Source organism: Saccostrea echinata, unplaced genomic scaffold, assembly GCF_033153115.1.
Source record: "Saccostrea echinata isolate AGI-Se365-2 ecotype Australia unplaced genomic scaffold, CSIRO_AGI_Sech_v1 ptg000058l, whole genome shotgun sequence".
Classification (NCBI taxonomy): Eukaryota; Metazoa; Mollusca; class Bivalvia; order Ostreida; family Ostreidae; genus Saccostrea; species Saccostrea echinata.
Genome location: NW_026889807.1, coordinates 282,638 through 354,726, shown reverse-complemented (window position 1 = coordinate 354,726; position 72,089 = coordinate 282,638). Strand labels below are relative to the sequence as shown.

General features: G+C 31.8%; 1 protein-coding gene and 2 long non-coding RNA genes across 3 annotated transcripts; all 3 read right to left on the bottom strand.

The window, feature by feature from the left end:
• Nucleotides 1-3,017: 3,017 nt before the first annotated feature.
• Nucleotides 3,018-18,473, bottom strand: LOC133174680 (uncharacterized). Its single transcript, XR_009719169.1, has 3 exons — nt 18,312-18,473; nt 9,041-9,454; nt 3,018-3,601 (listed from the first exon to the last, which is right to left on the bottom strand). It is a non-coding gene; the product is annotated as an uncharacterized LOC133174680 (long non-coding RNA).
• Nucleotides 18,474-36,257: 17,784 nt separating this feature from the next.
• On the bottom strand, nt 36,258-49,691 carry LOC133174644 (neurogenic locus notch homolog protein 1-like). The gene is made up of 19 exons (XM_061309741.1): nt 49,559-49,691; nt 48,724-48,796; nt 48,371-48,565; nt 47,209-47,341; nt 45,544-45,669; nt 45,075-45,169; nt 44,557-44,678; nt 43,198-43,340; nt 42,025-42,141; nt 41,390-41,484; nt 40,836-40,974; nt 40,455-40,642; nt 39,848-39,917; nt 39,533-39,652; nt 39,105-39,221; nt 38,263-38,348; nt 38,015-38,144; nt 36,928-37,103; nt 36,258-36,779 (listed from the first exon to the last, which is right to left on the bottom strand). Exons 3-19 carry the CDS (start codon nt 48,542-48,544, stop codon nt 36,690-36,692), a joined length of 2,121 nt encoding a protein of 706 aa, XP_061165725.1. The 5' UTR covers nt 48,545-48,565; nt 48,724-48,796; nt 49,559-49,691; the 3' UTR covers nt 36,258-36,689.
• A 324-nt stretch (nt 49,692-50,015) lies between these two features.
• Nucleotides 50,016-54,470, bottom strand: LOC133174645 (uncharacterized). Its single transcript, XR_009719153.1, has 3 exons — nt 54,400-54,470; nt 52,161-52,244; nt 50,016-50,096 (listed from the first exon to the last, which is right to left on the bottom strand). It is a non-coding gene; the product is annotated as an uncharacterized LOC133174645 (long non-coding RNA).
• Nucleotides 54,471-72,089: the final 17,619 nt, after the last annotated feature.

The window sequence follows — 72,089 nt, the reverse complement described above, 5'->3', positions numbered from 1 at the left end:
TCAAAATTTTCACTACTGCTACATACTCATTACCACTACAAAAAAGATTACATTACCGCTATATTACCTCTACATTGCTTCGTTCATTAGCCAGCGGCTTTTTTTATGTACATATTGATTACAAGTACAACAAACACGTGTATAAGACCTTTTTTCTGCTCACCACGAGGGAAGTGAATATAGGACTTTGAGCAGATTTTTTTTCACTTTTTATATAAAATCTATTTTATGTAATAAAACATTTTAGAAATATTAAAACAGAGAAATTGTTCACGGATAAAACACACAGTCTTCACAGAATTGGTAGATCTTTGAAGGCCATTTGCTTGAAGTAGGCCTACTGCTCTCTGGAAATCTCATCATTTTCTTTGAATATTTCATTTATTGAAAGGTATTAGATATTATATAAATACTGCATGTAGTTGAGTGTAACATTTAAAATTTTCACCCCAAGAAAACCAGTATTTATTATATTATACTGAATGTTTTATTCAAATACATATTACAGTGAACCTTGCGCGCATGAATTCTGCGCAGTCAATATTTTTTTTGGAATAACACCCGTCGTCAAGCAATGTTAACTGTTGCTACGCTGGAGGGCGTGGCTCCATTATTCAGCGGGTAATAGTGTTTTTTAACAAATGTTTCTCGACGAATCAGATTCAATTAATTTACATGAAAGTATAATATACATGTATGGGAAATTGTTAAAATTAAACAGCAATTCACATAACTTGTCGTGTTTACACACGCGCTTTTGAAGAACTTCTTGAGACTATTGTTAACAGATACAGTACACTCCGCATACAAAGTAAAACAGGTGCCAGGGACGAATAATTTTGATCCGTCATTATACCGCATAAACGAAAAAAGTGACCTCTTTGATTTTAGTATCCGTGGACATCATATTATATAAATACTGCATGTATATAGTTGAGGGTAACATTGTAAATTTTCAAATGTTACCCTCTACTACATGAAGTATTTATTATTTTATTCTATATTATATTATTCTGAATGTTTTATACAAATACAAATAAAGCTGAAGCGCTCGCGCATAGATTCCGGGCGGTCTTTTTTTTTGGAGGGGGGGGGGATGATACCATCTGTCGTCAAGCAATGATGACTGTTGTTAAATTCTATCTGGAAGGCGCGATTTCATCATTCAGAGGGTAACGGTGTTTTTTAACAAATGTTTCTCGACGAATCAAATTCCAGTAATTTACATGAAAGTATAATACACCAAAATCCTTCGTTGAACGTAGGGCGGTCGCAGGAAGAGTGTGGCAAATTTTGGTCAAAATTTGAGGCATGTTACCGGATATTGTTACCGGATATTGCATGTGCAAACAAAAAATTTTTTAAGCTTGGTTACAAGTTCTAAAAAACTTTTGACCGACACAATCAAACATACATAGATATTTGATAAAATGAATATGAATTTACTTTATTAATTCATTTATGTAATGAGAATATTTTAGCACATTAAAGAAGACGGGCTAGGCTAGTAGATCAAATAATAAAATAGACTGAGATTTGAAATATAAATAGTGAATAAAGCCTATCTCTTTACATATTTTCAAATTTGATTTTAAAAAAAATGATGAAAAAGTAATTGCAAAATAAAAAACCACCTGACCAGAAGGCCCACTTTAATCTTAACAAATAATTTCATTAATAAGTCGACTAATTCTGAACAATATTTGCATATAATATACTGTTACATAGATATGGATGTATGCCATGTACAACCAAGTACAAATTCAAATTACTTCTTAAATAGGTAAAACCCCTTATAAATACTTCAAAAGGAAAACTGGACCTTTATGACTATAGGCTTAATTCATCTTTTTCCATTAAAATCATTTATTATTTTAAAAAAATCAAACTCGCTGTGTTTCTTCAAAATAGAGTGTACTTTTAAGTTCCTAAAATTGTAAGAATGAAATCTGGAGATGCCAAAGCCAGAATGCTTGCCTGAGTCATTTTGTGTCTATTGCTCTTAAAAAGATTGTTTTTAAAGATTTTTCCCCTCCATATTCCCATGAAAAATGTTGACACCTGTATACTTGTAAAATTTAAACCCTAATTTTAGTCCTTTTCTAATCCCAATGTCCATAATTTAAACAAAATTAAATATTGACACATAGATACATGCAAAATGAAAACCCTACTTTTAGCCCTTACCTAACCCCAATGTTTATAATTTGAACAAAATTAAATCTCTATCATAATGATGTTGTAATGTTGGCATATGAATTTGCTTTATGTCACCCTGCTAGTTTTTCACTTATACATATTTTCATGCAAAACTTTTAACCCCTCTGCAGCTCTATCCTCACCTTACGGACAATGAAAAAACTTGAACCTATGTTCATTAAGAAAACTCTTGGATAACATTTGTCTTATATGACCAAGTTGTTCTTAAGGTATTCAATGTATAATGACCATATTCTGTACCTAATAAATGAATTGTCCAGTGTTTTTAATCAAGTTAGCATTTGAAGATGTTATTAAATAAAAGTACACCACCAAAGGAATTTACAAAATTTTGATTATTGTCCAATTACATGTAATTGCACCTTGAATTTTACACTGAAGTCTATGGGCAGCGCATGTTTTGTTTAGATATTCTAAAAGGTAATTTGAACTTCATACAAATCTCTTGTGAAAATATGCATAAACTCTCTCCTTAATAAAATATGAAATAAATAAGTCATCTGCTACAGATATATTGACAAAATTTAAATTTTCTTCTTTGCATCATGGGCAGATAACTCTTGAAAATGTTTACGGTACAAAATGGTCAGTTTCTAATATGTTATCAGTCATGTGAATTTGGTTCATTTTACGTTCATCATTATCTAGCAATACATATTTAACTAGTTTAAAATGATTCAAAACTGCTCAACATTCCTTCATTATACATTGAATACCTTAAAATGAAAGATTTTTAATGACATTATCTCATTTTTCATGTTTCTTCATTATCTCCCCTTGAAAAAGGATTCAGCACCTTTATTTGAATAAGCTTTATTCCTTTTAAGCAGAGATACATTGTACCAAATGTGGTTTACATTGACCAAATGTTAGAAAAAAAAAAAAGAAAATGTTAAAAGTTAATGAAGGACAAACGGTCAAACATATAAATGTTGCATTGTTGGATACCAGAGACTTCTTTTTATCAGAATTGTGCAATTGAGCCTTTGGATAAGGTGAGCTAAATTCCAAATCCATGTTTTTTAGCTATGGACCTCATTGTTTAAACAGGTGTATTATATCTCCTTGAAGTAATTAATGTACACCATATACAAATGTAATTTTAAGGCAAATCACTTCAATTTATTAATATTGGTACAATTCAGATCCGAATTCCACTGGCAACTGTCAAAGGCAATCTAGTCTCACTTATAGATGAATCAGAATGTTTTTAAATGTACTTTTAAAGCTTTAATTCACAGCAGATTTTGTTTAACTTCCAAGAAATAATTTTTCACACTGGCTGGCTCTCTCAGTTGGGCATTCAAAATGGCTGCATGATGAACACTAGGAACTTTCTTTTGTCATGGTATTCTTCTTCAGCTAACCATCATGCATGCATCTATATTGAAATTAAATTTAAATGATCATTTAATCATGCATGTTTAAAAAAAGCACTTCAAATCATCAAATGCTTCCTGCATATATATATATATATATATATATATATATATATATATATATATATATATATATATATATATATAGGATCTCCCATGATTTGTAGTTGGATATGATTTTTATCCAACGAGTTGTGTTTTTTATCCCTGAGCCTTGGCAAGGGGATAAAAACACACAACGAGTTGGATAAAAGTCATATCCAACAACAAATCATGGGAGATTCTTTTTATCCCATGTTTAATACTTCACAACCAATGTTTTACACTGTTTTATATAGGACTCCACTTTATTTTACTTCATAGCGCTAACGCAAAAACCATTGTGACGTCACAACTGTGGATTATGAAAAAATTATCCCATGAGTCATATCCACGGGATAAAGGGGTAAACATGGGATAAATATATATATATAACAGTATATTATTTGAATTTGGAGTTATTGGCAAGTGTAATCTGGTTCCCCTTAAAAATTTAAAAGGCTATAATTCTGTCAAAAATCAACAAAGTGGAATGAAATGCAAACTTGATCTGTAACTTAATTATCAAGGTACACTCACATATACTAAAAATCAGCTAAATGTAGTAATGGGTTATATGTTATATTTTAAACTGTAAATAAATTGAATATAAAATAGTTTAATAAATGAACACATTGCCATAAATAAATAAATATAAACTTAAACTCCATTTGATAATTACATTTACTAACCTTACTGCACATATTGTATGGTAATACTTATTTTAGATTTAGAGTTATCTTTTCATAGTTAGAACTCTCTAGTTTATTCATTAGTATATATGAGAACCAGTTTAGAGGTTAGGAATAGTCGATTGGCTATTCTTGTTTTGCAGAGATTTTATTGGTAGGTCATTGAGGTCACATTCCGTAGTGAGTTACTCTTTGTTCTTTTAAAATTCACTTTGAATCCAGCCACAAGCCAAAGTGCTGGGATCTTGTCTAATTAGATATTATATATTTCTGACTGGACTATAAGACCTGATCACAGTCCAGATATGGTTTAGATAAAGTAGCGGTAACACCTATGTATGCAGCCTAGGTCCACAATTTGGGCTGAATTATATATCTATAAAATAGTATCCACATCAGAATTAAAGAACCCTAAATTACAAACTGACCAGTGTTTTCATCATTCATGGGAAAACCCGGTTACATAAATACACGTATAGATCTGCGAGTGTTTATTTGGTGGCATATTTCTGCCCCCTACATGCAAGATAAATTATGTTAACATGAAGCATAATTATGTAGACATGCGATTTATCTATGTCAACATGCAAAATAATTATGTAAACATGTGAGATATATATGTAGACATGCGACTTATTTATCTCAACATGCAAGATAATAATGTTAACATGCAACTTATATTTGTCAACATGCGACTTATTTATGTCAACATGCGAGTTATATATTTTACACGCAAGATGATTATGTTAACATGCAACTTATTTATGTCAACATGTGACTTATTCATGTCAACATGCAACTTATTTATGTCAACATGCGAGTTATATTTAAACATGCAAAATAATTATATATGTCAACATATGCATGCAAGATAATAAGTTGCATGTCAACAAACATATCTCACATGTTGACATAATTAACTCGCATGTCAGCATAATATCTTGCATGTTGACATAAATAAGTTGCATGTTAACATAATTATCATGTATGTTGACATAAATAAGTCGCATGTCTACATAATTATCTTGCATGTAAACATAAATAAGTTGCTTGTCAACATAATTCTGTTACATCTTGCTTGCATGATGTCATATAATGGCGTGCGTAAGTAAGTTTACCAACATTAAAATTAGATTCTCTCGAGAAGTTGGTAACTTGCATGTCAACATAATTATTTTGCATGTTGGCATAAATAAAGTCGCATATCTACATAATTATGTTGCATGTTAACATAATTTATCTTGCATGTAGGGGACAGAAATATGCCACCAATGCCCATAGTTTAGAAAAAAAAAATCCAGAAAACCAAGTGACAAAGACAGACAGACTGAAAGACAGATAAAGGAGAAACCTGTAGTCCCCTCCAGTTTCACTGGTAGCTAGGGGACTAAAATAATTACATAATATGGTGTACAAATATTTTGGAGACTCTGGAACAGTAGTATATTCATTAATTTTAAAATGTACATCATGAAAATATTGATCTTAGTACATGTACATGATGTGTCATAAATATATAAAATATATACACTGTTTATATTATATATACACTGTGCTGTAGAAAGTCTGTCCATTGCTAGAATTCATTCACCATTTTTTTTAAATATGTTGTCAACTTGGTGTCTTAACCATATCCCTCTTATCAGTTAAACTTACACAATTAACATGATTAACTGACACGTAAACTTGCTTTCAACAGATTTTATCTAAAAATATCTCCTGATTTTATTGCAATTATAAATTCATAAAATTTATATGTCCTTTATTTGTCGCACATAGTCTCTTAATTAGGGGTGTATTAATTGTTACACCAGTATATGGAGATACCTTTCAACTGAAGTTGGTTACCAGTTAAAGGCAATCTTAATTATCTTTACTTTTCTTGTTTTCAATTTAAAAATCAGAAAAGAATTTGAGTCATCTTAAAGTACAACTACACTGTACTTTATAAATGTAATTTTTTTTTTTGAGATATAGAATTTTGGATTACTGATTCTATAAACATGATAAATTATATTTATAAACAAACCATATTTCATAATGATTGAAGAATACATTTATTCTTAACAATTTTACAGTGGAAACTTCTAGGAATTTTTTTTAATATGCTATAGAACAGGTAGAACAAAAGTAAAAAATTAAGTGATATGCATCAATATATATCATAAAACACAAGTCAAAATATTGTCGTCGCCCGCGTGGCACAGTGGTTAGAGCATCTGCTCTAGAGTCGCGGAGTAAGGAGTTGATCCTTACGTCGCGGGTTCAAATCCCACTGCGGGACGTGGAGACCGGTCCTTCGGATGAGACCATATAAACCGAGGTCCCGTGTCGCAGTAGGTGCTGGCACGGAAAAGAACCCTCACTGCTCAATGGCCCAGAGTGCCGAGTATAGGTCAAAATTTGTAGCCCTCCACCGGCAAGTGGTGGCGTCTCAATATGAGTGAAAAGTTCTCGAGAGGGACGTTAAACAACAAACAATCAATCAATCAATCAAAATATTGTCATGATTAATTTTTTTTGCATTTTGATACTCATCCCTATTTTTAATTAAATGAATATTTACTCTAGACTTTGTGTAAGTTTTGAATGAGAAAGCATTTATGAGATAAGACTCAAAACAAAGCTAGTTGCTGATAACAAAGCAGGAGGCCCATGGGCAACAACACTCACCTATTAGTCACTTTGGCCTTCTGTTCTGCCACAGATTTTTTCCCCCATATACATGTACTCCTATGTAAAATTTTGTTGTCTTTTGTGGCCCAACCCTATATATAGGGGCCATCATTTAATAAAAAATGAATCTACACTACCATGATGCTTCTTACATTATTATGTTTCATCGTGGCTTTGTTGTTCTTGAGAAGAATTAAGCATTTTAAAGATTTATCCAACGTAATCCCTATTGTGGCCCCACCCTACCCCCAGGGGCCATGATCTGAACAATTTAAAACCTACGCTACCTAAGAAAGCTTTCATCTAATTTTCATCTTTTCTAGTACAGTATTTCTTGAGAAGAAGATATTTAAAATTTTTCCTACATACCATATATACTCACCTATAAGTCGGTTTTTTGGGAGTTAAACTTTGGTCCAAAACTCATTATCCGACTTATACACAACTTATAAAAAAAACTGGTATTTTAGTGGGTCAATCCCTCTAATTTAAGCTGAAAAAAATACAACTTATTCCAGTTATTGATACTTTACTATTCATTATTTTAAACCTACTGGTATCTGAAAAGCTTTATTCATGCTGTACTTGGGTTATTAAGTAGATGGAAAAGGTTCATGACAGTAAAAGTAATCTATCTTTAAGATTTAACAAGTTGAAATTCAACAAATCATAACTTATTTCAGTTATTTAAACCTAAACCAACCTCACTTTAGAACTCTTGCACAAAAATCTACAGCTTTGCACAAAAAATGTAAGACATACTAAGAGATTGTACAGTAATATCCAAGGATTTTAGGAAAATTAGTCTCACTTTTGGCAAAATTGGCGGAAGTTATATATATTTTGATAAATATCATCATATCTGCTCAGGAGATATGAAGTCTGTTGAGTATATTAATAGAAGTACATATATTTACAACTTTCTCAGTCTTACATCATCTTAAATCTGCAGCAAACTCAAAATATTGATGTTTTTTGGCAAAATTGATAGGCATTCTATGTTTTAAGAATTAACTCAAATGAGTTATTTCTTTGTTTAGTAATAAATAAGTGAAGTAACCTAAAAAAGTTATTTTAAAAAATAACTTGATTCCATCATGCCCCTGAGTGTTCTACTTTATATATATTCCCTGCTTTTTTCAATACTTAGGGACAACCCTCTTAATAGTCCAGTAGTCTTGAGAAGAAGATTTTTAAAGATGTTTTTCCTATAATATTTTCAATGTAAAACATCCATTCCCTATTGTGGTCCCACCCTCCACCCGCGGGGCCATGATCTGAACAATTTATAATCTAATATTCTGTAGGAAGCATTTATATAAGTTTCAGCTTTTCTGCCACAGTGGTTCTTGAGAAGAAGATATCTGAGGATTTTTCCTATATATTTCATTGTAAAATTTTCATCCCCTAATTTGTGGCCCCATCATGCCCCGCAGGGGCAAGATTTGAATAATTTACAATCTACACTACCTCAGAAAGCCTACATATAAGTTTCAGCTTTTCTGGCTCGTTGCTTCTTGAAAGAAGATGTTTCAATGGCCCTAACCTATTTTTGCATTTCTTGATTATCTCCCCTTGGAAGGAAACTTGGCCCTTCATTTTAAAATTTAGAATCCCCTTTACCCAGGAATGCTTTGTATCAACTTTGCTTAACATTGGCCCAGTACTTGGTTCTTGAGAAGAAGTTGAAAATGTGAAAAGTTTACAGTTGGACGGACAGACGCTGGACAATGTGTGATCAGAAAAGCTAACTTGAGCTTTCAGCTCAGGTGAGCTAAAAACTGGAAAAGGGGGGGGGGGGGGTGTTAAGTCACACATGCACCTTGTCCATTAGCTTTCATGAAAATTAAAAATATATGTACATGTATTTAAAAAAAAAAAATCAATGTGAGAAGCTACATGTAAAAATTAGTTAAAATTAAATGGTAGTAATTAAAATTGCTAGGTCATTAACAATCAAGATAACTAATTAATATGAATGTTTAATTTACTTACCAATAATGAGATCCAAGTTCAAATAGCCATATTTCCAATGGTTGATTCTTTGTCATCAAAACTCCTAAAATCCGTCTTAGTCTCAACTCCCACATCTTCCTTGAATTTTTGAGAATCATGAGTTTTGTTAATTTTGTCACTCACTCACTCATGAGTTCAACAGTATTTTTCTGACTTTGTGGAAGTCTGAAGACAGTCCTTAGGATTACACTCTACTATTCTTTTTTCTCACACTCCCATGGACTTTATTCTGAATTGTGTCATATTTGGTTTCTCACAATCCTTAAATCTTTCTATTGTGGCTATCTATGCTTCCTTTAAACTTGGTTGATATCATGTGTTCTATGATCCACCACAAGCTGTAGAACAGAGGTCCTTCTTCTTACAGGGTTTGTTGATAAGAAATGTTCATAACTGAAAAGACAAATTGTTTCCCATCTATTAGAATTTTGCAGACCTTTACTGAAATATGAAGATTACAAACAGTATTTAAGCTCAAAGGTGCATTGAAACATTACTAATTGTGAGCATAGCAAACATAGATCTTTAAAACATCAGAGGTGGGATCAGTTGCCATGGAGGAATAAGCATCCCCTGTCAACTGGTTACACCTGCTGTGAGCTCCTTGTCATAATAGGGAGAATGGATAAATCTGTTGACAATTCAGTATAAAAATAATGGCCTAGCACTTTCTGTATGAAAAACATCAGTAAACATTTGACTTATGTGTAGACTATATTTGTTAACAAGGTCATTGTATCAAACCAGGGTTTGACATTTTCTTTTATGACTACTATACAAGTCGGGCTACTTCCCATAATTTTGACTAGCACTGACCGTAAAAACACTTAAGCCCCGACCAAACTTAATTTTTTTTTCTTTTTATAACCTGGTATTTTAGTGAAAAAAGTTCGAAACAATACTATCTCTCGCATGTATTAAGATAATACATTTTGTCAGACTTTTCCATAGGTCGCAGCCCATTGAGTCGGGTTAAACAGAACATGCAAATATTATAGGGCTGGCTTTAAAGAACATGCAAGGAACTTTAAAAAATTATTACCGTAAATATAAATAAATTAAAGAATATATTATTTGATATATATTATTCAATAATTTTCATACCAATTGATACTGAATGAAGCTAGTTTCGATCGCAAATTGTCTATTACAGCCAGGATAAAAATAAGGATTAATTGTGTCATGCTGTGAAGTTTTCTTTTTCAGAGCGATGGCTGTGTTTACAATCAGAAAATTAAACTAGAGCGAGCTCGTTGCAAAGCAACGAATAGGTCTTCCGTTGGAGCTGCAGAAGGAAGAAGTGACCTTGAGTCAAGGTCATGCCACATTCTAAAGTTATACATGTAAGCAATCTTGTAAGGGGAAGCAACTTACAATATTTCGCTAGGAAAAACTGTAAAGGAATGTATGTGACCTTGAACATTCCAAATGCCTTGCGTCAAACCATGACACACTCTCGTCATAAAACCCAATCTGTGTGTTACCGACTTGAAAAGTTCACAGTGACACGTCATGTTCTTTTAGTCCATACATACAGTCAAAACATCTTATCCTTAGTGACCTTGAACTTGAGTCAAGGCCATATCACACTCTGCATGATACCAGCAATGTTTCACTAGTACAAATACGGTAGCGAAATTACAGTTTCTCTGTCAGTGACCTTGACTTGACCAAATGACCTTGCATCAAGGCCATAACACACACTGGTTAAAAGCAATCCCAGTCTGTGAGTTTCTGAATGGATAAGTTCAGCCATGTTTTTTCAGATCATACAGCGAGTCGGAATAATTTGTTAGGTTCAACATAATGATTACAAAATTCATTGAGAATGTTTTATGCCCAGTTTGGATAAGTAGTAAAACGTGGAGATCGGTCCTTTGGATGAGACCGTATAAGGTCTCGTGTCGGGGTAAGTGCTAGCATGAATAGGATCTCTCATGCTATAAATTTTGAATTTACCGGGTGGCAGTAAATACTGACAACCGGTAAATTCAAAATTTACAACATGACAGATCCATGGCACTTGATTCTACCTCTGATTTCAAAAGATTTGCACTGTTCCTGATTTGTATTGTTTGAATGGTCTTTTAAGCTTGAATGCTGCACAGGTGCTTGTGGACAGGACCCCCCCCCCCCCAATATACACCCCGGGGTCCAAGAATATTTTTATTCATCTTTTCCCATAAATTAATCTTCTAGTACACGTTTACAATGTATTCCATATGAAAAATCCATAAAAATAACGTAGAATTAACGTTTTATTAAAAAATCATACCCGCGGTATTATGAAATAGAGAAGGTAAGTCACTTCCATTTGTTAACACTGGACCCCTCTTGCATATCGGGCCTAAAATATCATATATATGTACCTACCACATGTCACCAAAATATGTTATTATATCTTGTTTCGGTAGATATTTTTGTCTTTAATCGTGCTATTTAAACGGAAGACCTTAAATAGTGTCTGTGGCTGTCACTATTTCGGTGTTTTTCAGAAACTTGATCGTAGAATTAGTCAAAGTCCACAACTGGACAATAAACTGATAAATCGGCTACAGTATATTATCTGTTCACAGAAACTACATATTGAAACTGGAAAAAAAATAATCCAGAAGCAATTCATTTCATTGAAATTCTATCATGAATATTTTGTTTTAATCGATGGACTCGATGAATCAATAAACTGACCGAAGGAAAAACGTTGCACGTGCCGTAACATTCTGTACTTTTTTTTTTTTTTGATTTTACATTCTACTTGCATAATACATGTACATGTACATGTACATATATATTAAACAGAAACATAAATACCAAGCCCGTCGGCATTTAAAAAAAAGTAATAAAACATAATTTGATTTGATCTATTTTATTTCATTTAAACTCTATTAATTTGTTTTAAAAGTATGATTGATCTTTTTCCTTTTAACATACACTCAGGGTAAAAAAAGAGAGTATATATTGACTCGCGTGACTTTCATGGTTGTAGTTACATTTGAAAATGAAGAAATAATGAAATAATGAAACGTTGAAGGGACTGGTGTGTTGTATGGCTAGACAACGCCTTGCACATGCAGAGAAATTTACCACAGGTACTCTAGGACAGGTGTGTGAAACCCCTAGGGCATGCCGTTTCCTGATCTTGCTCTGCTAATCCCTATACACAGGAAATGATCGCGACTAATACTTAATACACAAAGAAACAGAATATATTCAAGTAAACTTGGCATTGATTTTTTTCTTGAGTATTATTGAGAATAATAAGTTTTAGTGATATACCCCCCCCCCCCCCCCCCGTTTTAATTGTTTTGTGAAGTTCATCACCATGCACATTCCATCTTCTGTAATTGGAGAAATGTTTAAATTAAAAACAAACCACTGTTTACAAAAGAAGTAAATATCGAGGGGAAAAAAATTGTTATATTTTATTGATATCTTTTATAACGTTCACGCGCCCACTCACTGCAAACGCTCACCATCGAATATTACAGCTTTCCGGTCATTCGACAATTTCAGGGAAATGCTTGCACATTAATACAGTAAAGTGAAATTATTTAAATGAATTATATTGTTCTAAATTTGGTAAAAAAAAAAAAAACAAAAAACAAAAAAAACATGAACAGTATATAGATATATTTTTTTCCTCATAAGAATGCTGAAAACTGTTAATCGAAACTCGCACTGACTATTGTTTAGCACGTGTATGTAACATTGCAGTTCGCATATAATTTGAAAAGAGAAGTTATTAGAACTTATATTTCCGACATTAAAATTTGTCACGTTAAACTCTCAAATGACTCAGCTTATAAATAGTTTTCTTGATACTATTTAAAAAAAAGATGTCGCTTTAGTGTTGATATATAACTTAACAAAATTAATAATAATAAATAAAATAAAATAAAAAACGATTAAATATATTCTGCTTTACATTTTTTTTTTTTTTGTTCATTCATTATTTTCACCTTTTGCGAAATAAAAGAAAATACTTTCATAAATATACATACACTGCGGGATTTTAATTTGTTTTTTTTTAAAGAGGGAATTTCGCAAAATTCCTGTTCGGGGAGATAACTCCCGTTTGTTTACGAAACTAGTTGATCGATGATTTAACCGCGGCGGGGACAGGTAGGTGATGAATTTCCCGCGGAGGGAACGCGGTTTACCTGTCTCATCTGGCCAAATGTGCTTAAACCGCGACGGGGCGCGGGAAATACGGGATCCGCGTTGCCAGTACTGTACATGTATAGTCAATCAGATTAGAAATACAGCGACTATCAGAATTTCGGGCCGTAAAAAAGATCTGATTTTGATTAGATTTCAGGTGTAGGCGAATGTGTGTGTACTGAGGGGTTAGTTAATTCATTCAAGATTTATTATATTGTTCGTTTGGACGAAGGCTTCATAAAAAATATACACACTGCTTGTACAGGTACACATCAATGAATGTTCAGATTAATTCAAAAATCGGTGGACATTAATTGATTTTAGTTATCTAAAGGCAATTAATGTTATTTCCAGAGACATTTACATTTTCTGTTTTTTGTCTCGGATTTTTCTTTTTTGTGATTTACCGGTTTACAAAGGCCTGTGTTTTAACAGCTGTTCATAAACGCTGTCAATTAATATATGATCAGAGAAAACGAGACATCTCCCGGTAATTCATTTCTTATGGAAAATATATGGATTGACATCTTAGTATTTACCTGTGTAATTACGATGTTACAAACCGTGACGATGACTGGCCAGGAGGACTACCCGTTATGAGAACAACTCATGATCAACTCAGCGGACCTATAATTGACTTTAATATATGCTGTAAATCAATAAAATCATTTCAGTTTAACCGATATTTTATTGCAAAGATAATGGGAAAAAAGACTTGGGATTTAGAATTTTTCTGAATTTCAAACGCTCGATATGCATATATTTGGGGCGCTCTTGCATATGCACTTATAAAACGTGCACGTTCTGTACTTGCATGCGTGTACATTGTATGTATCCGTAAAACCTTAAGAGAGCTGATAAATGTGTTCTGATTTTCAGAAAAAATAATGGGAACCTATAAATAATTACATGTTTATCATTTTGTTCGCATACAATAACAAGTTTAGTAGAAAAAAAATTTGTTCAAGGTTAGGTGTCTAATAAATTTGTAATATTCAAATACAGTTACGCATGTATGTCTCATTCTACATATTTTGGAGGCGCGTGTGAATGTGGGATTTTGTATTTCCATACGCTCGATATGCATATATTTGGGGCGCTCTGTATATATACAGTTGTACATTTTAAGGGCGTCGACAAAAGAACGTACATACGTGTATATTAGATTACATACATGTACATTTAAGTTTCAAAAGTTCCATTACTAGTAGGAATTAATTAAGGTTACATATTTTGAATTTTATTATGAATAAAACAGACAATTAACTCGATATCGAGAAATAAATTGTTTATAAAAATAACTATGCAACTTTCCTGTAATTCAGCGAATAAAATATTAAATAAAATGCACCAGCGATTTAATCAAAGATATTATGAAATAATCTGAAAGATTCAACATATTTATCCACTCATGACTTAGTTTACAAAATGAATTTGGAATGGCCATTCTATGATTTGTTTTGTGTATGACTAGGTCGCTGGATCACACACGCCGATTGATCCCCGGTGACCTCCTTTGCCACGCGCTATCGAGGGAGGTGTTACATAATTGTAAACACACAAGGTGAATGTAAAAGGCGCACACTTAATGCCTGTAAATAGTCTATGCTTCAAAGTTATGTTTTATTTTCTCAGTATATTGTTTGTTTTTATATGATAAGAAGAAAAGGTTATCTTTTTTCCCCTTTTTTTAGTAGACTGGTTTATTCGACTTTGAAAAAAATGAAATAAAACGAAAAGTTGTCAAAAAATAACTTGGAAATAAAGCACAAAACACTTCAAGAACCTTATTCTAAAGAATATTAGCATCTAATGTAGCCAGATTTATTATTTATAGTAAGTTTATTTTAATTACACGCATGAAGAGCTCTCGTTTACTTGCTGAATGAAAACACTTACCTGTATATGGGTCAAGCTTCTGGCGCATTTAAAACACAAGACTCGAACAAAATAACATTTTCATGAAATCAGTAAGATGTTAAAGAACAACTTTTTTAACGACAGCCATTTCGAAATATTTACCGTTTTTGAGTTATAAAGCAAAACCTTTAAAGGGCTCCAGATCCCTAATTTGAAGGGCCAGCCCCTTTTTAGTGGTGTCAAATGAAAGGCCTTGAAATTGTGCACAACTTTTATTCTACATGTCTTATCAAAATATTTTTACTTTTAAAGATACAAAGGAAAATATGTCTAAATTTTCGCTCTTTTAGGCGTTCTAAATTTTGACCCCTAATTAGCGCCATTTTGAATACAGAAATCGAAAAACAAAAACCGATGTGCACAACTTCAATCCTTCTATTATCTAAATTCGGTAGAATTTCTGCTCTAGCTATTGTAGTCTCGGAGCCTTTGTCTGGAAATGAAGCCTAATAAATTTTCATTTAAAGGGCAATAACTCAAAAGCGGAAGTGACTTTTTGAATTGTTTGACAGCATTCTGATAGAGTTTTGTAACGTCTATAAACTCTGCAAATTTAAGCAAAATCCGTTGAGAAATGAGCGAGATATGAGGTCTCAAAGTTGGCGTCTAGGAAAAAGAAGAAAAAAAAAAGAATAATAATCTTAACCATCAGAATCAGTAGAAGGTCTTCCGTTGGAACGGAAGACCTTAAAAATATTGTTTAAAAAGTTTATAGAACATTTATTTGAAAGACTGAAATGTGAGATAACATTATTTTATTCACACAACTAGTCAGTCTAGATCACGAACATTTGACACGACCGGACCACTCATTTACTAGACTGGGTCAGTTGGACATGCCTTAGTGTCAAACCCTGCAAACACAGAATTTGCAAAATGTTGGCTATACCTATACCTGTATACCTTGGCTATACAACTTATTTGCCAATAGCTTGCCCCATTTTAGTAATTGTTTGTACATAGTACACATGCTCTTGCCCTTTGAATCAAATGGGAGACATAAACTCCATATGCAGGTGATAATGCTACATAAGTAAGGTAAGTTAATAATTATAGAAAAATGAAAGTTTATAATAAAGTTTAGTTGTTACTTTGCCATTAATGTCTTTATCTAGTAAAATATTCAAATATGAAACAGATGCATCAGCCTCTGTGGTGTCTTTAATTTTGAGTTTAAAGGGATATACATGTGAATAAAAAAAAGTTAAATACATGTATAATGAACAGTGATCAATCTCAAACAATCTATAAAAAATACAAATCTGTGAGAGCCTGGATAAAACAAGGACCCCCTGGAAATCCCAGAGGTGGGATCAGGTGCCTAGGAGGAGAAAGCATACTCTGTTGACCTGTCACACCAGAATAAATTAATGTAGGAATAAAAATGAATAATTACTATCCATTGAAAAAGCATCATCAATATATTTACATGTACATAATATATCTAATCATGTACCGGTAGTATGTATAGGATAGGAAATACAAAATATAATTATTTATAAAATAGTGTATTTTCAACTTAAGGTCATAATATCATTTGTTTCATTATATTTAATCATGTAAATAATGTACCTGACCACCAACATATGGCATGTGGCTTAATTGTGCTATAGTTAAGCATGTATCAAAATTTAATTCTAATTATAGCTTTGCTTGGTGTTCACATGGAGTTAATGCAAAGAAATTTAATGTACAGTAAATTAATTTGCATTATTCGCATTAAGGGGGGACAGGACACATGTCACATGATTGAATTGACTGCATCATAGTCAAAGGGGCTGACAAATAGATTTTTTAGGCACTTGTCTGAGGGCAAGTGCACGGTCAAAATTTACTTGCCCTACCCGAATTTTTGCTTGCCCCACCATCATGACCATAATCTAATACTGTATATATTTATATATATTTCAAAAAATAGGAAGACAAATAATGAGTAGATCATGCAAGCCCCTGTGTCTAGCTCTATTTCTATGACTTACCGGTACATATGGATTTAATTTTTTAAAGTCACTTGCCCACGGGCAAGTGGTTGATAAAATTTCACTTGCCCACCCTTAAAATTCACAAGTCACGGGCGTTGGGCAATGGGATTTGTCATCCCCTTTGTTACTGTTAATGTAGGTGCTAAACGTTGTTAAAATCAGCATTTTTTGTGTAATTTTTGTTCAACTTGTTAAGCTTAAACATTTAATGTAAAATAATTAAGAGTTTTAAATGATCGTGTAAATATTTAAAAATTGTGAAATTGATCGATCCACCCATCTATTTCTTTATGCTACAGTCTAACGAGTCAGTGATGTCATATATGATCTCTCAGTGCAATGAGATCATGCAGGTATATGTTGGTTACCTGGTAAGACTTAGTCAGTTTAAAAACATAGAAACCATATACCTATTAGGTCTATGATAACAGATCACAATCAAGGCATCGTGATGTATTTTTTGAAGCAGGAACTACAAAAATAATTTTTACGTGTTTAGTAGCAAAGATTCTCTGAATTAATATTTCATTTCGGTTGTATAAGTTTTCCTGTGACGTCACAGTTGTTTTTCCCGTACTCGGAAAATGTAAAGATGAAGCGTTTTTACCACGCTTATGTATTGTTCAATTGTGTCCTCTGTGATATGAGGTAATTATCTTCACCTTACGATATTGCTACAGTTGATTACGGTACTATGAAGAAGGACTTCAGTTCAATCGTAAATCTTCAAATATTTATTGACAGAATTATTTCCCAAATGAATTTTTCATCGTTGAAGATGTCTTGAAAAGTATTCATCCAATCCATATACATTGTAAAATAGCAAAAATGCTTAAAGAATTTTAATTCTATATATATTCTGAATTCTTGAAGAGATGCATGTCCTTATACATATTTCTTGTTTGTGCTTAAAAATTTCCATTTTAGACTTAGTTATGGACCCGTAAAGACGAAGAACCAAAACTATTTACAGACACTGTGAGGAGCGATTTTTGTATGGCGATATCACTTAAATAAGTCAAGAAATCTGAACGCAGAATTACTTTTAAAATGTGTATGACATATTAAGTTAAAAATATACAAAATATGAAAAAAATTCATTGACTAGATTTTTTTCAGCTCAAGGCCTTGTTCCTCCTTAAATTCTCCGTGTGAATGTGGTCCAAATTTAATCTGCAGTAACTTACATTTAATTGGAATAAAATCCTCCTTGTGTAGAGGACATTAAATGTACATATCTCATACTGTACATCCTCATCAAAGTTTCACAACCAGTTCATACATATTCTTGTCAGCTGTCAAAATCACATTCGCATGATTAAAATGAAAGTAAACGTTAAGTTGAATACCGATCCCGATTAGAATCAAGACCAAGGACTGTTAAGGACCCTCTATCATGATCTATACACTAAATCAAAAATGTTTTTATTCCAAGATAAATAAATTGAACACTTTATTTACATGCTTTCTCACTCAAGTAAATGTGTAGAGATTTCTGTTCATCAATACTTTAATGTCTTTGAATATTTTTCTTAGGGTGTAAATATGCCATGTACCCTAGCTATGTTGAACATGTTGAAATTCAAGAAAATAAAATAGATCTGATTAGCTCATTATCTATACCTTTATACAATATGATTTTCTCATTCAATTGTTAAGAATGCTTGCATTAATTGAAATTCAGTAACAGACTGTTAGGATTTCCCAGGGCAAATAAGTCTCTATCTCCATAAAATACCATAAAATCAGAGCTCTTTTGGTGTGCAGTATATACTACAGTGTTATTAATTTGTATGTGAAAACTGAAATTAAAATAATCATGGAGGGTAAAAAATTGGGGGGGGGGGGTTAAAATCTTTCAGATTTCTTCTAATTCCATCACAAAATATATAAAGAAAACTTAATTTATGCAATCTAAGTAATACACACTGTCAGATGATGACATTTCTTGCTCATTTGAAATAACATATTATATTCTTGGCACACAGACCTCTTCACTATCAACAACATGTTTACCTTTTAAATTAAATTTTAATAATCTGGTTAAGTGGTAACAGATCTAGATTCTCTTTATTAACAAACTTCTCTTAACATAATTGTTCACTCAGGTTTACAGAGTCTGCCAATCGATATCAAACATTAATTAATAGAGTCCCTCTGAAAGATTATGAGGCCCTTTATATTTTTTGTTGTATATTTAAATGTCTTGTCTTATTATTTTTGATACACTTACAAATAACTTGTTCCTAAATACTAAATAATGAGTAAACTTGAGTTTGGTCTGAAATTACTGTGCCTTTCCAGTCACTGCACTTAAAAATACTTAATGCATCTGCTGTACGTTTTACTCACATTAAAGTGTTGGTTATATACTGTAGATCGAAGCACAAATTTTCGTGGGGATAAAATTTTGTTGATTTGAATCCGAGAAGGTTTTGTGGGCATTAAATTTCTTTGTTACGAATGTAACCCGACTCATTATACATGTATTGTAAAGTAAAATTTCATGTGGGGATTTAATTCTGATGATAATGTTAACAACAAACAACTGTCGAAATAAAGGAATATAATTCAATCTGCTTTTAAAGTATATATTGTATACCGATATATATACATGTATATAAAATGTAGCTACTCTGGCCTTTCTACTGATAATGTAGATAAGTGAGCAAAGTCATCTAGTGTGATTACATTTTTTATTACTTTGAGGGGAAGAATCATAAAACCTGTTGAAGTTTTTGATTTTTTTAATTTTAATTGCCCCTAATTAATCCTATAGGAATATGGCCTCAGACCAGTGATCGAGTTTTCATAAAGAATGAATAGATCCAGTTTTACATACTGCCAATGTTAGCTTCAGTAATTTATGCACGATTAATACCATATTCCAAAAAACAAAAATGACTTTTCCCTGCATTTTCCAGTGCCTCATGTTAGAATGGGAGGGAGTTAGAAAATTTGCAAGATTTCAAACAGCTACAATGTACACATGCTACATAAATCTCTGTTATTTATGTCTCTATGACACCCTTGATGACAGAAACATTTTGAAGGATTTATAAATATTGTAAATGTTCAATCATAATTCCATATAACATAATTGTATTCTCTGCAGTTGGAAAATCTTTTCATTTAGATCTTTTTAAAAATCCCTGAATGGAAGTAAATCTCTTCATTTTAAATTTCAGTGGTTGAATTATACCCCAATAAAAACATGATTGTATAGTGTGTACCCCTCCTTCTTTGTCTTTTTTTTTTGTTTTGCTGAAAATAAAAGTGTGCACATCATAAAAGAGAATTTATAGTAGTTCGTATTATTTTGTTTAATATATTACATGGTATGCCCCGACCACAACAATAGCCAATGGTGTTATAGTGTTAATTATCTGTCCTGTACATGTTTATAAAAATGGAAATAGCTAAATGATGAAAATTATCGGTATGACAGTCAGTTCCAAACATCTTTTTTTTTTAATCCTATTTAGATAATTTTATTTTACTTTTTATCTGGACTATTATTGGTGAAGTTCTTTGTCTTTTAAACTGAACCTTTAATTTTTTTTTTATGATACTGGCACAATTAACTGATAACATACAGACTTAATTTTGAATTCATTGATCCTCCCAAATATTTGCCGGTCTTGGACCGACAGACTGTCATTAAGGTATTACATGTAAAACAGTACTGATTCATCATGTTCATGACAGGAAAAGGTATACAGATCATGCTGATACACAAACACATCATCATGAACACAGATCATTAGAACTTCAGGTAGTGTTTGTTTTTTTCCTGACATGTAGCTTTTCACTATTAAATGAATATTATATAATTGCATTCATACCATAAACTTCTCCCTGCTGTGTTCGGAGTAGCCATGAACATTAATAATTTCTCATCTGAAATCAATCTTTCTACCTGAAATGTATTATGATATACATGTAAGTTTTAAAACATGCATGAATTCCATGATAAATAGGGAAAAAAAATTAATTACTGTAACTTAAATTAGTAGAAGTCACATCATATTCATGAATCATCACAGCTATATTTACATATTTTCTCAAAATTGCCCCAATGCAATAATGAGTGCATGTCAATAAAAATGACAAGTATCAATCTTTAAATTCTCACACATTAAAATTGGGGCATGTGACATGTCACTGTCTAAATGCACAGCATGTCTTTGACATTAATATCAACTTATAAAGCTGCACTATACCCTCAGTTTGCAAGGGCTAGAAGACCACGTTGAAGCAGGGACCTCTACATGCTTAACAATTATATCATTATGTCCCTGGGAGAAGTAGACAGCGCCCCCCCCCCTCCCCCCTTTCATCATTTAAACTTGCAGGAATTATTTCTAATGTTTACGCCTCAGTCGTACATGTGTTTTTAGTTGACAGCTTAATATGTACACAATATTAACAATGATTTTAACAGCCCACGTACCTATATATAAGCCAGGCAGACTGAACGTTTCCCCGGCCCATAACACATGGCGTGACCGACTCTACTTTCGTTTTTAATATGAAACCTTCGAACTTTGCATGACACATAAACAAGATGCGAAACACAAGAAAACATTTAAAATTTCTGACAGTATATTGTGCTACACAATGCAAAAGATCAACGTTGATTTGAAATCGGCCCATAACACATGGCGTGACCGACTCTACTTTCGTTTTTAATATGAAACCTTCGAACTTTGCATGACACAAACAAGATGCGAAACACAAGAAAACATTTAAAATTTCTGACAGTATATTGTGGTACACAATGCAAAAGATCAACGTTGATTTGAAATATGCTATTAGATACAGATACAGATACAGAAATAATTTCTCTCCGCGGGTACAACGTACATAGGTCAATACGGAATGTACGTGTTTACCTTCCCACAGACATCCAGATATAGAAAAGATTTCTTTATGTTTTTACTAACATTAATAATAATAACTTTTAGTAAATTGGTTTTTACCATTTATACTGCAATTATGCAACGATGCACATTGTAACTATACAGCATATACATGCATGTATACATACCGTAGGAAAATTCTAGAGTAGACAATTAATGTCATAATGGACACATCTTTACTATTAATTCATAGGCCATATTTAATACATTAAATTTATTTAATTTATTTACAGATTTTGTACTTACCTTTTACAAAGTTGACTTCGTCCCTATGTACATGACTAAGTGTGAAACGGGTACTTTATTATGATGTCATTTACGACGTCATTTGTGTAACGAGCATGCGCACTTGCAATGTGTGTAAGTCTCGCCGAGAAGAAAAAATGATGGATCGGTGGTCATCGTATACACACTCATTACACAGATCTCATGAATCCGGTCAAATTAACACTTCAATTTTTCGAAATCGGATGCATCCTAGGACAGTTTCTAGTTGATTTATGACAAAATCCAACTGAACACCACCATTTCGTGTTCATTTGGATTTTTCCGTGTTCATTTAAACGTGTGCAGTCTAAAGCACGTGTCCAATTGACAGGGTTTACAAACACACACACACACACACACACATACACACACACACACACACACACACACACTATATATATATATATATATATATATATATATATATATATATATATAAAGCACTAAAAACCAACAACACTGTATATCCTAAGTGTCGGATCTACTAAGTAGATACAAGGTCACGGATGGAAATTTATTTAAAGCACTAAAAATGACCAACGACACGAACAATAATAATTGTCAAATTTTCGGGACAACCTGTCCCTTCCTCAGGACAAAGAAATAAGTTAAAAAGTCATAAAACTAAGAAAATAGAGAAGCAAAAACAACTAGCACTACTACTAAACTACCAAACACTAAATATTTACAATGTTACATGTTTAATTTGGAGTTTATAAACAGTTGTGAACAAAGAAATCCGGAGCGCTATGAATTGCGTCCGGTCTATCGGGTGTAGTCTGGTGAAGTGTGATTTACATAGTTGAACGAATTAATTATCGCTAATTAATTACGGCCAACAGTAAATCGTACATTGTCTTATTCTCTCAAAATAGCGTAACTCTACATGATAAAAAGAAATTAAAGAAAGATAATATGGAAGGACAATTTTGAAATATGAATTTGGATATATTATAAATTTGGAAATCGGAAAAAAGAAATAAACAAAAATGTGAGCTGTAAATATTTGGGTAGGTTGTTCCAGGATTACTGATACGAATAAACGGTAAAGTTTACTCTATATAGAGAGAATGAACTTGTTTGTTACAATCCGAGATTGGGTCTAGTTCACGTTCATCCTGGTGAAGTCATTAAGTTTGTTAATACCATTAGGGCGGAATGACTTCAGCCTGTGCATCCAGAACTTTTCCTTGCCTTTTCTCTGCGCGTCTGTCCATCTTGGATTATGGTCAATAACCACTACTGTCATGTCCTCCCATTTGTGTCCTTCAAGGTTGAAATGTTCCCCAACGGGTTCATTGAGTTTTTTGGTCCCAATGGTAGAACGGTGATTATTGACCCTCCTGCGAAGATCTCCTGTTTCACCAACATACTGTTTGGAGCAAACTTTGCAACTGATGAGATAAATGCAGTTGTCTGTTTGACAGGACAAATTCCCTAGTATTTTGTAGCTGCGGCCTGTAACGGGGCTGTTAAAACTGTCTGTGTCAGAGCTGTACTTACAGAGAAGACATCTTCTGTTAGAGCAAGTTTTAAAGCCCCCGTTAGGTAATGGATTGTCCAATCTGGTTCTTACTACCATGTCCTTCAGGTTCCTCGGGCGTCTGTATGCAGCCAATGGGGGCTCCTTAAAGACCTCTGCCATTCGTTTATTTGAGTGGAGAATTGGCAGATTCTTTTGAAGGATACCGCTGAGGTTCTTAAGGACGGGATGGTATGTGGTTACCAGAGGGACCCTGCCGCTATTGTCTTTTTCCTTGTAGCGTAATAGGTTTTGCCTGTCATGTCCCGCCATCTCATCAATAGCAGTTTGTACGGTGCGGGCATTGTAGCCTCTCTTGCATAAGTGGGACTTAAGGAGACCGCTTTGTTCTTGATATAAGGCAGGGGATGAACAGATGCGCCGAATTCTGGTGGCTAGACCCTTAGGCACACCCTTAAATGTGTGTGGGGGATGACAGCTAGTTGGCATAAGATACAGATTGGAATCTGTGGGTTTCGTGTGGAGACTGAACTCGATTTCACCGTCAGTCAGGGTAGATGTAGTATCTAGGAATATGTTTTTCGAATTAGATATGTCTACTGTAAATTTGATAGACTGATGAAAGGTGTTGGCAAACGAAATGAATGCCTCGAGGCTCTCGCGACATTCCACCCACTTCATCTCTATATCGTCAATGAAACGCAACCAGCTAAGGGGCCTAAATGGTGCTTGAAGTAGCAAGTTGAGTTCCAGTCTGCCCATGAAGATATTGGCATAAGATGGTGCCATTTTCGTACCCATAGCAGTGCCATTAACCTGCAGGTAATGTTCTCCATTAAACATGACGTTGTTATACTTGAGAACATGTTCAAGGAGCATGGCAAGGGACTCGGTAGAAGGAATTTGTATGGATCTACTATCCCAGACTTCTCTACAGGCTTCGATACCCTCATCGTGCGGAATATTGGTGTACAAAGATGTGACGTCCATAGTCACGAGAAGGGTATGATCTGGAAGGCCAGTAGAGGGCGTCTTGTTAATGTAGTCCGTGGTGTCCTTGAGATAGGATGGCAAATTCTCTACGTGTGGACGGAGATGTAAATCGATGTATTCAGAAATTTTCTCCGTGGGGTGTCCAATAGCGCTAACTATAGGGCGACCTGGCATACCTTCTTTGTGTATCTTAGGAAGCAGATAAAATTGTCCTGGTCTACAGTCAATAGGATTGAGTGTCTCATAGACGTTGATACCAATCTCGTTTTTCTCAAACATTTCGTCAAGAGTTTTGGTGATGGCGGTGGAGAATTCTTTAGTAGGGTCAGAGTCCAGTTTCTTATAGAAACCTTCGTCTGAGAGTTGTCTATGGGCCTCCGCCATGTACGTCTCTTTATCAAGCACTACTACTGTAGAGCCTTTGTCTGCTTTCTTGATTACAATGTCATCCCGATTCTTTAATGATTGTAAGGCGGATCTCTCTTCCTTACTCAAATTGTCGGGAGCCTTGTCTGGCATTGAAAGGAGTTTCTCTATGTCTGACTCAACGGCGTCAATATACAATAGACATATCTAATTCGAAAAACATATTCCTAGATACTACATCTACCCTGACTGACGGTGAAATCGAGTTCAGTCTCCACACGAAACCCACAGATTCCAATCTGTATCTTATGCCAACTAGCTGTCATCCCCCACACACATTTAAGGGTGTGCCTAAGGGTCTAGCCACCAGAATTCGGCGCATCTGTTCATCCCCTGCCTTATATCAAGAACAAAGCGGTCTCCTTAAGTCCCACTTATGCAAGAGAGGCTACAATGCCCGCACCGTACAAACTGCTATTGATGAGATGGCGGGACATGACAGGCAAAACCTATTACGCTACAAGGAAAAAGACAATAGCGGCAGGGTCCCTCTGGTAACCACATACCATCCCGTCCTTAAGAACCTCAGCGGTATCCTTCAAAAGAATCTGCCAATTCTCCACTCAAATAAACGAATGGCAGAGGTCTTTAAGGAGCCCCCATTGGCTGCATACAGACGCCCGAGGAACCTGAAGGACATGGTAGTAAGAACCAGATTGGACAATCCATTACCTAACGGGGGCTTTAAAACTTGCTCTGACAGAAGATGTCTTCTCTGTAAGTACAACTCTGACACAGACAGTTTTAACAGCCCCGTTACAGGCCGCAGCTACAAAATACTAGGGAATTTGTCCTGGCAAACAGACAACTGCATTTATCTCATCAGTTGCAAAGTTTGCTCCAAACAGTATGTTGGTGAAACAGGAGATCTTCGCAGGAGGGTCAATAATCACCGTTCTACCATTAGGACCAAAAAACTCAATGAACCCGTTGGGGAACATTTCAACCTTGAAGGACACAAATGGGAGGACATGACAGTAGTGGTTATTGACCATAATCCAAGATGGACAGACGCGCAGAGAAAAGGCAAGGAAAAGTTCTGGATGCACAGGCTGAAGTCATTCCGCCCTAATGGTATTAACAAACTTAATGACTTCACCAGGATGAACGTGAACTAGACCCAATCTCGGATTGTAACAAACAAGTTCATTCTCTCTATATAGTGTAAACTTTACCGTTTATTCGTATCAGTAATCCTGGAACAACCTACCCAAATATTTACAGCTCACATTTTTGTTTATTTCTTTTTTCCGATTTCCAAATTTATAATATATCCAAATTCATATTTCAAAATTGTCCTTCCATATTATCTTTCTTTAATTTCTTTTTATCATGTAGAGTTATGCTATTTTGAGAGAATAAGACAATGTACGATTTACTGTTGGCCGTAATTAATTAGCGATAATTAATTCGTTCAATTATGTAAATCACACTTCACCAGACTACACCCGATAGACCGGACGCAATTCATAGCGCTCCGGATTTCTTTGTTCACAACTGTTTATAAACTCCAAATTAAACATGTAACATTGTAAATATTTAGTGTTTGGTAGTTTAGTAGTAGTGCTAGTTGTTTTTGCTTCTCTATTTCCTTTGTTTTTATGACTTCTTAACTTTTTTCTTTGTCCTGAGGAAGGGACAGGTTGTCCCGAAAATTTGACAATTATTATTGTTCGTGTCGTTGGTCATTTTTAGTGCTTTACATATATATATATATATATATATATATATATATATATATATATATATATATATATATATATATATATATATATATATATATATATATATATATATATATATATATATATATAGATAGATAGATTGATAGATAGATACATGTAGATAGATAGATAGATAGATAGATAGATAGATAGATAGATAGATAGATAGATAGATAGATACACACACATACATACATACATATATTGTATACGTTCACGATCGTGTTGGACCGCCCTCATATATTTTCACCTTATTATGAGGCATATAAAAGAATAATAATTAAATCAATAAATCAATATATAAACAAACAAATAAATGAATAATTCAATAGCTACCCCCGTTTTACTGTACAAAGAGGTTTATAAAAAAGATATATTCCAACAAAGATTAAACAAGTTTATTAAAATTTATTGTTTTTATTAAATGTATATTATAATAAGACTATTTCCCTTAAAAATGACATCAAATTTTATAAAATTTAGATGTAACGCTAGGAAGTTTGAAACTATTTTACCCCAGTAATATTGTGATGCAGGCAACATCGATAACTGTATATAAGATTAAAACATATCTTCAGCTTATCAAATGGCCCGTTGCAAAAAGGATGGAATAATTGAAGAAGAAACAGTTGTACATTTGACAAAATAATAGAAAAATAAACGAATTGAATTAAAAAAAAATGTTATTTGTTGATCTGCTCTTTTTTAGTATGTAATTTCGGAACTTTTGGAAGGAACTGCCAACAAAAGTGTAGTATGTTCTGCTTCAGTACAGGAAGCTGCAATCGTACGTCAGGGAAATGTCACAATGGGTGTAAAAAAGGATGGGAAGGGGATAAGTGTCTCGATGGTAAGAAGAATGTATTGATTGGGGGGAGAATGAAAAAGGAAAATGATGTATCCATTGTCGATAGAAAGGAAAATGATGTGTCGATTGTATGGAGGGTTATGTGTTTATGACAAGAAAAATGATGTGTAGGTTGTATGGAAAATGCTGTGTTGATTGTGAGAAGAATAATTTGTTGAAGATAAGGAGATGGCTGTTTTGATGGTAAGGCAGATATGGTCTAGATGGAAATGATTTCCTGTTAAAGAGAATAACATGTTAGGGTGGGAAAATGATGTGAGTTTCGACCTTTAATAGAATACTGTCTGTATTAGTGCGATTCTCTTATTCCACTAACAGTACTAGTTTGGCAAAACTGTCTCAACGAACTCCTGAATGAAAACAATAACATTGAAACTGACCTGTTTGAAGTTTACGGCAAGCTTCTCTATCTATACATAAAACTCTGTTTAGAAAAAAAAGTAATTCACGTACACCTGTAGTATCAAATTATTAAAAAAACGAAAACATGAAATTAATATCTGCATTGCCTCATTACAATGATATGACGTAATGTCATTAGATATCTCTCATCGAGATATGCTTATCTTACAGTTGTAATTTAATTATAATTATTATTAAATATATGCTTTGCGCAATAATAAGTACAATTTTTTGGTTGACACGAAGAGCCAATCGAATACAGCCGGTTTTGCAGATATTTGAGAGTCATGTGCGAGTGTTTTGTTTTGTACAATCACGTGAATTTCTATTTTAAGAATTTCTATTACGTATGACTGACCAGTGACCTACCATGGACCAATGGATTTTATTCCATACTAATTTATATGCATGTTTTACTAACTCGTGCACTATATAAAGTAAGTAACCTGCCAAATTCCCCATGCCAAGCTTTTGTGCCTTTACGGTAACAAAATGATCACGTACTTTTTGATATAAGATCGAGTCAATCGATTTTTCTGACTTTAATACTTGATGTCTGGTAAGATGTATATTAATCTTGTAATTCACTTACATATTAATTTTATGTAACGATCTACTGGCAGTTGTTTAAGGATGTACAATACACCATCTCCAAAAATTCCTGTCAATTAATTTTCGTTATTTTTGTATATTTTATACATGACTAAATCTAGTATGTGTATGCACATTTTGGACAAAAACGTTCTGGTCATATTTGAACATAAAGTTCCAAAATTTACCCCCCCCCCCTTCCCTTTAGCTGTTCATGAGGAGAAGAAATTTTCAATCAACTAACTATCAAATCCTTCATTTTCAAAAAAGTCAGGATGGCCTGACTGTCAAAACTTTGTTCTATTGATCATTACACATACAAATAAAAAAAATTTGTAGAAGTACATACCGACAAAACTTTTTTTTGAAGACCTTAAAATGAAAAACTATGGTTCATCTTAGCCTTGAAAAATGCTTATTTTTTAATTTAAATATTTTTTTTATGAAGAAACCTATCATTTAAGTTTTGAGAGAAAAACTTTCTTCATGTAGCTGGTTGCATAAATAATCTTCATAATTTTTTGTATTTTTTTTAAACGAACCTGTTTTGAATTTATAGCGGAAAATTACCTTTTCCGCCTTTCTCCCTTAGTCACGTTTCTCAAGCGTCTTTCAGACTTTGGACGATAACAATGCTATGAATCTACAAATACACATAAAAATTTTAAGGTGAAAATATGCTTTAAAAATGTTGTTTACATTTTATTTAATCACAGTTTTCAAATGTAAAGCGCATTTTAATGTAGATTTATAGGCATTTTTTGACTACGACCCCCCCCCCCCTTTCCTCCTTACTTTTCTTTTTTGCCACGCAGACTATTCCAGCTTGATCATCGAATACACTGCATATATATTTAGTCTATTGAATCCCTGAAGTACTAATTTGATAATTCACCTATGCAGATTAAGTATTGACTACTAGTATGTTTTGCATTTAAGTAATTTTATGTCCACGTGTCCGATATGTACATGTACTCCATAAATATGCATTCAATTTCATACCTGGACTTACACTTAATCTTACTTTAATTTAATGAGTTTAAATTTTATTTCTTGTTAAAAGTGAACCCAAAATGGTGTATGTTCAACTTTCCTGTGATATAAATGGAATGTATAGTTTCATAATTATTTCAAACAAGAGAGTGTGTGGGGATAACGCCCCCCCCCTCCTCCCCCCCGTCCTTTGATGTTGTATTCATCCTTACGTTGCTTCTATAGATAAAATGGAAAATGGAAATTTCGTATTCATCTAAATAAACTTCAAAATATCACACTCTTAATTCTTCATTTATTTTAAAATTATTCATGTGTACAGTGATATAAAAGGTTTTGTTTTGATTCGAGGAAATGCGAATGGACACTGTTCACAGTGACAGAAGGTCGCACAGTTTGCTGAAATGAGATATTCATGAATTGAGATAATTTCAGTAGAGAATTCTTTTTCACTCTCTCTACTTACTTTCTATGTTAATTATTGTAATATTCAGTTCTCGAGTTCATCAGGCCGGTCTGACTGTAAATGTATCAGTGTACTCGTGAAAAACATAACTATTTGGAAAACAGGAGGAATAACTCAACTAAAGGGAGGGAAAACAGACAAATCCCACATTTTTTAGAATTGTTCCTATTTGATCAGTGAGCTTCTGAGAACGGTATAGATGATTTGTAAAATATATTGTTGTTATTTGTTTGTTTGTTTTTGTTTTGTTTTGTTTTATTTCTTACTTATTTGTTTGTGTGTGTGTGTGTTTTTTAAATATATACATGTATGTAAAAGAATAAATAAATAAATAAACATATATATATATATATATATATATATATATATATATATATATATATATATATATATTATATATTATATATCTTGGTGAATGCTTAATTATAACAAAGACCAGTAATCGATATGTTATGTAGCCAATTGTAACGTGAGAAAAAAGCAATGTAACATGAGAATTTTCAGAAAAAAAGTGTTTTGCTTTTGATCACGGATACAATATACATAATATGAAATTAAAGAATTTTAAGGGGTAATCGTTTCTTCCTTTTAATGGAAGGGAGTGGTTTAATTAAAAAAAGATACTCAATGGCAGAATTCGGAACTCAAAATGAAATCACAATCAAGCTCCGAATCCCATTTTTTCTGATTCTAATTAATACATCGGGATCGTTTCGCTCATCATTTTGACGCTTTATTTCTTACGTCAAATTTGACGTCACGTTAAACGATTGATTGAAATCGCAAGAGTTATCTCCCCCACTGTGTTGTACGTCTTTAAATATCTTAGTTGCTTTTACTTTTCGTTAATGTTTAATGTGTATGTTTTGTATTCTGTCTATGTCTGTTCTGCCATAAACTGTCATAAACAAGCTAATTGTTGCAGTAGTAATATCTATTAAAATCTTGATAAGAAGGAAGCCTTCTCGATGTTTAGATGACAGATGTGTACAGGTACAGTCCATGAGACGTTCTACGTTCTCACTTTAACGGCGAGCGAACACTTAGCAAACGGTGTGTGGACGCTGAGCGAACGGTGAACAAACACAGCGAACGCTGAGTTAACGGTGCGTTAACGCTGAACGCAATTTGGTGAACGATTGGTGAACGGAGAACGGTGAGCGAACGGAGCATAAACGTGAGCGCAAAGTGAACGGTGTACAAACGGTGAACGCAAGATGAACGATTTATTCAAAATAGCTTTTTACTTTTCCTTATATCAAACGCTTTGTGAACGGTGAATGCGAGCGGTAGATGAACGCTGAACGCAAAGCTGTGAACGGTGAGCGCACGGTGACAAGAGTGCTCGCCGAAGAAACGGTAAACGCACGCTGAACGAACGGTAAACTCACGCTGAACGAGAGGTGAGCGAACGGGAAAATGGGAAAGTAGATCGTTTTAAGGATTATAAGGATAAATCCTTCTGAAAGTAAATATACAATAGGAATCTGGTTACAAGAGTAATGGTGTCTCGAAGGTAAGAAGAAAACCATTTCGAGTTAAAAAGAAAACTGTCTCGATTACAAGAGGTCCCTGCCTCAATTGGCAGGACAAAACTTTACTGAGGATATTTCTGAATTCATGGTTATAGATCACATATTGTCGACTCTAATTCTTAATGTATAAGTGTTATGATTGAAAGTTTCAGAATACAGTTGCATGTAAAGATACAAAATTTCTTTTCTTTATAGCAGCTGAAAAAGATTATGATGACAGATTTACCTGGACTTTAGTGAGTGTTCTACTTTACGTAAGCATTATTATAAATGCAGCTGTGGCAGTTTCATTTACTATGAAAAGGTGAGTTCAAAATAATATTCATAATAAAATAATACTGTGGAATCATTGTTGTACGCGGGACATAAACGTTCTTCGATATCGTGGGTAAACCTTATTCACGAATTAACATTCCCAAGAACATTGATACACACATATATTGTGCACAGATGATACATGAATTGTAAAACATACACGTTACGCACAACATTACATCCTGTCGAACAAATAAAAATTTGGTTAGCTACGAATATTAACCCTAGGAACAGTGATGATTCAAAAGCATCTCTTGTTAAATTGATAAAGTCGAACCCTGAGTTTATTTACATGATTTCGGTATTCATTAGTCTTTAATTACCTTTAAGGTTCTACAGATCAAAATATTAGTAATATTAAGCATCACATCACATTAATCTGTCATTAGATATAATTTTGCGTTTATTCACAGTGATTTCAAAACAAAATTGTAATCAGAAATTTTTACCTTTAAGGGTCTACATAATGCTAAAAAGTAAGCAAGCAAATGAAGAACCTGAAAGGATGAGTGCAAGAACATCATTGCAAACATCTCCAATGAACGTGGATATAGAAAGGGTCAGAGGAATTAATGTTAGCCGGCTTGGGCATCTTACAATTAATAATGAAGAAGGGGACTACGATATTGTTTTATGAGTAATGGTTTTGACAGTACTTATTCAAATTAAACGATTAACCTTGTGTTTCAGACGGGGATGAATGTATATAATTTGCCCCCTCCCCTGTCTTAAAGTTGCTAATCAATGACAATACAGTTGAAGTCCTCAACGAAATATCTCATATCATTATTATATTATTAATTTGTGGTCTAGATTAATGTACTATGCATTCTTTCTGTTTTCATTCATTATTCTTGACGAGGCAAAATATACCAAGATATAGGCAAAATACGCCAAATATCAAGGGTAGACGGATATGTGTTATTTGTATATAATTCTAGAGAATAAAAACTTAATTTACTACTAATATATAATATGTTTTGCAGAAAACAGATGTATTCTCATTCTCACGTTTTTTTAACCTCACAAGGGCCGAAGTCTCAAGTGATTTCCAAATCACAGTGTACAATGTCCCTCTGTTTGCCAGTCCACCGTCTACCATCAGTCTTATGTTGTCTGAAAAAATTGCATATACATGTATTCTCACATTTTCATCTTCTCCAGAACCACTGGGAAAATTTCAACCTCTATTGCCAAACATCTTTGCAAGAAATACATTAAAACTACTTTTCAAGAACTCTACAGGTACAATTGCATCTGTATTAATCTGTTAATATGCATTTAAACTTTTTCATATAATTCACCTAGGGTAAGGATAGAGCCACTTAAGACAATCATAGGTTTTTTTACAGCAATATATAATAAACAAAAATTGAAGAAAAAAAAAACATGCATACATGTATTCACTAAGAAATGCAGAGTGGATTGTGCCAAGTATATTTTGAACACCAAACAATAAAGTACACGTATCACTGAAAAGTTTGCTTTGTTGCTCCATGAATACTAACACCTTTTCTGAGACATAAAGTCGTAAAACCCGTTGTAATTTTTCAGGGTTTCTATGAAAATAGATTTGGTTTCGTTTAACAATTTGCTTACATCAAAAAGGATACTGAACAGAATTTAGCATTTGCTATTTTTTTTTTTAAATAATATGATTGAAGAAGATAAGGTTCGGAATTTTTAATGCAGCCTAGTACGTTTTAGATCAGACTCACAGTAACTTTTTCTTAGCCATGCATTTATCTTGCATATCTGAAAGAAAAAAATCAAACATTCAAAAGCTTACAGCAAACAGACGACAGACTAACGATAAACAAACGTTGGTATGAAGAAAATCATACCTGTGTTTATATATATAAAATTTATTGCACACAATAAAGACAATTCATTCAATGCTACCTCGAAAATTATCAGGCAGAAGACTATACGAGATCGATCATATAAACTGTCTGTAATATAAATATTTCATCTCATATTCAGATATTACTTGGGTTCCCTTGCCAAGCACCTTTTTAAGCAGTTTGAGTTTGGGAGGGCGGTTGGGGTGAATTTTGTCACTTAAGAAATATTCCCTATTTTAAACCGACTTGCCTTATCAGAATTATATTAAATGGTCATATGGAACATGATAAAGCAAATCTGCACATCTGGAACATGATCAAACATATCTTTAACCAATTTCAACTATGTTGCAAGTTTGATCATAGCTTTTATTTTTAATCGCTTTGGGAATCAGCTTCTTTCATAAATTCTAACTGATCACATAGCTGGAAAAATAAATCAGATTTATGTTCAGATGCTTCTATACTAATATGCAATGTGCAAAAATCTGTCAGGATTAAATTTAGTTGATATAAGTTTTAACTCACCCAAATATTTAAATGTTCAGTTGTTGCAGCATTTGAAACAAACTGTCAATACTTACCGAGTTCAGTAATGCAGAGTTGTTATTCGATGACCTATAACAAGCTGTTCCCACACCAATTATCTCGCCATTGTACATGAAGCAAACTATTCCATTTAATTTGTAACGCTGCTCAAGCAACAAGCTAATTTTTAGAACACCTTTTAATTCCCAGTCTTTTTTGAAACTAAACTACGAAGTACCCTAACAAAAAATACTATAGTTAAGTAAAGTTAACTATAGTAAATCAAAGTTTTCAAAGTGATCACTATAGTAAATCAGAGTTTTCAAAGTTATCACTAAAGTAAATCAAAGTTTTCACCATAGAAAATCAAATTTTCATAGTGATCACACCAGTATTTTCATAGATATCACTAAAGTGTCATAGTGATCACAATGGTAAATCAAAGTGTCAAAGTTATCACTATAGTTAACAATAGTTTTCATAGTGTCAAAGTTATCACTTCAGTTAACTTTAGTAAACTATAATTAACTATAGTATATATTTCTTTTTTTTTTTGCTAGCGACGCCTCTCACAATATTTAATGAAGCAGTATGACCATTTTCTCATGAACTAGCACCAGCTTTTATAATATTCCAAAAGATGAATGAAAATTAAATGCGCCTTAAATAAATAATTCAAATCTTGCAAATATAATGCGTCAATCATTCACAAACAGAATATCATGGAATATGAAACCTCTAGTGTAAGCAAACACTGTCTAGAAAAAAAAAAATTGTAGGACAATACACCACTTTATTAAAATGACAGAATATCAATCTTTATTAATCTTTTACCATTATGATATGTTTAAACTTCCTATGAGTTTCGATTTTTCCCCATAGTAGACATTCACAATTTGATCTTTGGAACTTGAAGAAAAATGAAATTGGAAACACTGAGTTTCAGATACAGTACAAGATATACATATGCAATATTGATATTATTTATTCCGAGTAAATATTGAAATTAAAAATGAAAAACATAGAATGAGTTCTAAAACATTCATAAGAAAATTGATATATCTGTAATTGATACAATACATTTGCACCAAATGTTTTCTGGAGAGAGAGAAAAAAACAATAGCTTCTATTAGTATTTATGTTAATTTGGTCAAAATTTCAGGATGCTTACATAAAATTAACGTAAAAGATGAAAATAACGAACAGTAATCAATCTCATAAATACAGTTAGGATTCGAATGGTGAACAGGGCAATTACAGACCCTTGGAAGCACCGCAGGTGGAATCAGGTGCCTACGAGGAGTCAATATCCCAGATCGACTGGTCACACCAAACTTGAGCCCTTTTTATTGATCTAATGAACTTTTTTCTGGAAAAAGTAAGTAAATTGGAAATAGGAAGCAAAATTTTATGATAATGCTTACTGCGATGCCAGCAAACGACTGGTGTTTGACAAATGTTAAAAAATGAAAGAAATAGTAATATTGATGATGGTTTGCTAACTGGAAAATAGGAAGATAATCAGTAAAGTAAAAACATATATATATATATATATATATATATATATATATATATATATATATATATATATATATATATATATATATATATATATAACCTTGAACATCATTAATTTGCACGTAATATTAAAAAGTCTAATATTGCTATTTTCAGAGATAACTATATATTAATATAACCAAATAAAATTATTTTTTTTTTTCACAAAAAGGGGAAAAGGAATAGTTACTTCATACAAATTGTGATATTGATTGATCTACATGCTTAGTCATTTGTTTATATGATAAAAAGATATATTTATTAACTTCTGAAAAATCTGTTCATTTAATATGAAAAAGGAATATAATTCGAAAAGTAGTCTCGTAAGATTTAGAGTTAAAAAAAACCTCGATCATACCTTGTTTTTAGCCCAGTATATATGAAGGTTACATCAAACAAATTATAAGCCTATGGATAAGAGATGAAAGTCTAACGATAACAAATGTTGGCAAAATCTATTCATAAAAATGGAAAATATACAATAAATACGCGCCTTTACATCAAGCCCATCTTAAAGTTATTCAGTAAAATTAAATCACATTTAATATGGTGCGTTACAAATAATAGTTGAAGTAGTACACATGCTAATTCTCTAGTTATAAGTCATATAAATAGAATCTAAATTGATAAAAAAGTTTTTCTTCTTTGGCATCATTGTGAACATGGTTGAGGCATGAGAATTACGTCATCGATTGCTATATCACTCCGGTACGTGTTTCCTCTGATTGCCGCAATTGCAATCTAAATATAAAAAAAGCGATGTAATTAATAGAATGCCAAGATCACATATAGTTCAATCTCAGCCCTAAACCTTCCGAATAATCGAAAAAGAAAGTATAGTAATATATACAATCTTGTCGCCTGTTTTTACTAAGAAAGTCTGTTTTACCCAAGTGTCTTTATTAAGTGGCAAATTAACGTCAGTAGTATGCCATTCGTTCCCTTGTGTTCCACTGACGGCAAAGTGTTCTTTAAAGCCGAGGTCATTGTTGTATGTATAGATTGAAAATGTTCCCATACCGCTTCCATACATATGGTAAGCCAAACTAAGGCAGTACGTCTTGTCTGCATAGATAGAAGTAGCATACATATAATGATTTATTTTTTTTTTTTGAATTTTATATTTATAATGAATTGATACTTGATGAATTCCTCGTCAACTTGAAAATGGCTTTGTCTATAATCCATAAAACATTTAATTGAAAAAAAAATCTAAATATGGAATACGACATTTTCTATGTCACAACTAACTTTTTTTTTTTAAATTAATCAGATTTGTAAATAAGCAGAAGATCAATTATAATAAGACATGTGACGTCATTCATCACCAATTGAACACAATTTAAAAGAAAATTCAATATAATATATTTCAACCGATTTGAAATATATTATTATACCCAATTTGCACATAATTTATTGTACATAGAAACTACATCCAAAAAATCTCTGAAAAGGGACAGAATCATTACTGTTATGACAGAAATTATTTTGTACATAATTTACTGATTTTAAGTGTATTTGTTTTTCATTTTTAAGAGTCAACTGTTTTGATTTTTTGTGGGGGTAGATGTGGGTAGGGGATGAAGGAGAGTTTTTTTTAATTTAGATTTTAAGGATGCCTATAAAAGTCGAAAAGAGAAATAAATAGATAGGGATAATGGTAATACAGGACAGTGTTATTGAAAGAAATTTCAGCAATCAAAAATATATATGCATCATATGACATAAAATCATCTTGGCCAGCTATCTATTCAGTGAATGCTGTTAAGAGAAATATCAAATTGCAGTCGATTGATCATACAGAGTACCTGTTGCATAATTATTTTTATGGTTTCATTGGAATCATTTGCGTTGTTAATATTAGTTTTCGTTTTATAATTATATTTTAAAGTTAGTTTAAAAAATGCATGCATTCTGGATCCATTCGTTATTTCAAATACTATTTGCTGGGAAGTAGGATACCGTATAATACTTACTCTCAAATTCAACATTGTCATCATAGACATAATAATGTCCCCCCTTTGAACAATCAGTAGCCTCGAAATAAAAATAGTAATATCCCTCATATGCATATAATGGACCCGTTCCACTTGAAGGCGTCGCTCCCTGAAATGATCGTTTAAGATTTTTACTATAATAAAAATAATGTTTACTCCAATAATAATCATTTACTTCAATAATGAGACTGTAATAAAACTATTGCAAAACTTAAATATCTTCTTACCATTATTCTAAACCAAGAAGATGTATCATCGTCTGTAGCCAAGAAGCAAGCTGGGTCATTATCAACTTCAAAACGACAAGAACGACCTATTGTTGAGAAGAAATGAATTAAAACGTTGCTACAAAATTATAGCCAATATATCTTTGACCTCAATATTTCAGTTATTTTTAGAAACAACAACACCAGATATATATATATATATATATATATATATATATATATATATATATATATATATATATATATATATATATATATATATATATATATATATATATATTCCCGAAAGAAAAAGTAACGAAAGAATTAATAAACTACAATTAATTCTAAATATAACAAAATAAAAACACCAATTCGATAACAAAAAAGTACATCTTTCATGCATATGTCAGTAAAATGAAGAAATGATCTAGCTTATTTTCAGTATTTTGATTTGAGGCAGATTAATAATAAAAATTATGTAGAGTGAATCAAAAAGATATAATTGTTTTAACATAAAAAATTATATATAGTGGAAGAAAGAACATTGAAATTAGGATTATATGTGAATTACTGAATATTTTGACCAAGTTACACATACATGTATAAGCTATTATAGTTTAAACGAGAGAAGTGCAATTAAGATTTATTGAATATATAATAAATTAACATTTAAAAGGAGGCACTAATGCGATTTTTTTATTTTCAAATCAAGAAGCTCTATTTTTTTTCAAAACAACATAAGTTGCGTGTTATAACAAGATGCGATTATAAGATTATAAAAGCCTATTATTCAAATGTTGATGTGGATTCTACAGAAGGATCTTATTAAGCTTGTTAAATTGTAAGCAAAAGACAGGTACCTTCGCATTTGTCTCCGACATAACCTATTACGCAGTTGCACTTATAACCTTGTATATTGTCCTTGTCTGCTACACATGTACCCCCATTCTGGCAATCATGGTTGAAACATACATCGACTATAGTAACAAACATCTAATCTGATAAGCATTACAGATGTAATTTATATTAGACATCGTAATAAAATTATCTGCAAATTACAAACAGAACCCCCTTTTACATGTTCTAATCATGTTTTATCCTAATTCTCATTTCCTAAAGCAGTGTCAAGATTAGTTATAATGCCTTGACCATTTTTTTTTCAATTATCAACTACTGTCAGTAGTTTCAGTAATTCTATTATTATGCATTTTTAAGTTTTTCCATTATTTTTTATAATAAATTTGTTGAATTAAGTGTTTCAATAGAGAAGATGCTTATATATAATTACTTTCACATATTTCCCCTGAAAATCTTTCTGGACAGGTACATACGTATCCAGTTTCGGTGGGTGAATTCAATTCCTCACAAGTTCCGCCATTTTTACAGGGATTAGATATACATTTTGTACCTGAAATTTTTAATAAAAAGTAAATCTTTTTTAAGCAATCTAAAATCCTATTCCTGAAAGAGCTATACATTACTGATGGTAATAATAATTTCAATTGACATCGTTGAAACATGGGGGTTGCAATACGTTTGTGAAATAGAGCTGCGAGTTATTCTGTATTTTTTAAAAAAGAGTGTTTTTGGATTAAAAACTTACACAATCCTGGACGAAGAGATATATTGTCCACTCCAACAAAGGAATTTCCCAAAATGCCCTCTATGGTGATCTACCAAATTTATTTATTATAAAATGCAAATAAAAAAATGATTATTTTAAACAGGAAAACTACATTAAAACAAGCTAAAAGCCAAGTGCCAAAGATATACAACTTCATTATGTTTTGAACGTGCTTCGATACAATGGAAAGATTTATTATACATTTTAGTTGTTTTTTTATAAACAAATGTCAAATTGAATTTAAAAGATATAAAATGGATCTCAATATTTCAAATTCAATCTGCCAAAAAATACAAATTAAAAGAATAAATTGTTTTTATAATAAGAAAAGCTTTGAAACCTATGAGTTATGAGTTAAGTATTTAATTTTTTTTATTTTTATTTGCCCGATCATGACAAGGAGCACACGGCGGGTATGATCGGACGACAAGAGATTCTTACTCCTCTATGGCAACTTATCCCACCTCTGATGTTTGAAGAGATCCATGAGCGCACTACTTCCAGTTTGTACAAGTATTATTTCAATGGAATTTTGAGCTTGACTACTGTTCGTTATCTAATATTTCCTTCATAAAATTTACCGTACCACTAGATCCTCCATGGAGTCGACAGATACGATTGCAGTCCGCCATTTGTAATTTGTTGTTGTTTTGATATTATATAACTTGGACCTCTTCTTTTCACTTCCATCTATATATACGGTTATTTCTGCTGGAGCTTCGCCTGATGGAAGTTCGCCAATAGCATAGTCGAAAGATAGACATCGGTCATTGGCTTAAAAAAAATCTCAGAAAATTTGGAAAACAAAAAGAATACAGAATATTGTTTTTCATATTATGCCTAGTGATACAGAGAATTTTAAATCTACACAGAAAAAAAAAAACATATATTGCCATATAAAATAAATAGAAACAGGTTCCACAACTTGTTCCTAAAGCACGTAGAGTATACGATATATGTAGATTACCTGCAATTTGAGCTCTTGTTTTTATAATGGCTTTTGATTCGGCGGTGTATGGAACATCGTCGTAGAATGGAGTCATGGTTAGAAACTGGTAGTCATTACCGTGTGTTATACATGGTCCATCTTCACTTTCACAAATTCTCTGTATATTACAACAATACATTAAAATAAAACAAACAAATAACCACCTTATTTATTTTTTTAATTGTGAAGTACAAATGAATCACAAAGCGATTTGAATTAAACTATAGAGCACTAAGTTTAGAACTGGTTTTATATAAAATAATATGATATAAGTGGTTTACATATATATTCATTTGTTGATGTTTTATAATGCATTCATTTTCTAAAGGTACATACATCTATCCTATCGCATGATTTCAATTTAAAGGATCTCCGACTTTAAAGTTCTATTTCGTTCAAACATCTTTCTCTCGACCATTTTTTTTTTTTACTTTTTTCAATGATTTTTTTTTTTTTACTTTCCTTCAGTGCATCTCCTTGCTTTAATACCTGATATCAAACTTGCCTCACATTACATATCCAAACAAATTTACCGTATTGAAGCTCCATAAAATATCCCCCGATTTATCTTGGTCAAATAAACATGTCCCAAAATCATCTTCAAACTTGCAGAAATTCTCTGACAGTGCTGCAAGGAAACGATGGAAATAATATTCATTGTAATAATTATAGATTTTTATCCCTTATATTGAAAATAAACTTTTACATGCAAACAAATTTTTTGAAATACATTCTTTCTTGTCATTTTTTTTTCTTGTTTCCTTTTTGTACTTTTTTATTTTGTTTTTGTTTTGTTTGTTAAGCTTTTAGGATTTTTGGATTTTTTATGGGGGTTAATTTTTTGGGTTGAACATTTATTAGCACTATATAATTTTAGAAGGTATGAGGTGGTTAACATATTATCAAACATATCCATCTAAATGAAGACATGTGATTTTTTAGCCACAAACTACTATTAAGTCAAGATTACAATACACGTTTCAGCTTCGACAATTTATATAATTTTCTTTCAGTTTTATTTTTACAGAGCAATTTTTAAAGGGAATAAGTAGTCAAAAAAAATGGCAAAGAGTAATGCTATTTTTTTCATTTTGGCTAATTCTGACTTGGTAGATATACTAGGATTCTTGCACCATAATACAGCTATTAATAATACGAGTTACATTACCTCCAAATTCATTACAGTTTTCTCCTGACAGTCCGTTTTTGCATGTACATGTGTATGATCCACCGTTGCCTCCTTCTGCGCATGTTGACCCCGTCTTGCAAGGAGAACTCATACAACCTATAAGAACACGTAGTTATTCAGTTGACTTGGTGTACAGAAAGGTATGTCTCCATATCCAAATAAAATTTAGCATAAAGCAATTCTACATCTAGCCTGAAATTTGTATAGCAACTCTTTTAACATTGTTTGTAGCCAAAACATTAAAAAAAAATATTTTTAACCTTCACAAAAGAGTGTTTTTCAGGAACTGATTCAATAAATTACAGGATGAAACTCTGCCATTCAGTTAACTGCAAGGTGACTGAAAGTCTACTAAAAGATAATTTAATGGCAAAGCTATTCCATTGACCATTCAGTTGAATGAATGGTGCAGGTTCATCCTGTAAAAATGATTTAAGACAAATAGAAAAAAAACTGTTCGATTTTATGTGATCTTTTTGATTTTATACTTGATTTATCCAACTGGTTATAATGATGGTTATTCACGATACACGATTGCTTTATCCAGCTTGTACAGAGGAAGTTTATTCTAGACATGCAGTATACGGTAGACATCTTTTTGTTTATACATATGGTGGATATTACTTGTTGAATAAAGTATCGGTTGAAATCAATATCCATCTTTTCAATGTCTTAGAAAACAAATCCATGGAAAAAATAAACTGACGACTAAAATAGCACAGGAGAAGCAAGCTCTGAAGACATCAATGTATAATACAAGTACAAAAAGTATATGTGCATTATTTAAAGAAAAAGAGTATAGCTAGAAATAGAAGGGCGCTAGCGCATAAAAGGATCAGGATCTTCAATGCGGTTTGTAGAGATATGCCTAAATTATTACACAGAAGTTTTGCGTTTAAACAAATTTTGTCAATCCCCTCTTCTTGACCTCCAGGCCATAGAAAAATCAAGATATATCAAGAAAATAATGTTAAAGTACATGATGAAAAAGTATTTTAATCGTCAAACGCCCATTAACATAATGAAATCGATATACAAGACGCTAATGTTTGACTGTTTAACATTTTTTTTAGATTATATAGGAGACGAAATTTACCTGGTAAATGACATGCATTAAGAGAAGATAAATTTAAAATGAAACTAGATCAGTACCTGATTGGAAGACCTCCATTCTAATTGTGAAACCGGTCCCTGGTAAGTGGTTGTTCTTACTGTTGAATCGGATCATGAAAGGCGAAGCCTCGCCAATATTCACTTGGGTATATGTTATTGGAGTTGTAGATTTCCCACACAGTCTATAAGATATTTACTGCAGTTTGTTTAAAAACCGTTCCTAATGCCTCGATTTACGCGTAAAAAACTCATATTGATTATACGAGGGTTGTTCGAAAAGTTCGTGGACTACCGTCTAAGCTTTTTTACTTAACGTCATATTATATCCAAAGTTGGAGGAAATATCTCAACTGATGTGTATGAAATTTTTTTTTAAATATCGTGGTTTATTTCAAACTTATTTAGACTTAAAAAATGCGAAAATCGGCCCACGGAGCAAGTCAAAATTTTGTAACTTACGATCAAGACACTAAATAATGTCTGAAGTCACATCTTCTGTAAAATGACACAAAAACGGAACAATTCTAAGCGTTCAAATTAAAAATCGTTTCAGCGTTTCTGATTCCAGATTATGACTTTGTTTCGTTGAAAAGAAATCAGTTTCAGAAGTTAGGTAGTCCTCTTTGAAATACGCAAAAAAGATGACGTCGTTGAACGTCACGGAGCAGCATTTAACCATACAATTTTGTGTTGTACTCAAGAAAACTCCAGAAAAAACTGAAAATTCCAGAGGAAGTAGGAAATTCGTCAAAAGCGAGCCATGCATGTGTATGTCAATGGTACAAAGGGTATTTGAATGATAGACTACTCTGTTTAGACGATGGTGATCTGTGAGAAAACGGATTGTCCGTAAAAATCTTATCAAAAATATTGAAAAGCTAGTAACGTCAAGCTAAGAATTTGGCGCTTCACATATGCTGATCTTGTGAAAGCACAATTATGCAGTGAAAAAAAATATAACATTGACAAACAGAATGATGCTACTGAAACAATTGTTAGCATTATACATTTCAAGTGATAGAGAAACGTTTTTATTGAGTGCACTGGTATTGGGCAATACCGTATGAAATTTACAGGGATAGTACTTTTGGGAACCTTGTGTCGGTATGTTTTTGACGTTACAGTATTGTTGAGTTTGCTCCGTGGTTACAAAACGTGTTGATTTTAAAATTAGATAACAGGAATTCTATTAAAACACATGGGGTGAAACTTCACACTAAAACAAAATAAATATTTTACATATGATAATGCGCTCATTTTAAATTTCTTGAAGATAGCGCTCATTTTAAATTTCTTGAAGATAGTGTAACGAAAATTGGCATAGTTTACGAACTTTCCTAACAACCCTCGTATTAGCATACAAATTAAAAGTCTGTATGAATATTATGATTAGTATACTCTTTTCCAGGATCTCCAATGAGGTAATCACGGATTTCCAACCAGTGGTAGCACTCCTTTCTAACGCTAAAGGGAAGATCAATGGATGTGACGATAGCTTTGATTACCGAATCAGATTCAGCCTACAATGTAAAATATTTTTTTTAAAACAAGATAAGGAAAAGTTAAACGTTGTCCTAACAATTTTTTAGGTTCTTGTCATCAATATATTGAAACAACATTTCAATTCTTTTTTACATATTTTATAAAGTCAGTGCCACACCGAGATAATGAAATATAAAAAAGCGTTCCTGCTAGAAAGCAACTTTTGAACATCCATCGGGCATTTGGGGTTTATGGAATTTGATAACATAACCAACCTATATCGTTATCCCGATATTTTTTTTTAGATATATTTATTTCTTTATTCAGCATTTCTTTATATACTTCAGGATGATCTTACAAGCTTTGTACTGTAAATGCTAAAACTTCGCAGTTCTTGTGCAAAATCAGTTCTAGTGATGATCTAAAAATCTTACCTTCACCAGCCATGTACACATTTTTCCAGAACTGTAAGATGTCATATTAATGTCACGTGATTCGCCATTAAAAAGCGTAATGGTTTCCCCACAACCTATATTAGAACATAAACCAAATTAACTAATCCGCATTGGCAGAACTAATTATTTTTTTTTTAGTTTTATACTAGATATACACTATTACACAGATTATAGCATAATGAAGCAACTTTAAATACACATTTTTTTTTCCTTTTTGACAAATGTATCTTACCGTCTTGTTAATGCTAAAAAAATATTTTTCTAAAAGCCGAAGTTCTCTCTTGTCTTGAAGGATTGATTGATTAATTAATGTTTTACGCCGAATCGGCACAATTTCAGCCATATATCGGCCAATCAGGATTAAAAAAAAAAGACAGTGACATGCGTCAGACATTATTTAATTCCTTAAATTGATACATATATAAGGGGAAAAAAACTTTCAACCTACCGACGTCAGTGTCCAACTCTTCACAAGTTGTGCCCTTTAACCCAGAAGGACAATGACAATGGCAAGTCTGCTGATCTACTGCCTGCATTCTAAACCCGTCATTCTTACAGGTTACACTACAGCTAGCTAATTATATATATATATATATATATATATATATATATATATATATATATATATATATATATATATATATATATATATATATATATATATATATATATATATATATATATAGTGTTAATAACATGAATAATAACAGAATATAGTCTTCCTAAAATTCATATATTTCAATTTCAATAAAAAAAGGAAACAAGAAAAAACAAAAAGAAAAAAAAAACAAAACAAAAGCAAAAGCAAAAAACAGAAACAAAACAAAAAAAAAAGGGGGGAAAAAAAAAGAAAAACAAAACAAAACAAAACTAAGAATGTATACGTCTTTGAATAACATCCATATAAATGAAACATATAAACAAAAAAATTGGATTTTTTACAATACTTGTCTCATTTTGTTGTTTGCTTTGCAGTCCAAATTGACATTATATCACAAATCATGAAATCCAAGACCCCCCCCCCCCCCGCCTTAAAAAAAATAATAATGAAAGATAAATTGTGAGATTTGTTTTGTTCACATTTATTTCTCGATAATCAAAATAATTCATATAGTCAATGCTTAAAATGCAATTTGAGTTACAAATTCACGTACGTATTTATTAATCAACAAAGTCGAGAACTTATAATTACACGCTGCAGCTGCGAAGCAATATATAAATTACAAATGTATACAATTATATCTGAAACGGGTTCAGAAGCCTGAATGTTTTGTACATGGCGGATAACATTCTCTAACTATATTACTGAAAAGGAAATCTCAATATTATTTGCCTCTTAAATAATTATAAGGTTTGCTATCTTTACAGCGATTGCAAAACACATCTAGACACTTGCTTTGTTGTTAGTAAAATTTAAATGATACATCAACGATCAATCGTCAAGTGCTTCATCTCTGATGTCTTTACTTTCAAATTCAGTTCTGGAAATGACCATTTTTGATGAAATACATGAGTGCACATGTCCAACTTTGCTGTCAGTTACCTCATCCCTTTATTTACATGATTTGTATGCAAAAGAAACACAAAGAACAGAATAACACAAGTTCCTATCAAGAAAATTTCAGTATATTTTTCTGACTGTTTGTTATAATAAGCATAATTTGTCATTTAATAACTTGTTATCCATATATACGAATTTGACATAATATTGTCACGTGTGAGCACATTTCATAAAACATGTGCCTTCTTGCAGAGTTATATTCCTTGCAAAACCCCGGAATAATTCAACAGCAATGATAAACTAAGTACATTGCATGTTTTTCGATATGATATGGTATCGCAAAATAATGATTGAATTCTCCTCAATTTTATACTGATTAGAAATCTTGACTTTGCTCATAGTGCTGACAACAACCGTCAGAAGTTGGCCTATTCGCTTAAAGTTACAGTCATCGAAAAAATGCCTTTGTCCATACTAATTAAACTAAGCAAAGAAATAAATTACAAAGGAAAGTAACCATAGAGTAAAGTAAATAAATTTAAAAAAAATTTCATTTGGAAAAAGATAAAATACAAACTGGTCAATACAAATTGTTTCAATTAAATAACTGACCTGTTGGACATTTATACGCCTTGTTAACCTCTGCCATATCATAGAAGGAGAACATGTACTTGGGATTTGAAATAAGATACTCTAGGTCCTTATCAGGTATTGTCATTGTATTCTTATTATTTGTTGAAAATGCCTACAAAAAATCCAAAATAATAATAATAATAATAATAATAATAATAATGATAATAAAGCGGTTAATCTCATGTTATGATTAAAATTCACGTTTATATATGTTTACAATAAACATGTGCATGTACTTCTCTGTTTTGTTAAAATAAATTGGAAATTCATTTGAAAGGATCTCTTGTGTTTACTTAATTGACAGAAACACCAAGGAGAGATAATATTAAGAGGTCGTTCACTTATGAACTTCTATTTTTAGTTTCTTATGTATTTTTTGTTTGTTTGCTTAATGTTCCTTCACGAATTGTTCACTCATATTGAGACGCAATCCCGTGCAGTTGGAGAGCTGCATATTTAGACCGCTACTCTGCACTTAGGGTCTTTGACCAGTGAGATTTTTTTTACGTGCAGGAACCTACTGCTACACGGGGCCTCGGTTTCTTCCGCTCATTCGAAGGACCGCTCTCTGTGGATTTGAACCCGCGATGTAAAGATTAATTCCTCACTCCGCGACTCTAGAGCAAAAGCTCTAACCACTAAGTTACGAGGGAGACTTGTTCTAGATTTTTAGCCTTATATTGAAAGGATGTTAACTGTAGAAATCTATTCTTGAAATTCAATAAAGATGTCCTAAAACGTGGAAACCTGGACGATGTAAAAATCAAATACTCGTCTTTTTCTCATCTGTTTTTAAATAGCAATATAAGATAGTTGTAGCCATCAACGATTCTACTATTATGTTTCTATGTAATGAAATCGTCAGACTTTCAATTTTTCATCACATCTCTTTAGTTTGAAAAAAAAAAAAAAAAACTATTATGCTGGAAGCTTAAATGAACCAAAGTACATGTATATTGTTTTTAAACTTTTTTACTGAAAAATATTATATCGAACAAGGTTCTAAAGCCTTGATATAATAATAATATTTATATTGATTCAAATTCTATCCCCTTTTTAAAAACAGCTTTAGAATTACGATAACATTAATCTTTAGAAAAAATATTATTTAGTATACACTGTTTTATTTATATTTTCTTACCGTAAGGTGATATTGTAAAATTGACATGTAGTCATAAACTTCTCTGTTTTTGGTATGTTGATCGAGACTAAACTGATCATTATTTTCAGGTTCGATATTTTCCCAGTTGATTTTCAAAAAATCCCTTCTTTTGTTTCTCTGTTGTTCATGAAGACCGCCCATTGCATGGTGCATTTCATGTAATACGGCATATTCCTAAAACATGACAAGCTGAGAAAACATCTATAGCACTCTTAGGTAGAATTTACTGTAACTGTCCTTTTTTCCATTACACATTTCGCTGTCTAAAGAAATTCACATATGAGCGAAGATATGACTATGTATTCCTGTATTATGACACGAATAAAACTTACATCTAAACATCCTTCACTAAGGGAAAGAATTTGCCCACCTTCATCGCTTATATTTCCAACAAACGACCAGCATCTATTGAAGAGGAAAAACATATGCAGTATTTCTTTTCAAGAATTTTTAAACTCAATTTACACGGCATCTGTAGCTATGTTAGAGATTTCAAAGAAATGTGTATTAAATTTCACTTTGTTTTCTTATTTGAATATGTTTTATTTAGGTTCTCTATTTGTTTATTCCTCAATACCTTTTATCTTTACGTCAAATGAATTTGTCATCAGATCAAACACTCTGTGGTCTGTGATCACTGTGCTTATCAATAGAAAATATTAAGACATTCATCATAATCTATCCCCAGGTTTAAAAAGCTGGCGGTAAGCGTTGATACGATTAAGAACCCTCACTGCTCAATTGCAATTGGCGGATTTCGGAGTATAGGTCTTAAGTTGAAACTCCTAAAGGTTATATGCTGGCATCTCTATATGAGTGAAAAACACTCAAATGAGACGCAAAACAACATACAGTCAATGAATCGATATAATTTTGTTTTAGGTCTAAATTTCTAGCCCCTCACAGTGACTCTAAAAATGAAATTTCTCGAATAGGAAACAAAACAACATACTGTCAATCAATCGTTATAATTTTGCAACAAACATTAGTTTTCAAAGACGGAGATTTGTATTTGTGAGGAAGAATATATTCAGTAGAATTCAACAAACTAATATATGGATGACATATCCAACATAAATTTCAGACATTTTAATGCTAAAAGATGTATACATTAATTCAGTAAAAAAAAAAAAAAACTGTGGTGATGAACAATAAGATATATCATACCCATCGTCATTGCCAATAAATTTTATGAAATGTTTATCCTCACTTGTCCTTAATCTCCATTTCACACAAGTAGTTTGTGAGATGTTATGAGCAGTTTTCTGAATGAGTTCGACCGCCCGACTTAGTCTTGCACCTAAAACATAAAAACATAAATTTGGCGCAGGTAACGCTAAAATAGTTAATGCTCTTAATCGGGAAAAATAACAATTAAGGGAAATATATCCTGACACTAATCCATTTTTCAAATTCATATTTACTAAAGTATATATTGCAATTTGGCAATCTTTTCCATTCATGAAGCATGAAGAGAGATTCTTTATGATTGTAAAATGATAAACAATTGCATACTGATCAACTCAGGATTGCCTAGTGACCGTTACCGTAACTGTTTTGACCTAATGTTCTAATCTATTGCAGTAAATATCACATATTGATCATCCTTACCAAAAGATTTAGCGTCAATATTATATGGTATGACATTGTTTTTCCATAAAGGATTTCTTGAGATACCAAAATTTCTCTTTTCACGTGCTGCGACCTGCGAAAATGTGAAGAAACTATTTGAGTTTCGTAAACATGTTTGTGTTAAAGCCCAACTTCTATATACGTAAACTATAAATAATTAAGGTATCTTTATAATGAAACACAAATCAAGCCTTACTTTAAACTTTCTAAAACAAATATATACATATGATGAGGGGAGTACAACTGATTAAATATGAATATAATTATGTCTAATCGGGCATATTTAATAACTGCTTTATCATTTATAATCGACAATTTCTTGCATTGACGCGCTTGATACTGCTAGATTTTATTTAGAAGATGATCATCTCAAAGGCTCTGTTTCCTGTAAGGTAAAAGAAAGGGCTGAAAAGGACTTGTAAAGGATGGTATTTTGATGTTTTTCAATTAAATGCAAAATATTGTTTCAGTGTTAGGGATGAAAAAAGAAAATTATTAGCTTTTTTTTCATCTCTTCTCTTTTTTGGTTAATGTTAAGTAGATAAGGATCAAACCCGATTTTACTAAGTTGATAAACCAAATTATGTGATTACAAAAATCATGAATTATAATTGTAAAACCCTTTTAAGTAAAGAATTACAAAGAGATGTATGAGAGGCAAAGAAATAAAACCAATGCTTTTGCAAATATGTTTTAAAATACACATGATGTTTATTGTCTTTAAGCCATGTTTTATGTGAAATTATAGTGGAATTGGACTAAAGGGGGGGGGGGGCGACAGATGTATACCTTCAACAGTCGATTACAAAATTATATTTACCTTTGACTTTGATAAAATACTGCATGCCCTTACCCAAGACCCTTTGGTTAAAGAATATTTCAAATTAGACAGAGGAGAAAAAAGGTGTTCACTACTAGGATTCGACCTTGACCTTTCTTTTACAGCTTTATCCATATGTACTCTTTTGGTGAAGTTTGGGCTGATGGAACCAATGAGAGATAAAATATGCTCTTGACAAGGATTTCTAATAGAGTTTTGCTATAACTTTCACCGCGGATATAAGTACCTTGACTAAGGACACTGCACATGTATTAACTTAGAACATTGTATGGGTTATAATTGTAAGAATGAAGATTTTACACATAGGCTTTTGTACTTGACCTTTGATATAGAAAATTGATTGAATCAACGCACATCCTTAAACCAGAGACACTATATAGGTAAAGGTTTAATCAGATTGAGCCAAATGGAGAAAAAATGTTTTGGACAAGTAGAAAAGGACGGACAATCGGCCAAGAACGGACAGTCAGAATAATAAATCATTATAGGGCACCCCTAAAGCGTAAACATTTTTAGTTTGTACAAGAATTACAGAAAATACTTATCAAATGTTTTCAAACAAAGTTTCATTTTGATAAGTTATCATCCGATCTATAATTTTAATTCATTCATAGTTATAAAAAAATGTAAAGGTTGAAATGTGTCACTAATTCGGCAATGCCTGTAATGAGATGACTGTAATCTAGACCTATACTTTCTTCCCTTAATCATCCCTTACTGTAAGACCTAATCTGACATTCCAATATAATCATTTATGCAAGACCTATACTATCATTCTTATATAATCCCTACATGCAAGACCCATACTATTATCCTTAATTCATTCTTTCAAGCAATACCTTTATTGACATCCTTATATAATCACTACATGCAAGACCAATTCTATCATCCCATATTCCCTACATACAAGACCTATATTTTCATCCGTAAATCAATACCACATGCAATGACTATACTGTCATCCCTATATAATCCCTATATGCAAATCAATACTATCATCCTTACACCAAAATTTACATTGGTGAGGAAATAGTGCCAATTCTTACATCTCATGTATAGTTTAATCTTCGAAATTTCCCTAGTGTAGAGAGATTGAATACGCTTGTTGGTCTTTGTGTGGTCAAAAACCAGGAAATATTCTCCCAATCCTTTTATATTTAAGGTTTTTTTTTCGTTGTATATAATCTCTCTCTCTCTATATATATATATATCTCTCTTTACTGAATATCTAAATATTAGAATATGATTTTGACGCTAGTATTCGGTTTCTTTTAACCGTCTTTACTGCTTTCTTACCTTTCTGATTCCATACACCAGGGGCGGTCGTCGATCCTTTTCGTCATCTTGCTCTTGTTTCTTGTTGATACATAAATCATCGGGCTTGAGGGGAAAAAAAACAATGATCTTGTGTGCATAACAACCAAACTTCGCCGTTACAGCAAATGCGCATGCAATGAGTTTACACAAACTGCAAATGAATTTTGAGTCCATACAGTTAATGTATGAATGAATACCTTACATCTCGCTTTTTTTTTTCTTTGGAAAAAACAAAGATGTATTATCTAGAGCTGTCTTTCCTTCTAATGATATAGTGTAGTTTGTCCCTAAGCCTATAAAAGAATCTTGCATGACCCCTTTTCCAAAGAATGAACTCGCAAGGTAATATGACATATTCTTTCCAGAGTAATGTCCTACCAAGTAATATAGAAAGTTTACCGAACTAAACGGATTTTAAACTGCTACATGTCCCTGTTCAAAATTATATAGAATAGTTTAAAACTATTGCATGGTAAAAATATCAGTGTGTAGATTAAACATTAAGCCCACATAAAACAGTTTTTAAAAGATCCTATAGTTCCTGATTAAACACCATGCGGTGCAAAGATTAGATTATTATTTTTTTTTATCAATACACAAATTTAAGTACAGTTAAGGGAGTTGGTACAAAAATTTATTTTTCATAACGTGCATTAATAACATGGCTTAATCTACAGTTAGTGATTCCTGAAAAGTAAGTGAGGCTCTAAACATTTATTTTGTTTCTACTTGGGAAACAGTTCTTTAGACTGTGGAAGACTCTTGCCTTTGTCTTTCATCTTGTTCACTACTATGTGAAAACGGTTTCGCCGTTTCCTTTGTAGTCATGAAATAAATATACAGAGTTCAGAAATGAAATATAGAGATAACAAACAGTAACCAAGCTCAAACGTCCATTGAAACAATACAAACCGGGAGCAGCGCAAACACGGACCTATAAAAACATGATGTGGGATCGGGAGTCATTGAGAAGTAACAATCGCCTGTCGACCGGTAACATCTGTCGTGCATTCCTTGTCATGATCGAGAAAACGGAAAAATCCGTTGACAATTCAGTGTGTAAATGATGGCCCCAATTAGTGGGAAATGCAAATGGTTAATTCAAACGAAAGTGTTGAAATTCTTGTTTCATCAATTTGTTTCATAAAAGCTTGTCTCGTTTAAGAAATTGTCCGTACATAAGGCATTCTCTTGCATATCGAATTAATCTGGAGACATAAGAAAGGGAAGTTGACGAGAGAAAATTTGAAGTCGTCAACTTTGTTACAAAGTTTTGTTGATACTTAACCATTCAAGTAAAATACCCAAATGTAAAACAGATGTGTCAGATTCTACGGCATCTTTTATTTCAAGCTCACCAGGATATATCGACCCGAAATATGGATGGAAATAACTATTGTTAATTGATAATACGTTGTAGATTTATCTAAATGTCGAGTTGAAGGCCACAGCAAGTGTTTTTTCCTTCTCAGGAACACGTTTTTGAATATATTCTGCTTCATATGAATACAAAATATGTCTGCTAATAACGGGGCGCAATTAGTACCTATGGAAATTCCGACAGATTGTAGGAAGATCTGATCTCTAAAAACTACATAGATATTGTCAATCAGAAACTCAAGCATCTTCTTAATATCAACTTAGAGTATTATGTGTACAAACAGAATTTTTTTAACAAAATAATTTTGCAAATGATTAATGACAAAGTATGTAAATTAACGAGTTCCTTTTTTATTGAAAAAAAGCAGCTATGTATAATTTAAAAAAAGCCTTTATCATTTGGAAGATAATTATACAATTTAATTTATTGGGGGAAGATAAATAATCGTCTTTCATAAAAAAAAATCATCTAAATCTGTTCACAATTGTTTGTGAAATCCTCTCGACATACCAATGCATGGACATACAAACACTTGTAAAAAAGGTAACCCCCTTCTTGTGTTGCCAATCTGCCCCACATGAATACAATTGAATGCCTTACGTTCAAGAACATTAAAAAGTGTCAAAATATTTTTTAAAAATCAGTTTACTCTATATACACTAAAAATAGCGTCTTTGCTGCAAACTACATTTCAAAAGGTTCTATAAGAATACAATGTCTGGGAAGCACTGCTTATAATGGCTTTCTCGAAGGCCTGTATGCTTTATGCTGATAATGTCAAATGGTATGCATTTAACTTACATATCTGGAACGTAAATAGCATATCTTCATTCTTACCTTCTCGTTATTTCCATCAATATGAACTGTTTGCCTTTCGGCATTGTCTTCATCTTCCGAACAATGTTTTCCCTAAAAAAATAAAAGTAAAGTTTTGTCATTCTTTGAAAATATATGTATCATTATGAGATTTAAGAGATATTGCTATATTGCTTATATAATGCATGGAAATTATATTTTCTTGATAAGCAGTAAGAATGCAGCAATTTTTTGAAACCCCCATACATACCTCACATTTTTTTTCATTTCTAAATATATAATGCATGTAAATTATATTTTCTTGATAAGCAGTAAGAATGCAGCAATTTTTTGAAACCCTCATACATACCTCACATTTTTTTCATTTCTAAATATATATTGATTAAATGATCATAGACAATTTGTAATTAAATCTTCATTAAATTACCTTATTTTCTACTTTCTTTGATCGTGTATGTTCATTTGACATCAAAGTTCTTTGATTGAGATATTCTTCTAAAATATCTACTATTTCATGCAATCCATCGTCTGCAAACATAAAAAAGCAAAAAAAAAAAAAAAAAATAAAATAAAAAGAGGCGAGTGAGCTGTGTTTTGCACATTCATTTCCATACTCCTGTTTCTTATCAAGCCTAGCAGATAATTTGAATTCACTTTTTATACTGTAACATGGCTTTGGATACAAATTGAAATGTATATGTACGTGTAGATTTATATGTCAACAAGCATAACAAACCTGTCAAGAAACAAAGGAAATTCAACATGGTTTTAGTAACGAATTTTTGTTTGTCTCATTTTCTTTTTATTTTAGACATGCCTTCATCTAATGAACGATGTTTCCTTTTTTTTCGACGTGTGCATTTATTATACTTAAAAAAATATATATGCTATAACATGCTACTATTTATTTTTTAGTTTATTTATTTATTTATTTGTCGCTTTAATACACTCTAAAGTAGTTATTTACACTAGATTTTTTTTAATGTTTAAAAAGAGATAAACATTATGTGTTGGTATGAAGGATGTCAAGCCCTTGTATATTTACTTAACAATGTCAGTTAGTGAACTTTACCCGGCAGTATGATAACCACGAAATAGATAAATTCTATACGCGCATAAATATTTACTAAGTGATTTTCAACAAGTCTTGTCATTCTATAAGAACCAACTTTGAGACTGTCCGAAATAAAAGTTGTATTTTAGTCTGAATTCTTAGAGATATAAAGGGGATTTTTGGAAAATAGTCATATCATATGACGAATGTCATGCATTTGACTTTAAAATGATTTTGTATTATTTTGAGTGCAAGAAAGATACATATGATGAAAAACCTCTACTGTATGAATCTGCTGTATGAATTTCTTCAACAAATATAGATAAATAGGTCTATTTTCCCATCTTTATATTACGTATCGATAATTAAGAAAAGATTACACGTGTAATTTTAATTTTTAGAATTGGAAAAAATTGAAAGAAGATTTGCTGCTTTCTCCTTTTTTTTTTAATTCACATTAAGTCCATAAAAGATAAGACACTATAATTTGAAGAAGGAAAAATATCATGAAACCCTGGTTAGAATAGTTTTTTTTAAAGATGAAAAAAAAAACACCGGCCAGATATTTACATTGATAGATACGATTATGTATCTTCTAACATTTTTTTTAATAACAGCCCAAAATAATTACATCACAGTACCTGACAGCAACACAATGGCACATATTCGTTCACCCATAACCATGGAGTATTTAGAGGTGACATTTTGCATTCTTATACATTATAAAAGGTAATTTTCCATAATATGTGGCAAAAACCTCTTCCTTTTTGATATTTTGTGATCTGTTCATTTCTTCATGGTTAAGCTACATCACTTGGCTGCATTTTCAAGTGAATGAAACTAATCATCAAGTTTCTATAGCTACCATGTTTTTCAAGGGACAACAATGTTTTCTGCATCTTGGTTTTTTAAGGTCTGATAATCTAATATTATTTTGAGAGAGGAGGGAGCGAGGGGAGAGAGAGATAGTTAATGTCATATGCACTGAAAACAACAAACGCCACCTTGAATGAAAGAAAATATTGCATTGTCAGGTTTACCAGCACCTTCACTGGAAACAAAAGTGCATTCAAAACACAAAAACGCTTATTAAAGAACTTTTTGGTGAATTATAAGCAACTTAAAAAATGAGCAATATTCAGCATTTTGAGGACGTTGTTAATTTTCTATCACAGAAAAAGATAATTACCATAAATTAAATTCTTTTTTATAAAATGCATGTAATTTTTTTTAAAAACTAATTAAATTATAAAACATCATACATTGTACAATTCATTCTCCTGTTGATTTAATACAATACCTTTTTCATATATCCCCGTTGTTGGCATGGCACTCGCAACACCAAGACAAAACACTAAGATAATATATGATTTATAGTACGTGTCCATTCTCTGCATACGTTTCTGTTTTAAACTTCTAAAATGCTTTTGCTTGTTTTGTTTTGTTTTGTTTTGTTTTTTTTCAGAAGGGTGGTTTTCTGAGCTTCAGTGATCAAAAAGGGACTTGTTACGCTGCTAGTGACCTTGAATTTGAATAGAATTTTAAAAGGTAAACTAAATCCTGGGCTTATTTATGATCATGACTCAATATGTAATAAAATTACAAAAGAAACTGTAAAATTATACATATTCTTAAGACCAACATTTATGGTTTCGAGAAAAAAAAATGTTGTTTTTTTGTGGATTTGATTACATGGATAAACAATTGTTGAGTATATATATATATATATATATATATATATATATATATATATATATATATATATATATATATATATATATATATATTGGGGAGGAGTAGGAAAATTATATTTTATGACAGACGTAAATTCGTTGGTCTCTTATATGTAGAAAACAACGAAAATTTAACCCCTGCAAAATTGATTTCTTCATACTATGTACCTTAGTGTAATAGTACACAAGAATTCTTCTCTATCAATTACTTTTAAATCCAAATGTGATTTTCTCTTTTTAAAATAGTTGAGGAATGATCAATCTATATAACAACACAACGCTTTGACAAACATTTAGTCAAGTTCTAACACTGGTTTTGATCTTGATGTCGGGAGAGCCATAAAAAGCTTGAAAAAGAACCTTTCGAAAGGTACCTTCAAGGATATTAAATATAAAATATACACTCTTTGCAGATATTATCTCAAAATTTTCATTTTTTTGCTTTAGAATTCTGATATGATTTATTCATTGGAAATGCAGAATTTTATAGTCACGCGTTGAAGGATCAAATTGAAAAAAATACCCCTTATATGTTTTCATTCTAAAGTGTTTCTCCGCGTCATAAAAATGGTTTGATACATTGAATTTATTTCTTTTTAAAAATGTTATAATATATGTATCTTTTTTATTTAAAAAAAAGATATCAGACTAAAATGTGGATAGTATATTTATCATACATCATTAAAACATGATTTTTTTCATTGATATTACATCCGTTTCCTAGATGTCAGGAAATGACCAATACGAATTAGCAAGGACGCTTACATTTTAGTTTCAAAATTGCCCTACAGGAAATTCAATTGGCTCGAATTGAATCTAAGCAAACGTAGATTGTTGATGTGTCTTTTTCAGTTTGATGGACTGTTATATGAGGCTATTTTTTTTTAAATCTTGAAATCAGTGCGCCTTAAAATATCGGTGATGTCTAAATGCATATATTCCCTTTTATCACTAACCATCCTGATCAGTGGTTTGTCTGCGTTCGGTAAGATTTTCTATATATAAATGCAATCATTTCATTACGTTACTTCATTTTTAAAATATCTAAAATGAGATAAAGAAAATAACTTTTCTCTCTAAATTTTTTAATTACATTTTTATTTTTCCTTATCACCGCAATTTTATGTATAAAATCAAGAGCCCAAAATTAAATACAATAACATAAAGTTATGATAATCATGATTTTTTAAAAAGGGACTCATTATGATCTAGCTGAAATGTTTCTAGAGTTTTCTATTTGATACTCCCGCTTTTCCTTAATGGAATATTTTTTTTTTTTTTTTTTTTTTTTTTTTTTTACATTCATGGAGTTTAGATTGATTTTATCCATACAATTTCCTTTTGTCAAAATAAATTAAATTTTGACTATACTGTAATACAAAAATTAAAAATATTCCATGCATAGATCTCTTGGTATACTTTTATATAAAAGTCACTGATCAATGAAATATTGAAAATCAGAAGGAAAGAATAAATAATTTTCAAAGATTTAAAATTAGCTTTATTGTAGAAATATCGTATAAAATAGTTAAAAGATCAAAATATAAAGATAAACTTGAATCGTGTGTACTATAATTCCAGTATTTTTTTTAATAATTAGTGAACATAGCATATAAGCGACCAACATGGCAGAGAACCACTCACCCTTCGAAGTTTGGACCGGACAAGGCAGTCGATGGATTAAAATCTAACTTATCTGCAGGCGGTCATCAGTGTAGTATATCTGCAAATTATCAAAATATAGCTTCATGGCGAGTCAACCTGCTTGGAATAAAGTTTATTGATCATGTAGTTATATACTACAGAACAGACAACAATGTTTGGGGTACACCTACATTAAATTTTATTAGACGTGTTTCATTTGTATTGGTACACTGCATTATTAAATACCTGCTTAATATATTTAAATAAAACTCTTTCCTTTGGATATCTAGAAAGGAGTCAATTAAAAAAAGGTAATTATTTTACTTAAACCGATATCTACCAGAAAATATTCATAATGAGGAAAATTGTATAAATCTGTGTATTTTTTCAGGTGAAAATAATTCTTTAGCTGGGAGATTTCTCGGATTCTCTGTCTATATATCAGATACAGAAAATAAGGAGGATGGCAGGTTATGTTTCCATGACACCGAGTACAACATGACAACAATACCAGCTGTAGCTAATATCACGTGCGAGTTATACGGCCAGTATGTTATCTATTATAACGAAAGGAAAAACGACACGGTTTATCCGATTGGTTATTCTAAGTATGCATACAGTGAGCTCTGTGAAGTTGAGGTTTATGGTAAGAATTATGATAAATGATAAATTTATTATAATAGATATTTCATGGCAGAATGTATTTATTATACTTTTGGATGGAATATGAGCACGACGTACATATACGTGTATTAATAATTATGCAAAACAAAAATGCGAAAGATAGAATTAAAACTTTATGGAACTGTAAAATCAGTCCATTACACATACAAGAGGCCAACGGCCTTGAATCGCTCTTCTGATAAATTGTGCAACCTACATGTATCACTTCTGTTTGAAGCCTTTACGTATATTGTATATTTAGATCAAGCCTTGAAATTCAAAAGGTTGGTCATCATGACCTACATTTTAGATAAATCAAAGATGATTCTAAGCCAATGTATAACTGAGAGTAGCTCATGATGGCCTAATTATCAGCAGCTGTCATTCTCTGAGGAGCCAAGATGCATCAACTGACAAAATTTGATGATTCTAAGCCAAATATTGACTAAAATATTTAAATAAAACCATAAAATTTCAAAATGTAAGTCAAAGGGACTTACTTGTCAGTCGACTCACTCTGATGACCCAAGGTGCATCATCTGACAGAATTTGATGATGCTAAGCCAAAAAGTACCCAACTATATTTAAACAAAGCCATAGAATTTCAAAGAGGTCACAATGACTTACTGTACAGTCGACTTACTTGAGGATCCAGGATGTATCAACTGAAAAAGTTTGATGATTCTAAGCCAGTTTGTTCCTGATATATTTAATTATAGCCATAAAAATTGAAAAGTTGGTCACAGTGACCTACTTTTCAGTCGACGTAATCCGAGATGCAAGATGCATCAGCTGACAAAGTTTGATGATTGTAAGCCAAATTGTTTTCGAAATATTAAAAATAAAATAGCATAAAATTTCAAAAGTAGGTCACGGTGATCTAATTTTCAGTTGATGTTTTATGATCATAGGCCTTAGAATGTCCAAAATATGCCACTTAAACAATTAAATCGAAAGGTTGCAACGTTCAAAAAGTAGGTCACTGTCACCTTCCATTTAATAAATATGCTTTATGGCCCCAAGATGCATCAGCTTAAAAGATTTAATAACTCTAAAGCTCTCATTATTAAATTAATGACCTTAAATGTTTTGAAAAATATTAGCCATAAATTCAAAATGTAGGATATGGTGACCTACTTTTCAGGTGAAAAACTCTGAGGACGTAAGATGCATCAACTTTTGTTTGATGTTAATGATCATAGACCTTAAATGTCTAACATATGCCTCTAAATCAATTTGAAAAAAAAAAAAATGACTGCAAAACTTACTTTTGAAAAAACATGATATGAGGTCCTAAGATGCATAAACTGACAAGATTTCATAATCTTAGTCCTTATAGTAGGCAAAATATAAACGTATTAACATAAATTTTGGACAACTTTGAAGTGACCTTGAGACCACGCCCTCTGCCCGAGGGTGATGATTTCAGCAAATTTTGATCTACAAGATATCCTCAACCCATTAGTCAAACCTTTTCTGATTCCGTCATCTTCATGAAATCTCGGTTGTACGAAGAAACTTGATATGCGTCCTTACTTGATATTTGGGATAAGGCTGCCTGTTTACCGCTAAGGGAAAACGTAACTCTTCCCAAACGATGATAAAACATGCATCGGACATACAATAAAAATCTTCAAAAGCAGTAAAGTAACACTTAGAATAAGACTTACGATAAAACATGCACCTAGTATCTTTACATAATCAAATGTTTGTGAACGGATCGAATTCAGCACACTATGCATGTGTAATTATTAATTAATTAAGGGCACATCCATATATCATATAAAGTAGCTCCGGTGCAATGAGCTTTACATATTACAGACGAAGTCAGACGAGGTACGATTCGGCCGAGGTGTGCCGAGTGATACACTTGTTAGTTGTGACACTATTTGTATTACAGGATGTTCTCAAGGCATCTATGGACCAGACTGCTTGTTTCCTTGCCCAGCAAATTGTCCGAATTGTAATGCAGGGACGGGTGTTTGTTTATGGTGCGAAGCCGGGTACATCGGGGAATATTGTAATTTCAGTAAGCTTTTCGAAATATGTATTTTTATTAGTTTTCAAAAAGAAGAAAAGACATACTTTTCGATTAAAAGACGTCACAGGATGACGCCGTAGTGAAGTGCTTCTTTTAGCTTACGACTCATTGACTCTTTGGAATGTATAAAAATGTCAAAGTTTAATCCGTTGATTTTCTTATTTATCAATGTTATATTGTATAAAAAAAGTAAATTTGCCGAATAATGACTTGGGCGCTGCTTTAACATACCTGCACATAGAAATCAATTTTTTTAATAATATAGAAATTTCTAATTTGCATTATTTGACAACAAAATATATTGACTCAGGCACCCTTTTTTGTATCATTTGTATTTATTTAAGGCACCCGACCCAAAATCGCTTCAGATACAATGGCATTAAAAGTATAACATACTATATGGGCTTTAAACTCCGTATATTTAGACATTTTTATGATTTTGTATCAAAATATAAAAGCGGAAGGTGTCCTATATTATGAGCATTTCCGATTTTTGAAGGCTTCACACACATTGCTTTTATTCAATAAAAATAAATTCTTGCACTTCATCATTTTATATGTTTTTTTTTTCTTTTTTCTTTTTTTTTTTGGTTTGTTTAGTTTTTATTATTATTATTATTATTATTATTATTATTATTATTGAGCAGCTCATTTAGTTGCCACATAAGAGATTAACATACCTGATAAGTACAATAATTATGTCAACCAAATAAGTTTCAAGTATTACTCTTTTGAAATTTATATGTAATTCCATTTTTGTTAGAAACTGTTAACCTTTGATAGGTCAATTTTTTTTTTAAAAAATGACCCTTTTTCTCATGTCGGAAATTCATATCAATTTGTTTATTTGACACAATTCCATGATATTTCCTGTTTATAATTTACTTTGTACTTGTATTTTAAATAGAATTAATATCACAAACGGCAGTATGTTCAAAAATGATTTGAAAAAAAAAACCCAGCAAATTTCAATTTTTTGACTTGTTTTTATAAATGCAGTTCAAGGGCTTAGCTGAAACTAAAAATGCCTCTTATGTAAAACATATCTTACTCAAATAGCACTGGGAAAAAATAAACTTAGTCGGGATTGACAGACTGTCAAATTGCACGCTTTAAAACATTAAAATAAAAACATTAACATTGAAGTTTTAATAAGGGCCGGATTTCAAATTAATATATTTGCACCCGTGTCGAATAAGCTAGTTTTCACTCATTTTTGAGATTCGCATTTTAGAAAATAAAATCGCATAAAATAATTAAATGTTTATATTGGTCATTCAATGTTGAAACTATCTTTCCTGAGAAATGTTTTACAGATCCATCTTATAAGATTGTTGCATTTTTCCTTAATTTAAGAAAAAAATAACCCTTATAAAGTAATCAAATGCTTATATTATACATGTACTTTCAAGGCTAAATACTATTTCCTGAGAGATGTTTAAAAGTCCATTAAATAACATTTTTGTATTTTTCCAAAATTTTTATTTATCTGAAGTACATTTTCTCCTCTAGCTTGTGCCCAGGGAACTTTCGGTGTAAACTGTACTAGTACATGTGGAGAGTGTACAGGAAACTGTGATCATAGATACGGGAATTGTTCTCAGGGATGTAAAGCAGGATATAAAGGAATCATGTGCGATGAAGGTGTGGATTATTTATTTTTTTCTATTTTATTTTTCAATTGAAACAGACTTGAAATGCAAGAACAATATGCTTAAGCAGTTATTTATGATATAAAATCCAATAATGATAAATGTTGGACTTTTGTATAAAGATAAACTTTTATTTAAAAAAAGTATTTATTTAAAAGTAGTTCTAATTAAAAGTTGCTTGAAATTAAGGGCATTCCATACTATATATCTCAAAAATTGGGCTTTAAAATGTTACTGTTGTTGTTTACAAGGCTGTTCACGGCTGTCAAATCTCAGTTTTTGTTCTATTTGTCTACTTATAAGTTAGTTCCGAAGGCCGTATAAGTGAGAAGATGTGTCCTTCCCAAGTAAAAATCCTGTATAACTTTTTGAATAAAATAAGATATATCTGTTTTCGTTTAAATTCTTCTCTTTTTGTTTTTCTTTACCGTACTGATTTCCCTTTTATCAATAAATTTAAAAAAAAAAAAATAATAATAATAATAATAATAATAAAAATAAAAATAAAATAAAGGCATTGCTAAATTTCAAAGTCGATCCCAATCTTTTCCTTCGAAGTTCCAGTTTTTAAATCATCGTATTTCACTTTACTTTTTTTCTAAATTGCTTAATTTTGTCATTTACAGTATCGCTATTTTTAATAAAATACTTGATTTTCAATTAATTTTTCAATTATACTTTTACACTATTTTCCTGAATTCAAACTTGTCGTTCCTGACTTTTTTTTCTATTTTCGTTTCTTTTCGAATTATTCCCCTTTCCTAAACAAATAAGATCGTCTGCAATGACAACAATGTGGTTGCTTGGCAGAATGAAAGAAATCAAAAAAAGAAACAAAAAATATAATATTCTTTTTTTAATGCACATCGTTTTACCTGAGTACAACAGACAGACAGAGCGTATTTCAAAGAAGTCAGCCGTTATTTCAAAATCAATAGTTTTTAACATTTTCAAAGATGTAATAATATATTGAGTAGTTTTGTTTTAAGTGCATTTTTTTCTTTGTTTTCTTTTTTTCATTTTATCTGTTTTATGACTTGAAATGTAGAGTTTGAGATGAGAAATATAATGTCATTCTAAATGCGTACTTTTAATTTGCATTTTTCTTCAAAGTATGTGATTTTGGTTTTTATGGAGTAAATTGTCAACATGAATGCAGTATGTTTTGCGCTTTGTCCAAGAACTGCAGTAGAATCAGTGGGCAATGCATGGATGGATGTAAATCGGGATGGGATGGCCTGGATTGTCTAGAAAGTAATGTCTTAAAGCGTATTATACCTTAATTTCTTTCACTCGTCTAATTCTTATTGTTATCTTATCTGTTTGATTTAATTTATCCTCCCTTTTTTCATCAAAGTGGGAAAAAAGTGTTAATTCAACTATTTGAGTTAGTGTTAAAAAATTTCATTTGTTTCTAAAATCTTTCAATTTAGTTAGAGAACAAAAGACCAAGGAAATACTTAGTTCAACAGAAACAATTGCAGTTTTGTCGATCAGTTTGTCATTTAACGCAAGTCTGCTTTAGGCATACTGCATAAGCAGGTATAATGCTTATGTTTTATTTATCTCTTTTAAAATAATAACGAAACATTTTAGTTGAAATGTAGTTTAAAATAGCATTGAATCGCACAATAACCATATCAGCAGGTGTGCAGTCTCATTAAAATTAGACTTGTATTTTCGCTCATGTGCTATACTCCTCAATACAAGAAGTAGACGAGCGAAAATACAAGTGTATTTTTTACTAGATTGAGCAACTGTGGTTTTATAAATAATCTTTAATGAAGCAAGTTATCTTCGTTTTTTTTTAAAAAGATAAACCTAGTTTAAAATTGGAAATATTGAAACATGATACTTTGAATTTCAAATAAGGTATGATGCTGTAAAGAAAAGGTCACTTCTGAAGGCATACATCTGTAAAACAAGAAATGATAAAATGTCAACAGGGGTACAAACAAATCTAGAAGACGAGGAACAGAATGAAAGAGAATACAGTGAACCACAGTACCTTCAAATCATCACTGAAAATTATTATAACACTGCGTAATTAAGAATTGAAACTTACTTTTCTTGTCGATTTTCGCATAGAATACGAAAAAACCAGATGATCATTATTCACCTTTCATATTATTCATTTTGCATATTTTGTAAGATATAATGTTTACGCACATGTAGGCTTCCATTTTTTTTTTTTTTGGGGGGGGGGGAATTTTTGTACCTTTATATATCGAAAAAAGGAATGTTTGGGTGAAAATTCCCTAATTTTTTTTTTTTTTTTTTTTTTTTTTTTTTTTACAGTTTAAGTTATTAATGTAACACGTTTAACGAAACAGCATGATTTTTTTAAACAGTTTATTTACATTCATCTAAGAAATAAAAAAAATATACATTAATACATATTAATTAAACAAAGAAAAGAAATGAATTATGAAGGAAAGTAACCATAGAGTTAAGTTAATCAAAATAAATATTTCAGCCTTCTTTTGCTTGAAAAAAAAAAAAAAAAAGATAATATACAAACTGGTCAATACAAATTGTTTCAATTAAATAACTGACCAGTTGGACATCTAAACGCTTTGCTAACTTCTGCCATATCATAGAAGGAGAGCATGTACTTGGGTTTGAAATAAGATACTCAAGGTCCTTACCAGGTATTGTCATTGTATGCTTATCATTTGCTGAAAAGGCCTGCAAAAATAAAAATTAATGAAGCGGTGTATAATGTTGAATTAAAAATTCATGTTTATACATGTATACAATAGACATATACGTTTGAATGGTACATTTCATGTAGCACTAAATATTCCTAAAACATAACAAGAAGAAAAAACATCTATAGTATCCAGGAATAGTATCCCGGGAGAGTACCCGGAAGTCCTATTAGCTAAAATTTACTGTTACTGTTCTTTTTCCATTACACATTTCGCTATCTAAAGAAATTCACATACATGTATGAGCGAAGATGGGACAATGCATTCCTTTATTATGACACGACTAAATTTTATACCTAAACATTCTTCACTAAGGGATAAAAGCTGTCCACCTTCGTGGCTCATACTTCCAACATCTATTAAAAAAAGGGAAAACAAAAGTATTTTTTTCAAGTATTTTTAAACTTTATTTACACAGTACAGCATCTGTAACTATATTAAAGATTTTAAAGAAATATTTTAATTTTCATTTAGTTTTCTTATTTGAATATGTTTTGTATTTGCCTATTCCTCAATAAATTTTATCTTTATGTCATGTTCATTTGAATTAGATCAAACAGTCTGAAATGCTGAAGTGAAACGAACAATATACACTGCAATCTGATGTCACATCAATACAATACCCTTTTCTGATATCCCCGATGTTGGCATTGCATCCACAACACTTAGACAAAAGACTGACACACTTGCTAATTTATAGAACGCGTCTATTCCCTGCACTCTTCAGAGAATACCTTTATTATTTTCATTCAAATATTTTTATCTGTTGGATGGTTTTCTCAGCTTCAGTGATCAGAGAGTATATTAATATGCCGTCGGCGACCTTCGAATTTGAATAGATTTTTTTATGGAAAAGTTAAGTCTCGGGCTTAATGTAAGACGGGAAAATATGCTAAAATAATTCTACTCTAGATAGTTCTACATGTACACACAGTTATATTTTATCCATTACTTTTAACTCCGAGTATAAAAGTCTGTATTTTTTTTAAAACATTCAAAACGTATACCAAATGTATTCAGGGTAACTATCTGTTAGAGATAATTTTCGAAAAAAAAAATAATTTTCGTCGTATGTGGCTACAAAATAAATTTTTAAGTAAGTGGTCTTTTAAAAAAAAAGAAATATTAATACTTTTAGAACACAAAAGCATCCCAATTTTCTTCCATCCATTACCACAGCAAACAAAACACATAAAATGAAATATATGGAGATAACGAACAGTATTCAAGCTCAAAAGTCCATTATACAATACAAAATAGGAGCAGAGCAAACACGGACCTCCAAACATCAGAGATGGGATCAGGTGCCATGGAGGAGTGAGCATCCCCTGCCGACCGGTCACACCCGCCGTGTGCTCCTTGTCATGATCGGGAAATAACGGAAAAATCCGTCGACAATTCAGTGTGTAAATAATGGCCTAACAATTAGTATGAAAAACGTCAGTCAGCATTTGACTCAATGATAAATTGTATTTGCTGACAAGGTCATTGTATCGACCAAAGAACTTACGAAATGATGACTTTAAACGAGACAGCTGATATTCTTGTTTCATCAACTTATTTGTCAATAATTTACCTCGTTTTAGAAATTGTACATACGTAGAGCATGCTCTTGCGTATCGAATCAACTGAGAGATATATACCCCGTATGCAGGTGATGAAGGTATATTGCTGCATAAGTAAGGGAAGTTGACGATTGAAAAGTTAAAGTCATCACGTTTTTCATAAAGCTTGGTTGTTAGATTACCATTACCGTCTTTTTCAAGTAAAATATTGTTTTTGTAAATATTAAAAAGTTTCGAAAGTGAATATTATATTTATTATAAGTTATTTTGTGTGGTGGTGCAAAAAAGTACGAAAAATTCTCGCTAAGCAAATTGACTGCATGTAGATGCAATAATGTCGACATTTTGTGTACTACGTGCCTCAGTCCTGACCCAAGACTTTTCCTTCAAGAAGTTGATCTATAACTCATCATTATGCTGAAATGTTTAAAAAAAGATAATGTATTCTCTTTTCCTCTGACAGCTTATTTATTTATGCTTTGAATTTGTTTTCCAACTCTCGGCTCCTCGTCACCATGGTCACTATATGTAATCAAAGGGAGATCACCCGAGAAACATGTAGGCTACATCTTTAGCTTTTCCTGAGTGGTCGTGTCGGAATAGCCTAGAATATTAAACAATTTACATCGGATGCAAGTACCAAGACGTATTTATAATGATTTTTTGCCAACTTACAAAACATTAATGTCCTGAAGTCTGCATCGACAGCATACAAATGGTTAATGTTACGCAATAGAGTCTATTACAACTAAACATGTATTATAATTATAACCCATACCCAACATGCGTTTCAGAAATCGCAAGTGGCATTTTAAGACAAAAGATTAATTAATATTTATTAGTGTAAACCTTTACTGATCCGAGACCTCTTAACATTAATTATGTTACGAAGTATTGAACCTATAAAAATTCGAGTTGACAGATCAAATAAACAATAGATTGATTTTACAGATCGCGTGTAATTTTTGTGATAGGCCTCTATAAGAAAAATGCCCTATATTATATAAACGAATAACTTACTACCAAGGCAGTGACAACTCTTTATGGTTTTAAGTAATTTCAGTATCGCATGCATGCTGTGACCTAGTACATGTAGCCAACACATGAAAGAAAAAATGTCAAAGGGAGGCTACTTGCTATCTCTTTCTATTTTGAGTTACTCCGCTTTTAAAAATGTAACAGGCCCAAGGGAGAGAGGGCAACCAAGATTAGCAAGCATGTTTATACATGTACTAGTGTAAATTCATAAAGGGGGGATTAAAGCATTGACATAAAATAAAAAGCCCAAAAAACCTATTACATTTACAAATAAAAAAAAGACAGGGGTTATTGGGAGGAGGGGGTTTCGGAATTCCCACTCTCACTCATTAAATACGTGGGACAGTTCGACCAATTACTGCTGCTATTTAAACAAGAAAGTAGTAAAGTGAATAAATAACAATGCCAATTATATTAGTCCTTGTATATATAGTATAAAAATAAATTCAATAGGAGTTTTCATTTTTTTTTCAATCTCCTTGATAAAATTTTAATTTAAAAACGATTGAATTTTCGTGACTCGGTCGTTGCATAAATTTATTATAGATCCCAGCCCCGTAGGTAGCAATTTCAGTTTGAAGGGGGGAGGCACAGCCATACATTTTCAGTTGGGGGCACTATCAACTACCAAAATTCCTTGACAAGCAAAAAAAAAAAAAAGGGGGGGGGCATCATACGTTTTTATTGACGGGGCACAGGCATGTAGTAGCTCTGTTTTATATAGTATACTATATATCGGCAAAATTATTAGGGGGGGGGGGGGTGGGGGGTGACCATCCACCGGTTCCTACGGCCATGTATCCTGAACGTATTATTTTTATTAACGGATATAACTGCTAATTTTGCCTGTCTATCATATGTCTATCAGATGTCTATATAGAATATAACTTCATAGATCAGGCATTTGAACATGATATTTTTTTTTTCGGGGGGGGGGGGGGGGGTAGGGGGGTGGGGGAGGTGGTAATATGTCGCTCGACATGTGGTCTATAATTTTTTTAGACGGTCTGTAATGATTGCCATTTACTACTGCCTGTATCTGTTTTTCGTATATTTTTTGTTTAATTACAAAGAGTAACGATCCGAAAAGGTCCAAGTTAAAAATCTCTTATATGCAATATGTATACGATATTTTGATTATTTTATCGTCTTCTGTACTCATTATCGCCTATCTATTTGTAGTTGTGTTAGAAATTGCACATAGAGAAAAGAAATGTTATTTTAAATATTTGAAAATTATGAGTAAAATGTTAAAACTGGTTTTAAACTATATGAAAGTCTTAGATGTTGCTATGTTTCAATTTAATTTTCACTTCTCACCAGATAATCATTACTTTATGATTTTATGAAAAGGGTTTATAATAGGTACTCCCCAACATGGGAGTGTGTAAGATATGATAATATGATTAGAAAACGATTAGTTAGCAATAATTAATTCGATTGTTTTTGTCATCTGAAATCTCTTTTCATATCTATTGTGGGTATATAAAAAACGTTTCTCTTTGATGATATACAATGTAACATGTTTATCATAATTAGTGAACTTTATTTCGATTAAGTAATTTACATTGAATAAAGTGGTATACGTGCCATTTCCGTTTTTCTTGTTTTCTTAAAACTTCAAGTTCGGTTTTGAAATTCAAATGCTTTGGAAATCTTATGTTTTCGTTAGACGCTTAATTTTTTTTTTTTGGCGGCCGATTTGATGCTTTGCATCACTCTTGTTTAAAAGTCTGTAGTGCCTTCTTTCCTGACAATCTGTGGTGCGCAGGATTGCGTCAAACGTCACTATTTTACGTGTATTATATGTATGAACTACAATTTCAAATCAGGCCCGTAGGAAACAATTTCAGTTTGGGGGGGGGGGGCACAGCCATACATTTTTCAGTTGACAGTTGAGGGGGCTCTACCAAAAATTTCCTGACAATTAGGCGCAAAAAAAAAAAAAAAAAAAGAAGAAATAAAAATAAAAATAATAATAATGATAAAAAAAACTCATCAACTACCAAAATTCCTTAACAAGCAAAAAAAAAAAAAAAAAAAAAAAAAAAAAGAAAAGAAAAAAAAAGAATAAAAGAAGAAGAAGAAAAAAAATTATTGAGGGGGCACAAGCACATATTATCTATGTTCACTATAGGAATCTATATATCGGCAAAATTATTGGGGGGCACGCCCCCTGTGCCCCCCCCCCCCCCCCGGTTCCTACAGCCATGCAAATGTCCCGGAAATGCCATAAATTTCGGAAGTGCAGCGAAATTTTCAAAATGACAATAAAATAGATGGTAACTTCAAACGTATTCATTTTTAATGCAACTTTTCATTTTAATTTTATGTTTTCGTCTTTAAGGTAGTCCGATCCTCAGGCTCTGAAAATCAGCAGTTGAGTAATTAAAAATGTTCAAAAAATATCTCTGAATTGACAAAATAATGGGTATTTATCCACGGTTTCTCTTCAAAGTTCATCATTGAAGTTAATCATATTATAAAGAGAAAATTATCAAATCTCAGATAAATTTTCAGGATACGCAATGAAAATCACCAGCTATGCATTTTCTAATTTAAAATTGATCAACACTCATATTTTAGGATAAATTAGAAAAGGTATCCAGACATTCAGAGAAAATTGCATGTTTTTAATGCCGTATTTTAGTTCTATTTGCATTGATTGTTACATAATACATGTTGTATCTAAGGCATAATTACAGGAAATTCGATCTCTCTAAAAATGTATTTATTTTTGTTCTTTTATGGGGTAAAAATGTTAACTTTTTACAATACTGTTTCTAAGACTTCAAAGAACCTTTAATCATATTGAGATGGATAAGGTGAAAATTGTTGCATGAAAAGATTTCAATTTCAAGCTTCCTCTTGAGATTTTTGAATTAAATAATGATTTTAAGAGTTAACATTCCTGGCTGAGGATCGGATATCCTTAAAGAGTACTTGTGAATTTTCTGAAAAAAAAACCCGTCTATTTTTTGTTTGTACGCCGTATGACCATACAATAACACATTTAAGAATGATAAAATCCTTATCCTTGGCTACTATTGGATATATTTTACTACATTAATTCAGTTTTACTCAAACATGATTGATTAACGCTTTGTGTTTGTTTTCAGCTTAACGTGTCTCTTATTATCCTTTAAAAGGTGTTACATATATCAACGATTATACCAAACAACCGTTGTATAAAACAAATATTTGGCATTTCTTTAGAGTACAAATAGCTTTAATCAAAATTTAAACCAAAAGTTTTCAGAACTTCTTGAAAAATTTATAGTAAAATTTTCCCAAAATTTGAAAGAAGAGCCTATATTGGTTATTTTTATTCCATTAACGTACATATATTACTTTTTTTTATACAAAATGTCAACGTCACGACGTTAAAGTATGTAACGTCAACGTAATGACGTGATAGTATTAATAAGGAAAACAATACCAAATTTAAACGAATGTAAAAAGAAAACCAGAAAAGATATTGTGAAAAAATAAATTGTTTTACAACATACAAATCTTAGAGTTTTATATGAGAAAGTTTCATTTATTTTTATGACTGGGTCGATTTAGCCCCTTCGTGGAGTTTGCTCTTTAGTTTTCATTTGACTAAAAC

Excerpts from the sequence above, each read along its gene's own strand:
- LOC133174644 (XM_061309741.1), bottom strand. The coding sequence starts at position 48,544 with ATGCACCATGCAATGGGCGGTCTTCATGAACAACAGAGAAACAAAAGA. Across the intron at positions 47,342-48,370 it reads TTTTACAATATCACCTTACG|GCATTTTCAACAAATAATAA; the intron begins GTAAGAAAATAT and ends GATTTTTTGTAG. Across the intron at positions 44,679-45,074 it reads TGTGTACATGGCTGGTGAAG|GCTGAATCTGATTCGGTAAT; the intron begins GTAAGATTTTTA and ends TTTACATTGTAG.